Consider the following 72,089-nt stretch of genomic DNA (forward strand, 5'->3'; position numbering starts at 1 on the left):
GTCTTTTCCACATCTTCACTCCTCATTCGGATTTGATGGTAGCCTGATCTTAAGTCAATTTTTGAGAAGTATACAACACCATGTAACTCATCAATGAGTTCATCTATGCGTGGTATGGGATACCTATTTTTTATGGTCTTCTTGTTTAGAGCCCTGTAGTCTATACACATTCTCATTGTACCATCCTTTTTCTTGACAAGTACCATAGATGATGCAAATGGACTAGAGCTAGGCCTTATGAATCCCATGTCCAAGAGTTCTTTAATAGTTTTTTCAATTTCTTCCTTATAACCTCTTGGATGGTGGTATGGGGTTGTTATAACTGGTTTGGCACCCTGTTCTAACTCTATAACATGCTCAAAACCTCTATCTGGTGGTAATCCTGGAGGCAAATCATTGAAAACTATACTATGCTTATCAAGAATATTTTGAATTTCAAAATGGAAATTACCTTGATTCTTTGGAGAGCTTGTTGGTTGGATTATGACTCCTGCTGCCCATGTTACTTGTCCTCTTCGAAAAGTCCTCTCCATCCTCTTTGCAGAGACCGCCTTAGGTGCTCCATTTGATAACCCTCTCAATATGAGTTCTTTCCCATTGGAATGAAATTTAAACTCCATAGTTTGATGGTTCATGTAATAGCCTCCGATAGAGTGCAACCATTGAACACCCAATACAAGATCTATCTCCCCAATACCAACCACATAGAAGTCATCACATAACTCATAATCTCCTAAGGTCATCTTGAGTTGTTTCATCACCCGTGTGCAAGGCATAGTGAATCCATCAGCTACAGTAACATTGAATCCCTCAAAATCTTCTGCTTTAAGCCCTCTTTTCATGACAAATCCCTCATCAATAAAATTGTGAGTTGCCCCACTATCAAGAAGAATGGTCAACTTTTTCCCTGCTAGTACCCCTCGAATTTGGAAGGGATGGTATCTTGGGACTCCTGATAATGCTGCTAAAGTGCCATCCTTGCTAATTTCTTTTACTTTCTCTTCTTCTACCTCCTCCTTAGTATCATAAAATTCCTCATGCTAACCTGAATCATATTCTAAAGCAACTTCAATATAGTGCACTTGACCTTTCCCCAAACATCTGTGTCCTGGAACCCATGGTTCTCTACAAGTAAAACAAAGCTTTTTCCTTCGTAATTCACTCCTAGTCTCTTCATCTACCTTCTTTTTTGCCACATTTGTCACATCTTTTGGTGGTAGTGTTGGGAAAGTCTTTTTTTGAAAATTTCCCTTATGTTGCCAAAGATTTGGGGGTTTTTGATTAGTGATTGATTTCATAGGCACGCAAGTTTCAAGTTGCAAGCTTCTTTTGATAGCTTCCTGTAAGGTTGAGGGTGAGAAAGCCTTAACCAAACCCTTAACAGAATCTTCTAAACCATCAAGAAAAAGATAAACGATCCTCTTTTCACTCATATCAGGTACCATAACAACCACTTTTTGAAATTCTTCTATATACTCATTAACTGATTTGGTTTGCTTCAACTTTTACAATTCTTTAAAGTACTCTTCATCATCCTTGAGGTCAAATCTATCTATCACTCTTTGATTGAAATCTTCAAATGTAGTTACTTGATCATGACCTTGAGTAGTCATTCCATGATACCACCAATCATAGGCTGCATCTTCCAAGTGTAGACTTACAAATTGAATAGCATCACTCTCTTTCATGGGGTTAAGTGTGAAGAAAGTTTGTAATTTTTGTAGCCATGCTCTAGCTGAAATTTTATTTGTTCCATCAAAAGTAGGTGCTGTAAACTTGCTTATTTTATTTTTGATCTCTCTTCCACTTGTGTCATGCTCCCTCCTGTTCTCTTTCTTGGGCATCAAAGTGTTCATTATATCCACATATCCTCTAAAAAGAACTGAACTATGAAAATCATCATCTAAGCCATTATAAGTAGCTCTTAATGTAATCAAGTTACCTGTAACCTCTTCCACTGGATTAATGGTTGGATTTGGTACTGGTGGCTCATCTGTAGGCAAGAAAATAGTTTTGGTTGATTTAGATGGTGTGGATCTCCCATTTCTTGGCTCCTCTGAAGTGCTCCCTTTCTCATTAATAGATGCAACTCCTTGTAATTTTTCTGTCAATATTCGCAAAGCCTCTCTAGTTTTTGCCAAACCATCCATTGTTTGCTTCTGAGTATTTTAGATGTCTTGGAAGAATTTCTTTGCCATCTCATCTGGATCAGCCATACTTTTTTCTTCCTTGGATTTTGTACTTTTGCTTTCAATTGGGGGTTTGATTAAAATTTCTTTATTCTTTTCTCGCTGCAAATATCTTTTTTCTCTTTCTCTTTTATTTGTTCCATCAAAAGTAGGTGCTGTAAACTTGCTTATTTTATTTTTGATCTCTCTTCCACTTGTGTCATGCTCCCTCCTGTTCTCTTTCTTGGGCATCAAAGTGTTCATTATATCCACATATTCTCTAAAAAGAACTGAACTATGAAAATCATCATCTAAGCCATTATAAGTAGCTCTTAATGTAATCAAGTTACCTGTAACCTCTTCCACTGGATTAATGGTTGGATTTGGTACTGGTGGCTCATCTGCAGGCAAGAAAATAGTTTTGGTTGATTTAGATGGTGTGGATCTCCCATTTCTTGGCTCCTCTGAAGTGCTCCCTTTCTCATTAATAGATGCAACTCCTTGTAATTTTTTTGTCAATATTCGCAAAGCCTCTCTAGTTCTGCCAAACCATCCACTGTTTGCTTCTGAGTATTTTAGATGTCTTGGAAGAATTTCTTTGCCATCTCATCTGGATCAGCCATACTTTTTTCTTCCTTGGATTTTGTACTTTTTCTTTCAACTGGGGGTTTGATTAAAATTTCTTTATTCTTTTCTCGCTGCAAATATCTTTTTTCTCTTTCACTTAGTTGCATGCGATCATAAATTTTGACATGCAACTAATTAGAAGCAAGATGCAACCATAAAATATGACATGCAAGGTCTGGGTAGTTGTCAAAATTGACATGCAAGATCTGGGTAGTTATTAAAACTGACATGCAACTTCTACAAACCCTCAAGCTGGCAAGATCATGGCTCTGATACCACTAAAATGTCCCTTTACTAATTTTACATGGTATTTCCAGCCTCAAATCATATATTTAAAATCAAACAACCAATATTACAAAGATCTGCCAATTTCCCAATAAAACCCAAATCGGGTATGTCCAAATTAGTGCCAAAAAACTTCACAACTTCACAAATTACTAATAAATCTGAGAATGGACATTTTTACAGAAATTTCAGCAGCATAACAGCCTACAAAATGAAATTTCCAGATTTGTATAGCCTTTACACAACAGCTCACAAATGTAGGACAAAACTATGCTCAATCAGGCTCCCGAAATTAACACACAATGCCCGGAAACACCACAAAAACACTCATAAACTATCTCAGAAGTTTAATCACGACCCAATACATATATTCAGCTCTATTTTAACATCTTAAAGTCTGAAATACAATAGCAACCCAAACTGATATGAAACACTCAACTGAAAACACCAAACTCAAACCAAAAACAACCCCGAAAACCCACAAATCGGCACTATTCAGCACAAAGGCAAACTCTGTATGAGCATGCACATGGAATGGCTTTAAACTTCTGTCCTTAGCCTTCCTAGAAACCTGCAAACTCCCGTTCTTGGGTCTCCTTCTCCACAGGTTTGGCAGCCTCTGAAGAACAACAAGAAAATTAGCAAAAATCAAGTTCTGGAATGAGCCCAAAATGCTTCCAAACCCCTTTAAAAGAGGGCATAACCCTAACTCACATCCAAGAGGGGTTAATAAAATATAATTTAATAATAATTTTTATTTATTAGTCCATTGGTTTCCAAAGATTAGCCCCTTTTTCCGAAACTTCACCTTTTTGGAGCCTGCCTGCCTTAGCAAAGTTTTTTTTTTTTTAATTATTTGAATAGGGGACATGACAATGTAGTTGCTAGGAATGTGGGGGCACATCTTGTGCTAGTTTATAAAAGGAAACATTTAGAGAGCCCTCCCTCAAAGCAAATAGCTAAGAGGCAAAAGTTAGAAGAAGGATTTTCATCAAAGATGGAAGAGTACTCTCCCTCCCAAACCCCCATTCATTTTGATAATGAATATTCCTTGAGGGATAAATTGAAATAGATAGGAGGTCAAGATGAAGTTTTAATAACAACATCAGAAATAGAGGAGGGAATGCCTGAAGAACCCCCAATGTCACTCTTATCCCTCACTCTTGAGGATTTCAAAGAAAAAGAGATGGACCCTATTGTAGAGCAGGCTACTAGGAAATTTTTTGACTAATGATAATTTTGTGAAATCTAAGGCTTTTATTCAATTCTTATGGAGATACAATATATCTAATTTTGAGGTGAAGTGCAAAAAAGTAAAGGTAGAGAAACCTTACAAATAGGACTTTGAAATTGAAGAGGAAATAGAAGCTAAATTAATGTAGAACCCTAGTCAAATTACCCTTGAGGGGGGAAGAAAATTATTAAAGGATTTAGGTGTCTTTATTTTCCCAGAATGGGATATTACTAATGCAATGGTTTTTGATGTTATTATGAAAGAAAAAGAGACTATGGTTTTTGATGGTCAAGAAATCCCACAAAGGGGTAAAATACAGTAATGATCATAAGGCTTTAGTAATATGGTGTATTTAGAAGAAACATAAATCTAGACTCTAGGAAGCTAGATGCAGAACACACATGAAGCATATTAGTCTATAGAGTGGAAGATGTGTTAGGATAAAACCACAGATAGAAATAAAAAACTACATGCAAATATAACCAACAATAGAAAAATAATAGATCACACAAAAATGAACACAAGGCACCAAGATTTAACGTGGTTCACCCAATCCCTAGGCTACATCCACCAAACAACAAGTATGATCTTATTACAATCTAGTAATTACAACCTGATTACAATTTGTAATCCCTTATAGCTCAATATCGCTGCAAGAAGCAATTTTGCATCACACTATATTACAATCCCTAACCCTAAGCCCTTTTATACAAATATTAAACCGCTTTAGGGTTATAACATGTTGGCCATAAATTAACCATAACTTTAGTGGCGAATCTACAAATGGAAAATCTACGAATAGTACCCAAAATTTTTTTTTGAGGCGATGCCCCGAACCCCACTAATTATGAAGTATGTACAGTACTTTACTGATCAGTCACCATAATCTAACAAGATGTAGAAAACGAGAATGTTTCCCACATAAATAAAGAGGTAGTTGACTATGGTGTGGAAGTGGATGTGAAAGATAAAAATAAGTTTCTAGAGCTAAATTCTAAATTTGGATAAGTATTAGAGGCTTATGGTGAAAGAGAAAGGAAAATTTATGAAATGGAGCAAGTCATTGTTGAAAAGAGATTTTTTGATGTGTGGAATTTATCATGAAACAATCACTATTTTGTCAATGATGTCAAACCTACTACTTGCTCATATGACAATTGCTTTTTGGTCTGAATGCTATTATTTGTTTGATTGATGAAGAGGATTTGAAAAGGTTGAGTTATTTGATGTACAAAAGGAGCACTAAGACTAAGTAAAACATGAATGATGTGATGTATTGTTTATCTACTTAAGGCTGGAATTGACAGATATACTAGCTAAGTCTAGAAGAAATAGGAAAACAAAATGTGTCTGCTAAGCTTGACTGAGTGATCAGTTGGAGCTGAGCAATGTTAGTTCAAGCCAAGAAGAAAATTAAAAAAAATAGTATGTGCCAAGTAAAGTTTAGTGGATGTCAAGTATCCTAGTGTGTGCCGAGAATTAGAAGCAAGTTATTGCCAAGTGATAGAAATAAGAGTTTTTATCAAAGATTCACTAAACTTGAGCTGAAAATGTTGATTTCTTGAATTAAATGAAGTGTGCAGAAGTAAGCTTGATGAGCAGGAGGCACAAAATTCAAGAAAAACCATTTTGACGTGAATTCAAAGAGGAGTGTAGAAGAATTTTCTAGAGGAAATAAAATCAAAAGAGGTAGGATTCGATGAATCTAACCTAAACCTAAGATGGATGATCATGGTTAAGTGATGAAAGATTTGAATTATCTTTATAAGGGGATAAAAGGCTAGAAGCAACTATTTTCATGTATGAGAACCTAAGGCATACAAGAAGTCTAAGGTGTTGCTTCAAATGGTGGCTAAATAGAAGAGTTTGCAATTGGCATACTAAGAAATAAGGCTTAAGAGGATGTATTCTTGAAGTATGAACAAGCTATCAGAGATGAAGAGTATGAATGCCAAGAAAAATGGAGGAATGGACCAGAGATCTATAATATGCATGTGAGTTGTGATTTATTATCAGATCAAGTCCTAATGTTACTTTCTTACCATTGTGTTAGTCTAGATAAATCCTTTGGATTAAGGTTGACCGAACAGTCATTTGTAAATCCTTTAACCAGGTGACATTCTAATGGAATGTTCTAAAGTCCTCTAACAAGGCTCACTCCTAATAAGGTAATTGAAATCCTTTAACCAAGTCACATTTAATAGTGTGTATTGTAGCCTTTAATAGGGTTGGCCTTTCATAGGGCATCACTTCATAAGAGTGAGAATTAGTACCATATTACTAGTGGTTTTTCCCAAAATGGGTTTACACATAAAATCCTTGTGTCAAAATGTGTGAATGATTTTGTGGTCGTTAATGTTTACATTTATGTAAAGTTGTTCTGACCTAGGATAGTGACCTACTAAGTTATGGAATAATTGAATGCATGCATGATACATGATATGGATATATGGATACAAATTTTTTAAGTGCTAAAAAGTTTTATTTGGACATTTAGACCTTGGGTAATTGATTCATCCCCCCTCTTAGTTATTCTAAAGTATTCTAACATTTGGTATCAGAGCATTTGGTATCAGAGCATTGATTCTTGTGAGAAAAAAATTTGAAGGTGCTAAAAGCTATAAGATCAAGATGTCCAAAAGAGAGGTACCCAAGCTTAACAAGGAAAAAAATTCTTGCATGAATTTTTTTGATGAAGCTACATCTAGGAGGACTTGGAGACTATGCAAAATCTACCATTAGCACTAAGCATGTTGACCCTACTAGAGGCCCTACAACTGATGATATAAAAAAGAAGAAAGAACACAATTAGGTAATGTTGGAGACTGCATCTACCCTAAGCTACTTAGAGTTTGATGACATCAAAGGATGTGATTTTGTTAAGAAGATGTGGGATCCTATAGAAAAGATCTATGGAGGAGATAAGAATGTGCTAAGAGCCAAATCTCAAAGTCTTAGAGGTAATTTTAATATAAGAAGGTGAGAATATAGTTTAGTTTTATGCTAGAGTAAAATAAGTTGTTAATGCTATTAGAGCAACTAGTATTATTGAAGATGAGACTGTTGTTGAAAATAGATTGATACAAGTACAATAAATATGTTTCAATCATTATTTTCTCACTGATGTCAAACCTTTTTTTTTTTAAGACAACTGCTTATATGATTTAGGTATCATCACTTGTTTGATTGATGAAGAGGATTTGATCAAAAAAATGTAACAAAAGCACCTAGAGGAAAGGTTGAGTTATGGTATACACAAGAGTACAAGAATCAACTAAGACAATGATATCACAGTGCATTGATAATCTACTTAAGGTTGGAAAGGCTGGCTACACTAAGAAAGTTTAGAAGAACAAGTTAAATAAAGTTTGTCTACAAAGCTTGACCATGTGGATAGTAGGTGCCGAGAAAAGTTAGTGCAAACCAAGCAAAAAATCAGTTGGAGCTGAGTAAAAGTTCATTTTAGTACAAGCCAAGAAAAATAGTGGATGCCAAGTAAAGTTTAGTTGATTCTAAGCACCAGTAAACTTTAGTTTGTGCCGAGTGATTTTTTAGTGGATGTTGAGAAATGCAGTATGTACCGAGCATTAGGAGTAGGTCAATGTTGAGTGCCAACATTATTAGAAAGATTGTGAATTTTATGGATCTAAGTTGACAATTTTGTTTTCTTAGATTATGTCAACTAGGTGGAAGATAAGATTGATGAGCTGGTGCCACAAAATTCATGGTAAACTATTTTGAGGAAAAATCAAAGAAGATTGAAGGAGAAGTTCCTAGAAGTGATATGGAATTAGGGGTAGACTCATTGCATCCTACCTAATGTATCCTAACCCTAAATTGGAAAATGGAGAATGAATGACAAAAGATCTTAATTTCCTATTTATAGGGATGGCTAGTAAGAAGAAAGGGTTGTCATGTGTGAGAAACTAAGGGAGACAAGAAGTCAAGGGACATTGCTTCATGAAATGACCTAAGTAAAGAGTCTACATTGGCATGTTAAGTAAGAAGGCTTAAGGATGTGAATGCTTGAAGGGTGAACAAGCTATTAGAATTGAAATGTGTGAAAGCCAAGTAGAATGGAGGACTAAAATAGAGATCTATAATATGCAAATAGAGTTGTAAGTTGTTATCGGATCAAGCCTTACTATTGCTCTCTTATAATTGTATCAGTCTAGGGTAAATCCTTTGGATTAAATTTGACCTAACAATCATTTGTAAAATCCTTTAACTGGGTGACATTCCAAGTGAATGGTCTAAAGTCCTCTAACAAGGTTCACTCCTAATAGAGTGATTGAAATCCTTTAACAGGGACACATTTAACAGTGTATATTGTAACCTTTAACAGGGTTGGCCTTTCACAAGGCATCACTTTAGAAGACTGAAAAATAATAGCATGCTACTGATGGTTTTTCCCAAATTGAATTTTCATGTAAATCATTGTGTCAAATGTGTTGCTGAATTTGTTATGTTTCATGTTTATATTTCTGCAAATTGATTTGATAGTAACCTAAAAGTTTTAAGTGATTGCATAATCTTATGGATGCATGCATAATGATAAATTTTTTATGGGTTCACTAAGCTGTGAAAAGTTTTATTTATACATTTGGATCTTGGATAGCTTATTCAACCCCTCTCAATTATTCTAAATAATTCCAAAAATTGGTATCAAAGCCATCTGTTTAAGAGGACTAGTTTGAAGGTACTAGAAGCATAAAGATCAAAATGTCAAAAAGAGAAGTACCCAAGCTTAATAGAGACAACTTTCCTGCATGGAAAAGTTTGATGAGGCTACACCTTGGAGGATTTGGAGATCATGCAAAATCCACCATCACTACTAAGCATGTTGATCTTGCTAGAGCCCTAAGCATTGAGGATATGAAAAGAAGAAAGAACACAACCAAGCAATGTTGGAGATTGCCTCTAACCTAAGTAATGTTGAATTTGATGATATCAAAAGTATTGAAAGTGCAAAGAAATTGTGGGATGCCTTAAACACTATCTATGGAGGAGAAACTAATGTTCTAAGAGCCAAAGTTGAAAGTCTTAGAGGTAAGTTTGATGATATGAGAATGCAAGAAGGTGAAAATATTGCTCAATATTGCTCAAGGATAAAAGATGTTGTTAATGCAATAAGAGGAGCTAATGGTAAAATAGATGATGATACTATATTAAACAAATTTTTAAGAATACTACTGCCTATATATGCTATTAGAGTTTTTGCAATACAAGAACTGAGATATATCCCAAGGAATAATCTATCTCTTGAAGGTCTAGCAGGTAGGCTCACTAATTTTGAGCTATCTAACTTTGATAATTACAAACTTGAGAATATGTAATTTTCTTTCAAAGCTAAGCTATCATTGAAGGAACTTAATAAGAAGAAGAAGAAGAAGAAGAAGATAAAATATGTGGCTAGTGATAGTGATATAGAGGAGGAGGATGTAGATCAACTTGAAACACTAGTAGCAAGAAGATTCCATAGAGGTAAAGGCAAGTTCAAAGGTAAATTACCTATCATTTATTTCAATTGCAATGAGGTTGGTTATATTGCTGCTAGATGTCCAAAGAAGAAGAACTACAGAGGTGGTGATAAGTACAAAAGTAGAAGAGATGAAGATAAGAAGGATTACAAAAACAAAGGCAAGAAGTCTTGATACATTGCTGAAGAGGAAACAAGAGATGAATCTAATGAACATGATGATGAAGTGGTGTATGTTGCAATGAAGGATGAATCTGATGAAGATTATTCAACTGTACTTGTGACTTCTATGAACAAAAATGACAGGTGGATCATTGATAGTGGGTGTTCACATCACATGACTAGAGATAAAAGTAAGTTCATTACCTTGAATTGCTATGATGGAAATAGTGTAAGATTTCGTAATGATGCACCATGCCTTATAAAAGGAAAATGTTCTATCAAACTCGTAGATAAGATTTTATGTGACAATGCATACTATGTTGAAGGACTTAACTATAATCTGTTGTGTGTGTCACAATTGAATAATTTAGGATGTAAGGTTGAGTTTGAAAACAAGAATGCTAAAATATATGACACTAACGGAAAAATGATTGGAAAGGGTGATTAGACTAGGAATAATCTATTGTAACTTGACATAAATGATGCTACTTGTCTTGTTGTAAAATTTGATGATGTGTGGCTATGGCACAAAAGGTTATGTCACATTAATTTTGATAACTTGGTTAGTATTAGTAACATGAGAAAAGTTATAGGTTTTCCTAAGTTGAAGAAGCCTAATAATATAATGTGTAAACAATGTTAGTTAGGAAAAATGACAAAGTCAAATTTTAAGAGAAAAACTCATACCTCTAAAGAAATACTAGATATTGTTCATATTGAGTTGTGTGGACCAATTAAAGTGCAAAGCTACAAAGGAGATAAGTACATTATGTTTTTTTTTGATGATTATTCTAGAATGATGATAGTTATGTTTTTGAAACAGAAATTTGATGCTTTCCAAATGTTTAAGTGATACTTAGAAAGATTTGAGAAGGAAATAGTAAAATTTTAAAATGTTTGAGATCTGATAGAGGAGGAGAATTTACATCAAATGAGTTTGAGATGTTCTGTAATGATAGAGGTATCAAAAGACATACATTTGATCCTAGAACCCCTCCACAAAATAGAATTGCTGAAAGGAGGAACAGGTTTGTAATGGACTATGCTAGGAAGATCATGATGGAGGAAAATGTTGCTTTGAAATATTGGAGAGAAGCTATAAGTACAACTATCTATACCTTGAACCATGCACAAGTAAAAAAAGCTACTCATTCAACACCTTTTGAACTATGGTATGGATACTTACCCAATGTAAAATATTTTAAGGTATTTGGAAGTAAATGTTATATTCTTAAAGACTTCAAGAATGATAAACTAGATACAAAAAGTGAAGAAGGTATATTCCTAGGCTATTCTACAAGAAGTAAAGCTTACAAGTGTTTAAATACTAACACTAACAAAGTTGTGAAAAGTGAAAATGTAAACTTTGATGAATATATAGAAGTATGTGAGGCTGAACCTATGAAAGAACTTGAAGAATACAAATTGTTTGTATACTTTTATGAAGGTCTGCATGCTGAAGAAATTGTTGCATACCAACAACACATTTCAATGACTACCAAGACACATAGTATGAATGTCGAGTTGCATTTAAGAACCGAGCCACATTTAGATGCCAAGTTACAAAATTAAGTTGTGGTACATTTTAATTTTGAGACTAGTGTACATGAGAGAGATGCTAAGCTACCTAATAGAGATGTACATAGTGACTTTGAAGTTGAAAGATCAAATGAAGAAACTAAAGTTGAACCAAGATTGTCTTAATATGTCAAGAGACATTGTATTGCTATACAAATGATTGGAGATAAAGATGCTAGACCAATAACAAAAAAAAATAAAGAAAAGATGCATGTTTTTTGAGCATGAAAGAACCTAAAACAGTGAAAGATGCCTTAGAAGATGTGGACTAGAGTAAAGCCATGGATGAAGAGATTGAACAAATTGAGAAAAATAAAACATGGACTCTAGTTCCTAGACCAAAAGACAAAAATGTGATTAGCACCAAGTGGGTATTAAAAAACAAGCTAGATGAGGATGGTAAAGTCACAAGGAACAAGGCAAGATTAGTCTGCAAAGGTTATGCACAAGAAGAAGGAAATGACTATGGAGAAACTTGTGCTCTTATTACTAGATTGGAAGGAGTAAGAACTTTGGTTGCTTATTTTGCATACAAAGGTTCCAAAGTTTATGAAATGGATGTTAAATTTGCAGTTTTGAATGGAATATTAGAGGAAGAAGTTTACATAGAGAAGCCAGAAGGATTTTTTGATGTCAACAATAGGAATATGCTATGTAGATTACACAAAGCTCTATATAGTTTGAAACAAGTACCAAGGGCATGGTATGAGAGACTTGATAAGTATCTTGTGAAGATTGGATTTGAAAGGACCGATGATAACAACAATCTGTACGTGAGGATAGAGAAAGGCAAAGGTATTTTGTTATCTGAATTTTTTTTTTATGATATCATATTTGAAGGTCAAAATTCTTTATGTAAGGCTTTTGCAAATGAAATGAAGCAAGAATTTGAAATGTCTATCTTTGAGGAGATCAAATTCTTTGTGAGTTTGCAAGTATATTAGATGAAATATGGTATATAAATCACTCCGTCAAAGTATGTCAAGGAGATACTGAAAACTTTTGGATTGGAGTATTCTAAACCAATAAGTATACCTATGGTGATAGGACTAAAATTGTCAAAAAATGATGATTTAGCTGAGGTGAATAAAAAATTGTATAGGTCTATGATTTGTAAATTACAATATATAGTATACAATAGACCTGACATTGCATTATCTATAGGGATAGTTGCAAGATTCTCTACTAATTCTAGGAAGAATCATTCGATGGCTATAAAGAGAATAATGTGATATCTAAAAGGAACAAGAGAATATGGTCTATACTATAAGAAAAATGAAAAATTTGAATTATGAGCCTATACTTATGTTGATTGGGCTAGAAATATTGATGACAGAAAGAGCACCAATGGAGGAGAATTTTTCTTAGATAAGAGACTGGTCACATGGACCAGCAAGAAACAAAACTACACTTCACAATCTACTGCTGAAGCTGAATATGTTGTGCTACTATAAATTGTATAAACATTGTATGGTTCAAATAGCTACTCAAAGGCATGAAGGTAGAGATCACAGAACCAATAATACTTTATTGTGACAATACAAGTGCTATAAAAATATCAAAGAATCTTGTGATGCACATAAAGACTAAGCAAATTGCAATCAAATATCATTACTTGAGAGAATTAGTTCAAGACAAAGAGGTGAAGATGGAATACGTTAACACATAAGAACAAATTGTCGATATCTTCACAAAAGCTCTACCTAAGGATGCTCATGAGTATCTGAGAAGTAAATTAGGGGTGATACCTCTATCAAAGGCTATCTAAGTAACAAAAGGAGTTCCCTACATCAAACAAGCTAACTGTCATATGTCACAAATTGATGTAGAGCATCTTACTTTAGGAGCTACCTAAAGTAATCAAAAAATTGAAATTGTAAATCAGTCATAAGACAGATGACGTAGAAGAACCTAAAGAAATTCATATCGACATATTACGATGACAAGTCTTTGGCATTTTTGTCAAGGTAGGAGATAGTTACTAAGCAAGGGAAATACAAGAAAGAAGGAGATAGTTACCAATCAAGAGAATTACAAGAAATCAAAGATTGGACAAAGAGGGAGAAATCCTAACACATAGTATGAGGGAGAAATGCTGACAAAAAGAAAGTCTATCTACTAATAACATCTACCTAGTAAGAGGGAGATAATGTAGAGAGAGATATAAGAAGTAATTTAGTCATAAGGATGAAACAATATAGTTTTGTAACCTATTGAGAAGACAAAAGTTGTTGATAGAGGGAGAGATTTCAATAAAAGGAATTATTTTCTTTTTGGTATTTTATTAGTCTTATTGTTTTAACCTAGTAAGTTTGGTTGATTAGCTTGGTTTTCCATCAATGCCAAAGAGTGAGATTGTTGAAAATAGATTGATACAAGTATGATAAATGTGTTTCAATCATTATTTTCTCATTGATTCCAAACCTACTTTTTTTTGGTAAGACAACTACTTATATGATTTAAGTACTATCACTTGTTTGATTGATGAAGAAGATTTGATCAAAAGGATGTAACAAAATCACCTAGAGGAAAGGTTGAGTTATGGTATACAAAGGAGTATAAGGATCAGCTAAGAAATTGATATCATAGTTCATTGATAATCTACTTAAGGTTGCAAAGGCTGGCTATACTAAGCAAGTTCAAAAGAACAAGTTAAACAAAGTTTGTCTACAAACCTTAACCAAGTGGATAGTATGTGTTGAGAAAAGTTAGTGCAAGCTAAGCATAAAATTAGTTAGAGCCAAGTGAAATTTCATTTTAGTGTAAGCTGAGAAAAATAGTGGATGCCAAGTAAAGTTAAGATGATGCCGAGAACCAGTAAACTTTAGTTTTTGTCGAGTCATTTAGTGGATGCTGAGCAATGTAGTATGTGCTAAACATAGAAAAAAGTTAATGTTGAGTGTCAAAATTATTAGAAAGATGATGAATTTGATAGGTTTGAGCTGACAAGTTTGTTTTCTTGGATTATGTGAACCAGGTGGAAGATAAGATTGATGACCTGGTGGCACAAAATTCATGGTAAACCATTTTGAGGTGAAATCAAAGAGGATTGAAGGAGAAGTTTTTAAAAGTGATATGGAATTAGGGGTAGATTCATTGCATCTTACCTAAACTATCCTAACCCTAAATTGGATGATGGAGAATGAATGGTAAAAGATCTTAATTTCCTATTTATAGGGATGGCTATTTAGAAGCAAGGGTTGTCATGTGCAAGAACCTAAGGGAGACATGGAGTGAAGGGAAATTTCTTCATCAAGTGGCCTAAAATAAGAGCCTACATTGGCATGTTAAGAAAGAATGCTTAAGGATATGAATGCCTGAAGGGTGAACAAGCTATTAGAATTGAAATGTGTGAAAGCCAAGTGGAATGGAGGACTGAAACAAAGATTTGTAATCTACAAATGGAGTTGTAAGTTGTTATAAGATGAAGCCTTACTATTACTCTCTAATAATTGTATCAGTCTAGGGTAAATCCTTTGGATTAAGGTCGACCTAACAATCATTTGTAAAATCTTTTAACTGGGTGATATTCCAAGTGAATAGTCTAAACTCCTCTAACAAGGCTTACTCCTAACAAGGTGATTGAAATCCTTTAATGGGGTCACATTTAAAATGTGCATTGTAACCTTTAATAGGGTTGGCCTTTCACAGGGCATCATTTTAGAAGAGTGAAAAAGAGTAGCATGTTACTGGTGGTTTTTTCTCAAATTGGGTTTCTACATAAATCATTGTGTCAAGTGTGTTTCTGAATATGTAATGTTTCATGTTTACATTTTTGCAAATTGATTTGACAGTAACCTAAAATTTTTAAGTGATTGCATAATCTTATGTATGCATGCATAATGATAAATGTTTTATGGGTTCACTAAGCTATGAAAAGTTTTATTTATACATCTAGACCTTGGATAACTAATTCACCCCCCAACCCCCTCGCCTAGTTATTCTAAAGAATTCCAACAATTGTGCTCAACAAAGTATTGAGAACAATGCTGCCTATCTATGCTATTAGAGTCTCTGCTATACAAGAACTAAGATGTACACTTGGTAATGATGTAACCCTTGAAGGACTGATGGGTAGTCTCACTACCTTTTAACTCTCTAGTTTTGATAATATCAAAATGGAAAATGTTGAATCTTCCTTCAAAGCTATATTGTCATTGAAAGAGCCTAAAGAAAAGAAAAAGAAAAAATTCAAACATGTTTCTAGTGATAGTGATATATATGAAGATGGTGTAGAAGAGCTTGAAGCATTGTTGGCTAGGAGATTTCATAGAGGCAAAGGGAAATATAAAGGTAAGTTACCTATCATATGTTTCAATTCTAATGTGGTTGGTCATATTGTTGCAAGGTTTCCTGAGAAAAACAATAAAAGTGGAGACAAATTCAGAGGTAAAAGAGATGACAACAATAAAGATTATAAAAATAAAGGAAAGAAAGCTTGTTGCATTGTTGAAGAGGAATCAAATGAAGGATCTAATGACCATGATGGTGAAGTTGTCTATGTTGCAATGAAGAATGATTCTAATGAAGATGAGGCAACTATATTGGTGTCTTATGTGAACAAGAGCAACAAATGGATCATTGATAGTGGTTTCTCTAATCACATGACTGGAGAGAAAAGTAAGTTCAATTCTCTTGTGTATTATGATGGAAATAATGTAAGATTTGGAGATGATGCCCCATGACTGATCAATAAAATTGATGGATAAGATCATATGTGACAAAGCTTACTATGTAGAAGGACTTAACTATAATCTGTTAAGTGTGTCACAATCAAATAGTGCTAGATGTAAGGTTATATTTGGAAATAGAAAGGAAAAGATTTATGATGCTAATGAATAACTAATTGGAAATAGTGATCAAATTAGAGGTAATCTATTTTATTTTTATATGAATGATGCTACTTGTCTTGTTGTACAATTTGATGATGTGTGGCTATGGCACAAAAGACCATGTCCTGTAAATTTTGATAATTTGGTCAATATCAATAAGATGAAGAGAGTCTAGAGGTTTTTCAAAAATTAAGAAACTAGATAATGTAATTTATAAACAATGTTAGTTAGGAAAAATGGAAAAATCATGTTTTAAAAGTAAGACACCCTCCTATAAAGAAATTCTAGAATTAGTTCATACTGATTTATGTAGAACAATTAATGTGCAAAGCTACAAAGGTGACAAGTACATTATCCTATTTGTTGATGATTATTCTAGGATGATGATAGTTATGTTTTTGAAACGAAAATATGATGCTTTTCAAATGTTTAAGTGGTATCTAGCAAGAGTTAAAAAGGAAACTAACAAGAGATTGAAATGTCTGAGATCTAACAGAGGTGGAGAACTTACATCAAATGAGTCTGAAATATTCTATAATGATAGGTGAATCAAGAGACAAACTTCTGCACCTAGAACCCTCCACAAAATGGGATTTCTAAAAGGAGGGACAAATTTGTAATGGATTGTGATAGAACATTGTTGATAGAGAAGAATGTTACTTTGAAATATTGGAGAGAAGTTATTAGCACACTGTCTATACCTTGAACCAAGTACAAGTCAAAAAAAGGTACAAATTTCACACCTTTTGAACTATGATATGGATACTCACCCAATGTAAAATATTTTAAGGTATTTGGATGCAAGTGTTATATTCTTAAGGACAAAAGGTATGGAAAATTTGATGCTAAAAGTGAATAAGTTATGTTCTTAGGCTATTCCATAAGAAGTAAAGCTTATAAGTGTTTAAATACTAACACTAACAAAGTTGTGGAAAGTGAAAATGTAAAGTTTGAGGAATATATAGAGGTAAATGAAGTTGAACCTAAGAAGGAACTTGAAGACTACAAAATTTTTGTGTACTTCTATGAAGACATTAGGATGATGAAGCCATGAACAAAGCGATAAATCAACAAAAAAAGTACTAGTGACTACCTAGTCACATACAATGAATGTTTAGTTGCATTCAAGAACCAATTTGCACTTAGGAGCTCAGTTGCAATCAAAGGTTGAGGTATATTCTAATACTGGGATTAGTGTACATGAAAGGAATGCCAAGTTACTTGATAAAGAAGTGCATAATGATTTTGAAGTTGACAGATCCATTGTAGAAAGTAGAGTAGAACCAATATTGTCAAAGTATGTTAGAAGACATCAACTTGCTAAAAAAATTATTGGAGACAAAGAAGCTAGACTAATGACAAGGAACAAGTTGAGAAGTGATACATATTTTTTAAGCATGTATGAGCCTAAGTTAGTAAAGGATGCACTAGAGAATGATGACTAGAGTAAAGCCATGAAAGAAGAGATTGAACAAATAGAGAAAGAAAAAACTTGGCCACTTGTACTCAGACTAGAGAACAAGAATGTGATTAGAACCAAGTGTATTTATAGAAACAAACTAGATGAGAATGGGGAAGTCACAAGGAATAAGAAAAGATTAGTTTGCAAGGGATATGCTCAAGAAGAAGAAATTGGCTATGGAGAAACATTCTCCTCTATTGCAAGATTGGAAGGAGTAAGCATTCTTCTTGCTTACTCTGCATACAAAGGTTTCAAAGTATATCAAATAGATGTGAAGTGAACATTTCTAAATGGTATACATTGAATAGCCAGAAGGATTTATTGATCCAAACAACAATAACATGGTATGTATATTACAAAAAGCTTTATATTGTTTGAAGCAAGCTCCAAGAGTATGGTATTAGAGGCTTCAAAACTATCTTGTGAAGATTGGTTTTGAAAAAAATGATGAAAACAACAATATGTACTTGAATATAGAAGGAGGTAAAGTTATTTTACCACCTAAAATTTTTGTTGATGATATCATATTTGGAGGGCAAAATGCATTGTGTAAGACACTTGCCAATGAGATGCTAAAAGAATTGGAGATTTCTATGTTTGGAGAGATTAAATTCTTTGTTAGTTTGAAATTATATCAAATGAAGTATGGTATTTACATCACTCAATCCAAGTATGTGAAAGAAATATTGAAAACTTTTGGTATGGAGGATTCAAAACCTATTAGCACTCCTATGTTTATAGGACATAAAATATCAAAGACTGATGATTCTACTAAAGTAAATCAAACATTGTATAGGTCTATGATTGGTAAATTGCAATATGTAGTTCATAGTAGACCTGACATTGCATTAGCTATTGGGATTGTTACAAGATTTTCTGAAAAACCAAAGGAGAATCATTTGATGAATGCCAAAAGGATAATGTGATATCTTAAAGGGACATAGGACTATGGTCTATACGACAAGAAAAATGACAAGTTTGAATTAAGAGCTTACAAAGATTTTGATTGGGTTGGAAACGTGGATGAAATAAAGAGTACAAGTGGTGGAGTATTTTTCTTAGGAAAAGGATTAGTCTTATGGACTAGTAATAAAAAAAATTGTATATCTCAATCTACTACTAAAGTTGAAGATGTGGCTACAATAGTGAATTGTACAAATGTGGTATGGATCAAAAAATTACTCAAAGGAATGAAGGAGGAAACTACGAAAGCTATGGTAATGTACCATGACAATACAAGTGCTATAAACATATGTAAGAACCCTATGATGCATACAAAGACAAAGCACATTGCAATCAAGTATCATTACTTGAGAGAGCTAGTTCAAGACAAAGAAGTAAGAACGGAATATGTGAATACAAAAGGATAAATAGCTGATATATTCATAAAATATGTACCTAAAGATGCTCATAAGTATCTAAGAGGTAAAATAAGGGTGATACCCCTATCCAAAGCTACTTAAGAAGCAAGAGTAGTACCCTACATCAATTGAGTTGAATGTCATATTTTAAAATTTGATGCAGTGGATCTTACACCAGGAGCTTCCTAAAGTAATCAAGGAGCTAGGACATAAGATTTATAGTCACAAGCAAGGTGATAGAGGGAGAAATTGAATTGATAATATCTACATGAAAAGATGACATGTCTTTGACATTATTTTCAAAGAGGGAGAGATACTATAAGAGAGACAATCAAGGAGATATATTGGAGAGATACCCTAAAGAGGGAGATATACTATGAGGGAGATATGAAAGGAAGTCAGAAAGAGGAAGATATAAGAGAAGCTATGTTGATATAAGTAAGAGGGAGAGATACATTGAAGGAGATTGAAAAAGTTCACATTACCCTACCCAGAGGAAGGTTAGATACTGATAGAGGGAGAGATTTCAATACAAGGTATTAATTTTCTTTTTGGTAATGTTATTGTTATTATTTTTCCATCAATTCCAAAGAGGGAGATTGTTGAAAAGAGATTGTTTGATGTGTGGAATCTATCATGGAACAACCATTATTTTTCAATGATGTCAAACCTGCTACTTGCTGGTAAGACAATTTCTTTTTGGTCTAAATGCTATCATTTGTTTGATCGATGAAGACTATTTGAAAAGATGGGATAACAAGATTACCTAGAGAAAGGTTGAGTTATTTAAGGTATAAAAGGAGCACTAAGACCAAGCAATACATGGATGATATGATGTATTTTTTATCTACGTAAGGTTGGAATTGATGGATACACTAGCTAGTTTAGAAGGAGAAGAAAGACAAAATGTGTCTGCTAAACTTGAGCAAGTGATCAGTCAGAGCCAAGTGATGTTAGTTCAAGCTGAGTAGAAATTAGTTAGTGTTGAGAAAAGTGAAGAAATAATGTATGCTAAGTAAATTTAGTATGTGTTGAGTAAAGTTTAGTGGATGCCAAGTAACCTAGTGTGTACATAGCATCAGAAGAAAGTTATTTCCGAGTGACATAAACAAGAGTTTGATCGAAGATTCACCAAATTTGAGTTGAAGTTAATTTCTTGAATTATGTGAAGCATGTGAAAGATAAGCTTGATGATTTGAAGGCACAAAATTCAAGATAAAGCATTTTGAGGAAAATTCAAAGAGGATTGTAGAAGAATTTTCTTGAGGGAATAAAATTAAAAAAGGGAGGATTCGATGAATCTAACCTAACCCTAAGATGGATGATTGTGGTTAAATAGAAAAAGACCTAAATTCTCTTTAGAAGGGGATACAACCCCAGAACCAATAGTTATCATGTGCAAGAACCTAAGGAACACAAGAAGTCTAAGGTGTTGCTTCATATGGTGGCTAAATAGAAGAGTCTACAACTAGCATATTGAGCAAGAAGGCTTAAGAGGATGAACTCTTGAAGGGTGAACAAGATGTCAGAGATGAAGAGTATGAATGCCAAGCATAATGGAGAACTAAACTAGTGCTAAGCAAAGTGAAGAAATAATGTATGCTAAGTAAATTTAGTATGTGTCGAGTAAAGTTTAGTGGATGCTAAGTAACCTAGTGTGTACCAAGCATCAAAAGAAAGTTATTTCCAAGTGACATCAACAAGATTTTAATCAAAGATTCATTAGATCTGAGTTGACAAAGTTAATTTCTTGAATTATGTGAAGCATGTGAAAGATAAGCTTGATGAGTTGGAGGCACAGAATTCAAGATAAACCATTTTGAGGAAAATTCAAAGAGGATTGTAGAAAATTTTTCTAGAGGGAATAAAATCAAAAGAGGGAGGATTTGATGAATCTAACCTAACCCTAAGATGGATGATTGTGGTTGAATAGAAAAAGACCTAAATTCTCTTTAGAAGGGGATACAAGCCTAGAACCAATAGTTGTCATGTGCAAGAACCTAAGGAACATAAGAAGTCTAAGGTGTTGCTTCATATGGTGGCTAAATAGAAGAGTCTGCAACTAGCATATTGAGCAAGAAGGCTTAAAAGGATGAACTCTTGAAGGGTGAACAAGTTGTCAGAGATGAAGAGTATGAATGCCAAGCATAATGGAGGACTAAACTAGAGATCTATAATCTACAAGTGAGTTGTGATTTATTATTAGATGAAGTCCTACTGTTACTTTCTTACCATTGTATTAGTCTAGATAAATCCTTTGGATTAAAGTGACCTAATAGCCATTTGTAAATCCTTTAACTAGGTGACATTCTAATGGAATGTTCTAAAGTCCTCTAACAAGGCTCACTCCTAATAGGGTGATCAAAATTCTTTAATCAAGTCACATTTAATAGTGTGTATTGTAACCTTTAATAGGGTTGGCCTTTCATAGGGCATCACTTCATAAGAGTGAGAATTAGTAGCATGTTACTAGTGGTTTTTTCCAAATTGGGTTTCCACGCAAAATTCTTGTGTCAAAATGTGTGAATAATTTTGTGGTGTTTCATGTTTACATTTGTGCAAAGTTATTTTGACCTAGGAAAATGACCTACTAAGTTATGGAATTATTGACTTCATGCATGATACATGATAAGGATATATGGATATGAATTTGTTAAGTGCTGAAAAGTTTTATTTGGACATTTAGAACTTAGAGAATTGATTCACCCCCAACACCCCCCCCACTCAGTCATTCTAAAGTATTCCAATAGTCATTTCAAAATTGCAGAAGCAACAAGGAAAGAGAGAAGTGGGGGAGAAATCTAGCCAGCATATGATTGCAACTTCTCCTGCTCCACCTCCTCCCATTGGGCCAATAATTGAAATCCCCAATACACCACAACATCAAGAATTCTATACTGTAGATGAGACGACTGAAGAAAAGGCCATACTCAGAGAAACATAGGTAGAGGTGCAAATTCAATATGAAGATAGGGTTAGAGACATAATTTTTTTTCTAATAGACATAATAAACTAGCCTCTATTCTATTTAAAGATGTCAAGGTTAGTAGACATTTTTAAGGGATTAGAAAATAATGATGTTACCTTTAGAGAAATTTTGAATAAGTGGATCAGTAGGGAAGATAATATCACTACTTTATGTTTTACTATCATTGACAAAATTGATGATCAAATTGAGAAAACATATGATCAAGTAAGTGACCTACTTGATTTAGATTTAAAAAGAAATATTTTACAAAAAAAGTTGAGAACATGTTTCTCAAGTATCTCATTAGGAATTTTTATCTTTTCTATCATGTGGTAAAAGGCCTTGGCATTATCAAAGATAAGAAGGAATGAGGAAATGAATTGAAAGAAATAATGAGTATCATGATGAATAATGTTGTTAATAAGGAAAATTATATCAAGTTTGCAAGAAATGTTGAGGAAATGGTTAATGTCCATTTTTAAAAAAATTCTTTCCAATATTATTTTGAAGAAATTAAGAAATTAGGAAAATATATTTTAAAGAGTGAATAGGAAATCCTCAATTTCAATTGGCCAGATGATATTATTTTCAGTAAGTGGATGGCAAAATATTCTTCAGCTTCAAAACTCTTATAATTGGCATTTAAGGATAAATTGATGAATAAATCTACTATTATTGAGGAGAGAGAAATGTCTAACAAGTCCGTTTAAGTAACTATAGAAGATCTAGATGAGAAGAGTCCAAAACTAACACAAGAAGAGGTGGTTGAGAAAAAGGAAAGCTAGTTACCTACTGTAGACACTACATAATCAAATCTAAGTAGAGTAGAAGAAGAGAAGATGGCCCCACAAATTGAAGAAGAGAAAAAATATGAAAACTAATCATCAGATGTTGTGGAGGAATAAAAAAATAGACAAAATAGAATAGATGCGACCATGAAGTAGTTAAAAGAAACTACTTTGTTATCAAGCAAAAATGCCATGAATGTTTTAAATTTTCTCATGTAGTGAAGAAAAAATGACATTTTTGTCTTTTTTGTGTAATCTTTTGTTTTTATTGAAGGGTAGATGTCATTTTCCCTCTAGGACTGAAGCTTGTTGCAACTCATGCTATATAAATGAGTTCCCAAGGCTAGAGGAAGGGTCTGAGAATTCTAGTTTGAACAAAGTTTTGTTCAATCTTTGAGTCGGTCTAGGTATACTGTATAAAGTTTTCCCAAAAGATAGAATGAAGAAATTTAATAGTTTCTAGTCTAATTGAGTTTTTCTTCTAATAGGAATTGGCATTTAATTGTATAGGTTTCAAAGAAATTAATACAAAATGTAGAAAGTTGGCTTTTCATTCTAGATCTTGTCTCTTCTTTTGTTTCCTTTTTATTCTTTGAGATTTAATAAGAAAATTTCATTAAATTTTAGTTGTAATTCATTATGAATTATATTTCAATTTACTTTTGCTAATAATCTAACAGGTTATGTAAATTCTTAATGTAAATTGGAAGAATTCTATGGTTTTCATTGAAGATTTTGATAAGAACGAGATCTGGATAGTCCGCCAATATAAATGAGAGGGGCAGGGGTGTTGAATCAATTATCCAACTAATATCACAATTATCAACCTTATTAAACTTTAACCATATGAGCAATATAATCAGAAACCACAACACAAAAATGATATACAATAACACTAAATATGTTAACTAGGGAAATTCTTGATAAAAGGGAAGACATCGGTGGGGATGGTACCCACAAGATGATGTACTAATATAAATATTCGTTGTTAGAGCATGGACTCTGTTAAGAGTCGATGAATACATTCAGTACATATGAATCCATGTTAGGAGATTCCAATCCTATTAGGAGTTGTGCCAACCCTATTAGGAGTTGTGGAAGATGGCTAGACCCACTGTCCAAACAACTTCAAGGGAAAGACCAGTGAACCCACTATCTAAATGATCTATGTATTATTCCTTGTAGAATAATAGAAATGAAATGTACTTCCTTCCTCTTCTTATATCATATCAATTGGACCTCTACTCCTTCTAATCTTGTAACCATATCACAAATCTCACATCCAATAATCCCTTGGATTACTTACACACATTTACCAAACATTATTTTTCTTTTAGTAGTTCCACTTCAATGGATACTTTAAAAAAAAGGAAAACATCTTTCCTTTATACCATATCTTAAAAATAATTCCTTGAGTTGGCCTTGAGGCTCTCCCTATTATTTATAATAAGATGATTAATTAATTACAATTATAATAGCACTGTTGACTTATACTCTATACAAAACTTTACACATGTGATACTAGGGCTTGCTAACTTGCTGATGTTAGCAACTAACTACCCTCTATCACTTCCTGACTGCACATATTCTCATTACGTCCTAGATGTAAGGTAGTGAACAAGCATCATTAACTTCTTCCCCAATACTTTGTCTTTGAACTTCTCTCTATAAATAAGGTACAACTTTTATACATCTTTGACTTAGAATTTGTGCACTTGATCATGTCATTAGGACATAATACTAAACATGTCCATAACTGCGCATCACCAAAAAATCAAAACATTTTTTGTATGACTAAGATCTTTGTTTGATACTTAGCCAGTCTTTACAGAAACCATACTATGTTGACATCAATGACAAACACAGTCATGAATGCAACATATCAATGCTCTCCAATGCTTAGGATACTCCCTCAAAGTAGTATCATCAACATTCATGCTAAAAATGGCCCCCTTTGGAATTGATGGCAACATAGATAAAAAACCATCTATGTTTGAAGAATACCAAAATAATGTTTTGCTACTACTATTGACCAACATCATTTATCCACATGCTAAAATGAAATTATCATCACAATAGGTGCATATGTATCACTTCTTCTTCTTTTGGATTGACAACAATTGTTCACTTCACACTAAACAATTCACAATATAATAGGCATGTATTCCTTCTTCCTTGCATGAATCTTCCTAAATCTTTCTAAAGAGACATCTCTCACCATTCATTCTTAGGAGATGTTTTTCATGCATACTCTCTCTCCCTCATTGACATCAATGTCAAAAGCCTCAATATTACAACATGCCAATTGTTAAATACTAATTGCTACCATGCTACTCCAAATCTTCAACCAACTCATAGTGTCCAAAGACATTGTTTAGGTCCAATTACCAAGAGTCCTCAATGAATCAACTTATCATAGATACTCCACCATATGAGAAGCATAAAAAATCAGTCTAGTCTAATAATAGTTCTCTATACCACTAGATTGATGCACTTACTACATCATCTACTCAGAATTAGGCATGCGCATAACCCCAAGCATACCTCTCAAGTACTTGAATGTATCTTTAGGAAAATGCTTCATAAAGATATCTACAATCTGATCTTTACTACTCACATACTCTAATTTGATCTCCTTTTCTATTGCCTTAATAGATATATGCTTAGTCTTAGAATGAAATACATGATTCTTAGACATACTGTACTTGTGTTATCATAGTAAATGATTATAGGTTCTTCAAAATTAATTCTAATATCCTTCAACATTTGCTTCATCCACATAACTTAATTACTTTTATTTTTTGTCGAAACATTCTCTACCTTATTTGTACTCTATGAAATACAATCTTACTTCTTGCTTTACCAAGAAAACAATCTTCCTCCAAGAAGGAATTATCCACCACTGGTGCTCTTTTTGTCATCCATACTGCCTACCCAATTTGCATCAATATATGCACCAAGAATGAAATTGCACAATCTATCATATCAAATTCCATCATTAGATGTTCTTTTCAAACATTTGAATATTCTCTTTATTGCTACAAAGTGATACTCCTTAGGATCAGCTTGAAATCTAGCTACAATCCCAACTTCATTCGCTATATATGGTCTAGTGTGAGTAAGATATTGCAAATGTCCAATCATGGATTTGTACTTCTTTTGATCTACTACAAGTGTCTCATCTTTAGTGAATAACTTGTGACTAGTTATCATAAGTGTACCAATAGGTTTACAACTTTTCAATCCAAACCTTTTCAACAAATCATTTAGGTACTTAGCTTGTGAAATAAAAATACCATCATTATTCTGTACAATCTACAATCCTAGGAAAATTTTCATTTCTCCTATCATGCTCATTTCAAACTCATTCTTCATTTCTTTAGCAAACTTATCACTTGCTTCATCATTACCTCCAAATATGATGTCATCAACAAATATTACTATTATCAAGAAACCATTTTCAATTTCTTTCAAATACAAGTTACTATCTGTCGTACCTTTAGTAAATCCAAGCTTTGACAAATAATTGTTCAACCTTGGATACTAGGTTCTAGGTACTTGCTTCAGACCATATAAAGATTTCTTTAGTCTACATACCATGTATTTGTCTTTTGATAAAGGAAAACCTCCAAGTTGCTTAATATATACCTCTTCTTCAAGTTCTCCATTTAGGAAGGTTGATTTAACATCCATCTGATAAACCTTGAACTTTTTCTTTTTCATAAGCCAAGAACATCCTTACTACTTCCATTCTAGCTATAGGTTCATATGTTTCCTCATAGTCTATGCCTTCTTGTTGTGAATATCCCTTGCATACAAGTCTAGCCTTATTCCTCACAACTTTGCCTTGCTCATTCATCTTGTTTCTGAAAAGCCATTTGGTTCCTATCACCTTCTTGTCTTTTGGTCTGTAAACTAACTCCTATGTATCATTTTTCATAATCTAATATAATTCTTCCTTCATTTCTTGAATCTAATGATCATCTTTACATGCTTCATCTATGCTCTTAGGTTCAACCCTAGATATCAAACATATATCCTCATTTACTCTATTTCTTGTCATCACACCTTTATCTTTTCTTCCAATTATTTTCTCAAGAGGGTGATTCTTTGTTAGATTCCTATTAGGGGTAGGAATTGAGATGTCAACTCCTATCTTATCTCTAGGTTCAGATCTCTTCTCTCCTCTTTTCTCAATAGTTACAACATCATTCTACAAATTATTGTTAGTTTCAAAGAAAAGATCTACATTTTGTCTAACAATTCTAGAATTATCTTCTTCTTCATCTAAATCATAATCTACCATCTTTTCCTTAGTTCTAAACTTTTCATCAATCCTCTATTTGTACATTCAACTACTCTCTTACCTCTATAGTTAAAACATCTCTATGCCTTGCTTTTTAATGAATAGCCAAGAAACATACCTTTATCACTTCTTGGATCAAACCTACCAATGTCATCATCTCTCTTAATGTAACATTTTCTCCCAAATATTTTGAAATACTTAACTAATGGTGAATGACCAAACCATAGTTCATAAGGTGTTACCTTTTCTAACCTATACTCTATTTAGATTGTATACTATTGTATTGACTGCTTCTCTCCAAGATGTCTTAGAGACATTATTCTCAAACAACATCACTCTTACTATCTCTGCTATTGACTTATGACTTATTTCTTCTTTCAAAAATCCCATTCTACTTAGGTGTTCTAGGTGAGGATAGCTACCTTTTGATTCCATTCTCTTCACAAAATATGTTAAACTCTCTAGAGGTGAACTCTCCTCCTCTATCTGATCTCAAACACTTTATCTTAACACCATATTTATTGTCAAATCTATTCTTAAATATCTTAAACTTCTCAAAAGCTTCAGATTTCTCTTTAAGAAATGCTACCCACATCATTCTACTAAAATCATCAATGAAAATCATAAACTACCTTTTACCATAGAATCCTCTTGTTCTTGATGGACCACTCATATCAGTGTGAACAATCTCCAAATTCTCTATACTAGTGAACTTCTTGCTAGGAAATAATACTTTCTTCTATTTAGCTAGAATACATTCTTTACAAACAACATTAGTAGGCTTTGTGATCTTAGGCAAGTCTCTAACTGGAAATGTGTTACTAACCTTCACTATATTACCAAAGTTTATGTGACAGAATCTTCTATGCCATAACCAATTGTTGTCCACTTTGGCTACCAAACATGTCATTTCAGTAGAATTCAATTAAAATACATTACCTCTAGATCTTGTGCCTATTCCAATTAGCTTACCATCTCTATCTTTGATAATGCAGGTCTTCTCAGTGAATTGCAAATGATAATGCTTGTATACCAATTGTCATAGTTGACCCCATCAAATCTAGGTCTACCCTTTCTAAAAAGATTCCCCACATATCTCCCAAAGTTGTTAAGCTTATCCTTCAAGGATCTGAAGCTTTGATACCAATTGTTAGAATATAGTCCACCAATATAACTAGGGGGGGTTGAATTAGTTATCCAACTAATATCACAATTATCAAACTTATTAAACTTTAATCATATGAGTAATATAATCAAAAACTACAACAAGATACTCATATACAATAACACTAGATATGTTAACTAGGGAAACCATTGATAAGAGGGAAAACCTTCGTGGGGATGGTACCCACAAGATGATATACTAATATAAATATTCTTTGTTAGAGAATTAACTTTGTTAGGAGTCTATGAATACATTTAGTACATAAGAGTCTTTCTTAGGAGACTTTGAATCCCTGGTAGGAGATTCTAACCATGTTAGGAGTTTTGGAAGATAGCTAAAACCACTACCCAAATAACTTCAAGGGAAAGACTAATGAACCCACAATCCAAATGATCTCTATATTATTCCTTGTAGAGTAATAGAAATGAAATGTACTTCTTTCCTCTTCTTCTATCCTCTCAACTAGATCTTTGGTCCTTTTGATCTTGTAACTAGATCACAAATCTCACATCCAATAATCCCTTGGATTTCTTACACACATTTTACAAAGCACTCTTTTCCTTTTTGCACTTTATACTTCAATGGATACTTTACAAATAAGGAAAAAATCTTTCCTTTATAGTATATCTTCAAAATAATTCCTTGTGTCAGCCTTGAGGCTCTCCCAATTAATTATAATAAGATAATTAATTAATTACAATTACAATAGCACTATTAGCCCATAATCTATACAAAACTTTATATGTGTGATAGTAGGGCTTGCACACTTGCTAACATCACCAATAGACTATCCTCTGTTACTACCTGACTGCACATCTTCTCATTGCATCTCAGATGTAAGATAGAAAACAAACATCATGAACTGCTTTCCAAATACTCTTTCTTTCAACTACTCTCTATAAATTAGGTACATTTTTTTAATGTTTTTGAATTATGCTCTGTGTACTTGACCATATCATCAGAAAATAATACTGAACATATCCATAATTGTGCATCACTAGAAAATCAAAACATTGTCCATATGACTAAGATCTTTGTCTACTACTCAACTAGTCTTTATAGAAACCATACTATGTTGACATCAATGCTCTGCAATGCCTAGGATACTCCCCCAAAATAGTATCATCAACATTCATGCTAACATATTGATGTTCCTCTCACAAAGTGTAAAGATAGATCTAGAGGTAGGTGTCAAATTCTTGTGAGTTAATCACCCAATAGATAAGGTGTTGGTCATTCATTAAAGTTGATTTGGTTTGGAAAACCTATATGCTATAACTCTTATAAATCAATCATTTTATTATTCTATTATTAAAGGTTTAAAAAATGTGATTTTGAACTTGATTCATGGAATTTAGGGTTTGGTAAAATAGCCATTTATCACCTCCCTTAAAGTCCTAGAATTAGAAGAATTAAGGCTAAATCATTTGTTATTTTGGAATTCATAGTAAGATTTGAAAATTGGATAGAGAAGACGAATTCCTAGGTGCATTCACTTGAATTTTTTAGAGTTAAAAGTGAAGAAGACATCATAGAGTCTTGTTAGTTGGTCCTCTTATTGTGTGCCTCAAAATTTCCATTATGGTTTCTAGCTAACTCCTTGGTTTTATAATCATTTAAGAGGTTGTTAAAATTCTATCAAATTAAGAGCCAACACAACTTTTCATCAACTCTTAGGGAGAACTGGTATGCTTCTTCAATATTGTTTATTTAGACTAGACTCAATTCCTCTTGAATGCTTGACCTCAATCCATTAAGATAATGAGAAAATTTCTCATTGTCAACTTTTGCATGGCCTATTTTTGTGAGAACTTGGTAGAACTCTTTGGTGCACTCTTGAACAGATCTTCCTGCTTGCTTTAACTCCTACATTTTCTTTAATAGATCAAGATCATAATCCACAAGAATGAATTATCAGTTTATTTTTACTATTATCTAGTCCCATCTTATGATTTGTTCCTTTATTCTCCTATTTCACTCCAATTAATTCTCCTACTTCCAGATCCTTGGATGACCCTTCATTTTGCTTCTTACAAATTTGACCCTATATGGATCTTCAATATCTTCATACTCAAAGTTTTCCTCTAATTCATTGATCTAATCAATAAATTCCTCTAGGTTAAGATTTCCCAAAAATGTGGGAACAGCAAGCTTAGGTCTTTTCCCAATCTTGGAAATGGCCCGAAAGAGCCTCTATTCTATTGGGTTCAAAACTGCTTATTCTTCAATATCTACTTCTTCTTCTTCATCCTCACTTTCATCTTTTCCAATGAGATTTATCTGTCTACACATTTGTTCCTCCAATGCTTGCATCTATCTATAGAGGGATCTAAAACCCTTAGGTATAACACATATGACCCTTCCAACATACTCTCCTGATGGAGTCATTTTCTCTCTTCAACTGAAACCCTATTGCAACCTACATCACAATCATTAATCTATCCATATCCTCAACCCAAACCATAGTCCTAGTGCAAACTACCTTCCAACCAGCAATCTATTTACACACTCAAGAACTCCTACTCTAATACCACTTGATGAAGGATGCTCCCCTTAATACTACATCAAACAATAGAAACAAGGATCAACACAAATTGAGAGAACAAAATATGAGCTTCTTATTATCACCACAAATGCAAAATTATAGGACTATAATATGCAAACCCACATGGGTGCCTTCCTTACAACATTTTCCAAGATAGAGGTATGACTATCACCCAAAACTTCCCTAGAAAACCTACTGGCCTTCCTTATATAGGCACTTTTAACTGCCAGAGAAGGTTCCAGACACTAAGGCCTAACTATTGAGGCCAATCAACATCATATTTTATCATTTCATTACATTTTATTACATAAGATTGACTCGAGACAATTTTCAAATTATATTTTTGGATGGGGCCATTTCTAGAGACCATAACTAGCAAACCGTTGACCCAATGGGCTATTATAACCCCATTTTGGAATCCTTGATAGGGATCTATATCTACTTTTTGTGCAAGCATCCATTGGCCAAGGTTTCACCTTGTTTCAGAGCCATTTTAGGCCTTCATTGCTGGACCTAAAGTTTGTATTGCCAAAATTCATACAACAAATCTACAATAATTGTACAATACATATGATATGACAATAAAACACATTTGGCAAGATGATATGTCAAACATGAACCTCCACATATGAGATTAGAATAATCTAAGTACATTATACCAACTTATTAAAATTATAAAGTTCCCACAAATAAAAACATTGTACAAGAATAAACCTTTAAAAAAAAATTCAAAATCTAGAAATAGAAATATTTCTAGGTGATGTAAGATTTCCCTTACACCCATGATGCTCATGTAAGATTTCTATTTGTCCATCAACTTATGGATGATGGATGAATTGAACTTCAAATCTATCTTGGATTTCTTCCATTATGTATGCCAGAATTAGTAAAAAAACTTGGCATATTGATCAAAAACTGTACTCTTTGGCTAACCATATAGTCTCACCACTTCTCTAGGAAACAACTCCACCACATGAACAATATCACTTGTTTTCTTGCAAGGAATGAAATGTGACATTTTTTGAAACTCTGTCAACCACTACAAATATCAAATCATGCCCTTGTTGTATCATTGGTAAATAAAGATCATGCTAACATCTTCCCATCACTTCTTAGGTATAGGTAATGGCTAATATAAGACTATATTTTAGTACACTTTTTTCACAATTTGACATACTCTACAACATTACACAAACTTCTTCATATCTTGCTATGACTATGGAAAATAATAATTCTTAGCAATCAATGCAATAGTCTTATCTCTCCCAAAGTGTCCAACCAATCCTCCTCTATGCTTCTCCTTGATGAGATTATCTCTCATGGAACTTTTAGGAATGCACAACTAACTTTCCTTGAACAATATACCATCTTGTATTATCAAACCCAACCACTTTGTCCTATTAAGTGTAATAGGTTCTATACAAACTTTCCAAGCCTCACCAAAATCAAGATCCTCTAGATAAAAATTCTTGAGTCCCTTGATCCCAACCACCTCATTCTACATTTTTGTCAGGAAAACTTGTTACATACTAAGAGAATCTGTAACTCTATTAGACTTCCTGCTCCTATGTTTCAAAACAAATGTATAACTCTACAAAAAATCAACCCATTTCAAATGCATTTGATTCAATTTTCCTTGGCTATTTAAATATTGCAAATCTTGATGATCAATACATAAAAAAAAAACTCCTTAGGAAGAAGATAGTATCTCCACATCTTTAATGCCTGAAATATAACATAAAATTCTTGATCATAAATATAACACTTTATTTTGGTGTTATTCATTTTCTAACTGAAATAAGCAACAAATCTACATTCTTGGCTTAAAACAACTCATCTTGCAGTACCAATAGCATCACAGTCTACTTCAAACTCCTTATTAAAATCTAGAAGTGCTAAAATAGGTTGCTCTATGACTTTCTATTTCAACATATTAAAAATCTTGCTCTATGACTTTCTATTTCAATTAAATTATTTCCCAGCTCCTCTAATTGTTTAAATAAAAGGTCCACAAGTATTGCTAAAACGTCTGATAAACTTTCTATAAAAAGTATCCAAACCATGAAAAGATATTATCTCTATTGCATTCCTTGGATTAGGCCATTCAAGGGTAGCCTTCAGTTTCTTAGGGTCCATTTTTAGACCTTCTGCTAATATTATAAATCCCAAGTACACCAACTCCTTCTTCACATTTAAACTACACTTCAAATTTATCAAAAAAATTTCCTCCCTCTACTTATCAAACACCTTAGGAATGTGCATCAAATTCTCCTCTAATGTCTTACTAAAGATCAAAATATCATCTATGAAAATAATAACAAACTTTCCTAGAAACTCCTTCAGTACCTCATTCATGAGCCTCATGAAAGTACTCAGTGCATTAGTTAGCCTAAAAGGCATGACTAACCACTCCTATAGTCCTTCCCTTGTCTTGAAAACAATCTTTCACACATCTCCTTCTCTGATGCTAATATGATGGTACCCACTCTTCAGATCTATCTTTGTAAAATACACAACTCCACTCAAACAATCTATAATATCATCCATCTACTAAAATGGAAATCTATACTTAATTGTGATCTTGTTGATAGCTTGAGAATTTGTACACATTCTCCATTCTCCATTCTCCCTTCTTTTTTAAGTGCCAATTTTACTAGTATAATGCATGGACTTAGACTCTCTCGAATAAACCCTTTCTGTAATAACTCATGAACTTGTCTAACCAACTCTTCACTTTTTGTTGGTATCATTCTATCTACTTCCTTATTTGGAAACTTGGCTCCTCAAACTAAATCCATTTGGTGACTGATTTTCCTCATTGAGGGAAATCCTTAAGGTACATTATCTAACACAATATCTAGAAACTCTTCCAAAAAATCTATAACTTTAGAAAGTACCTCCTCTACTTCTTCTTTACCATCTTTTGGGATTACAAAAAACACATATGCATAGACCTCATACCCATGAGAAAATACTTTCAAACAACAAAACATATTCTAGAAACACTACATACCTTTTCTTCTTTCTCCTTTAATGGCTTTAGCTTATGTTCCACTCCATCCTTTGTTAGAGTGTAGGTATTTTTATGTCTATCATGTACAACATGCCTACCAAATTTCCATGACCTACCCAACAACATATGATGTATATCCATAGGTATGATATCCTCAAGTACCTCATCTTGGTAGCTTCTAGTCTTGAACTTCACTAGGCCATGCTCATTGACCATGACCTTGAGGTCATCATGCACATATGCAATATGATATGGATGTAGGTGTTTTTGCCTCTTGAGATTTAGCTTCATGACTATCTTTTCTAACACTAGATTATCATTACTTCTACTTTTAGTGATCACATCAAAATAGTTATCTTCACATTTGCACCTTGTGCAAAACAAACTTCTCATTTGATCAAGTTCATTCTCACCACTAAATAAGATGCTTCTATTAACTAGGACTTCTCCTCTTTTAATATCTTCATAATCTGATGATTTGATAGCTTCATCAATATGTGCTACTCTAGCCTAGCCTTTAGTTCTTCTATTAGTCATTTGTTGGCTCTAGGAACAATGAAATGCTCTATGCCCTTCTTCTCCATAATGAAATTTTTTTCCATGGAAGCCTTCTCTTCCACATGCTTTCTCTCTTCCTCTTCCTCTTCCTCTCTAATCTATATTATTGTGATCATGGAAATGATTGGAACTATTTTCCCTCTGGTTTTGACTTCTACTAGTGGCCTCATCATTGCTATTTTGATCATCATATTTGCCTCTATAATAACTCTACCATATCTTCCACTGTGACCTCTTCCACTATTTTTTTATTATCAAACTTCTTGTTCAACTTTTCCTCAACTCTTAGGGTGAACTAGTATGCCTCTTCAATACTATTCATTTGGACTAGACTCAATTCCTCTTAAATACTTGGCCTCAACTCATTATGATAACATGCAACTTTCTCGTTGTCATCTTCTATATGACCTATTCTGATGAGAACTTGGTAGAACTCTTCAATGTACTCTTGAATAGATCTTCCTGCTTGCTTCAACCCTTGCATATTATTTAATAGATCAAGATCACAATACATAGGAATGAATTGTTGCTTCAATTTAGCTATCATCTAGTCCTATCTTGTGATATTGTCCTTTCCTCTCCAATTTTGCTCCAATTAAATCTCCTACCACTAGATCTTTGCATGACCCTTCAGTTTGGCCTTTGAAAAATTTGACCCTATGTAGATCTTTAGTATGTTCATACTCAATGTATTCCTCCAATTCATTGATTCAATAAATTAATTCCTTCAGGTTAAGATCCTCAAAAGTGTGGGAACATCAAAGTTAGGTCTTTTCCAAATCTTGGAATTGGTCCTAAAGAGCCTCTTTTCTTCTAGGTTCAAAACTAGCTACTCTTCAACATTTTCTTCTTTTTCATCCTCACTTTCATCTCTTATGACAATATTTATCCCATAGTGCATTTGTTCTTCTAATGCTTGTATTTGTCTTTGGAGGGCTCTAAAACCCTCATGCATAACACTTATGACTCTTTCACCATGCTTTCTTTGTGGAGCCATTTTCACACTTCTACTGAAACCTTAGTGTAAATTTCCCCACAATTGGTGATTTATCCACATGCTCAACCCAAACTATAGTCCTAGTGTAAACAACTTCCCAATTGATGATCTATTTACCCAATCATGAACTCCTTCTCTAATACCACTTCATCAAGGGTGTTGCCCTTAATACAATAAAAAATAATAGAAATAGAGAGCAACACAAATTAAGAGAACAAAATATGGGATTCTTATTATCCTAACAAATTGATAATCACAGAATTACAATATACAAACCCACATGGGCACCTTCCTTGCAACAATCTACAAGATAAAGCTATGACTATCACCTAGAACTACCCTAGACAACCTATGATCCTTCCTTATATTGGCACTTTTAAAGACCTGAGAAGGTTTTAGACACTAAGCCATAACCCTTGAGGCTAACTAACCTCATATTATATCATTTTATTACACTTTATTATATAAGATCAACTCAAGACAAATTACAAATTATATTTTCAGATAGGCCCACTTCTAGAGACCATAATTAGTGCATCATTGACCTAATGGGCTATTATAACCCCATTTTGGAATTCTCAGCTAGCAATCTACAATGTTTATTAGTTAGGGTTTTGCCTCATTTTGGAGCCATTTAGGCCTTCATCAATGGAACTAAATTTTGGATAGCCAAAATTCATACTGAAAATATGCAATAACTACACCAATACATATAATATAACACTAAAAGTCAGCTGACAGGCTAATATGTCAAAGATCAACCTCCACATATGCAATTAGAATAATATGGACACATAATACCAACTTACTAAAATTAGAAAGCTCCCACAAATAGAAACTTTGTACAGGAATAACTCTTTAAAAAAAATACTAGAATTAGGAAAATGGAAATAAAAGTATTTTTGGGTGATGCAAGATTGCCCTTACACTTAGGATGCTCCTATATTAAACACCTGAGGTAATTTGAGAAGTGACCTTGTGACATCTCAAGTAGTCAGGAGGAAAACCAAGATAGTTAACCTATTGGCTCTTCGATTAACAACTTTTGAATAACCCAATGATAGGAACAAATACATCTAGGGGCAACCAATTCCCATGTTCAACATACCTATTTAGACATTGAGGTCAACTATAAGGCTATACTCCTTCTTCTTTAGGCTTTGCAAGACCTAGACAGGTGAACCTTAGATTCATTCATATAGTACCAGTTGCCAAAACACATATCTAAATCTGGATAAAGAATACCCCAATTCTTCTATTTCTTATGCAAACATCATAGACATGAAATAGCTAATAACATGACCTATGAACTTCAAAATCTAGGTGAGGGAAAATCCTTTCAACTCTTCAACATAAAAGGGAAAAGATAGTGATTAATATATTGATTTCAGCATAACCAAGCCATGAGAGACAAAACATATAGATCCTATAGCTGATTAGTGCCTTATCTATTGGGCCATTCCACAAATCACAAACATATATCCATGGATATCCATGATATGTCTCATATATCAAGACTTTATATCTATCCATTCATCTTGTGAATCAAATATCTACATCAAGATTGAATCTCATACTCAAACTATTCCTTCATGAAATCTGTAATCACATTATGGTAAATCAAGCATTTACATGACTCTTTGAATCATAAGAAAAATATACCAAAACATACAACCTAAAATATATTGCAATTTGATTTTTTCTCTTTGTTCACAAACCACATGAGATTACAAACAACATAAACACGAGACAAGAATTAGACTAAAGATAAACTCATTGCTACATTTTATTGATTTCCTTGAAAAAAATACATGAGGATGTGTGAAAATAACTAATAAAATAACTGAATGTATTAGAACTATCTCTAAAATTCCATCACTATTGTTTACACAAGAGAGAAATGTTGGGCATAAGTGGTAGGATCATAGCTAGAGATCTGCTCAATAGTATGGAAAATGACCAACCATCAACAACCATAGACAAAGAGAAGAGAAGAGACTAAATAAAATGGAAGAAATCCTAGATCTGCTATGATGCTTTCATTTGTCCACTTGAAGAACTTCCACTTGTTGATGTAAAACTTCTCTCTACTCTCTTCCTTGAACTAAAAATAAGATCCCATCATTCTTTTTGAAAAGTTCTTGAAACTGCCCAAATGATGGAAACATAACCAACTAGAAAAGATGTTGAATCTGATGCTAAAAACATGAGTCAAAACATTCTCCAAATGTATGCAACATTAAAATAACACCTCTAGGAATATTTCCCCCCAAATATGGAGCCAAAAAACTTCTTGTTTGCTTTCCAACTGAAATTGATGCTCCATCATGAAAAATGCCTATTCTACTAGGAATGCCCCTATTTTCACAAATCCACTTATAACTTTTACCACTTATGACCTACTCATATTTTGACTAGAGATTCAAAAAATTCATCTTTTCCCCTTTCTAAAGCTATATTACACATGATATTTCAGAAAAATATGAGGCCTCTAGCATGCATTTGAAAAATCTGGCCCTTGGCCATGATCATAACATTTAAATGTTGAAATATTTAACCTTTGATGAAGTCTAAACTTTGCATTGTATCTCAAATTTATTTTAAATCTTTTAAATCTTAGAATGCATGCTCAATTTGAAGATATTTCACATTTTTTAATTTCAAATTCTCATTTTACCTTCAACTCCTTCTTAATCAAACCTTTAGTTGACCATCCAATGAGCGCCACGTGTTATAGCCTAATTTCCCAAATATGTTACTTCATCACTTTGTCACTAGCTCCTCACCACATGCCATCATTTTTCATCCTCAGGGCCTCAAACTACCATTTCCAAATAACTACTATGATCACTTGATAACCATCTTATTAACCATGGATTGACCTCACATAACTCCACAACTCTTTTCTCTAATTGTGCATTGACCGAGTGAAGTTGCAATTTAACCTTTTCGCACTATCGTCATGGTTATCATTGACTATACTTTAACTATGGAAAGGTCTCAATGCAGTTAACCTTACTATTTCATGTGCTCACCATTGTTAGGCCTAACCACACTCTACAGTTGTGAACTAGCAAAATCTAGGCCTACCTCAATTTCCATGCCATATGACATGTGCTCATTGGTCCTCCTATCTTCCTTTTCACTACTGACATAACCATCTATCATTCGCATGTTGTATCAAATTTTTTCTTTTTTGTCACTACCACCTATCCATTCACATCCCATGCGAGCTTGTGGCTGCCTTTAAAAGGCTCGTGTCTTTTCAGACACTAAGCTATAGTGTATTGGGATATAAAAATAGCCAAATTTCTTTTGCATAATGAATGTGGGATTAATCATTCCACTATTTTACTTTGAATCCAACACAACCTTCATAATGCTGATTCAATACTTGATATAATCATAGTCTCCCTCAAGCACCTTTCATCTTTATCTTCATAGAAATAGAGATGGCACTATCGCTCATCACTATACAAAAAGTTTTCTTCCACAACCTCTAAAAAGAACCATTGCTTTAGGGTATAGAGATCATAGGATCTTGCCTTCTTTGTAAATTTGTCTTTATCGCAATAAAAAAACATTGCTTCCTTCGATCACTAAACTCCTTATCATTATTGCAATAGTGGTCCAACATCTCCATAACCCTTCATCACCAAAACCTATAGTTATGTAAGATTTCTCATTGCCATTTGTTGTAACAAAATGTCATTTCTCTAATCTCTAATGATTCATTTTGCTATAACATACAACAAAAACTTCATAGTTGGCTTCCTTTACAAATTGTCATAACTATGATGGACAACCTCATCGGCCATTACCACAACCAAATCCATGACTTCCCAATTATCGATGATTGTCATAAGTTAAGGCAATATAGCTTCCTTTATCGCTCATCACAATATTGATAATGAGCCTTCTTCACATAATGATTAACATAATTGCTATATGCTATAATGATGTCATACCTAACTTCAAGTTTAACTTACTAAATTCACTATAGGATACCCTAATATTTGATGTCTCATCACTATAGCTATAGTGATATGTGAAAAAATCATATATATCATGAAATTTCTAGAGAATCAATTATTAGGCTCATGGATAGGGATCGCCATGTGATGAGTAAGTCCTAGATGTGTATTTTGATACATGTGCCCTTGATGTATATGGTAAGTCATGACTTCCACATGGAAAGAACTAATAAGATTAATTGTAATCAAAGAAATATTAAGTGGAAAATATTTGCAAAATATTGAGTTCCACCATGATGCATGCGTATGCAAAATACAAAGTGTTAGAAACATAAAAGACTTCGTAGGCCTCAAAATGATAGTCAAGTACACATGCACAAAAAGCTCTTGTAGGGGCTAAATTTAACTCAAAATCTAGAATGGTACTAAAAAATCAAGGCATCAATTTTGAGTCCTATCACAACCTCTACCCATGCTAGCCATCATGAATCCTATACTGACTTCCCTTTCCATTTGACCAAATACTCTTCATATGTTTAGTTGGCTCCTGATTTAACAATGTTTTCAACTACTAGGTAGCCAAGACAATATTGCATCTAAGGGCAATTGTCTCCTATGATGGACATAATTTGTCAAGAACCTAGGCCAACAATAAGGCTGAACTCCTTCTTTTAATTCAAGCTCTACAAAACCTAGGTGAGTAGAGCTTTAGATTCATTCCAATGGTACTATTTCAAAGCATACATTTGAATCTATACAAAGAAGATTAAACCCTTATTTCTCCTATACTTATGCAATAACAAAGGTATGCAATAGCAAGTTACAAAACCTATGAATCCACAAGCTGAGTGAGGGTATCCCTTTAGCTCCTAAATAGAAAGGAAAAAATGGATGATTGATATTTTATTTTGAATTGATCTTGTAGCTGATAAGTGCCCTATCCATTGGGTATTCCTCAAATTACAACATACATCATGCATTTGTGATTTATCTTCTCACTTTGTGAATTAGACATCTATGCTTAAATGAATCTCATACTCTTAATATCCTTCTCATGAAACCTACAACCCTATAAGGATAAGTTTGAATTTATTTGATTCCTTGAATTGATAGCAAAACCTATCAAGACATACAATGCTAAGAAGTTGCAATTGGATTTAAGATATTTACTCATAAACCACAAAACTTTGTAGACAATAGAGATAGGAGACAATAATCAAAATGAAACTAAAATACTTTGCTTCTCTTTATTCATTTCCTTGAAACAAATACATTAAAGATGTACAAAAATAACTCATGGAACTATTAGAAATGTAAAGGAGCAACTAAGAGGGGAGGGGTGAATCAATTACCACAAAAAAAAATCCAAGTCCCTTAAGATGTCAATATAATATAAAACCAAAACTCTACCAAAATTGAATATACTATTGTAACTCAGTTAGCACGTGATCACTCGATTAACATAGTATAGCTTAGTTTACACTTAGAATTACTATTACTTGGTAAACACATAGTTAATACTAAAAATGCATATCTTAAGATATTAAATGTGATTATCTTAATTAACTTAGTTTCATAAACATAAATCAAATAACATGAACACATGAGACACCAAGATTTAACATGGAAACCCAATTTGGGAAAACCACAAATTACAACTACTTATTATTTTTCACTCTTCTGAAGTGAGCCTTGTTAGGAGCCAACCCTATTAAAAGTTATACAAAACACTATTAGGTGTGACCCTGTTAAAGGATTTAGTTCACCTTGTTAGGAGTGGCCTTGTTAGAGGTCTTTAGACACTTCAAATAGAAATGCCACCTTGTTAGAGGATTTAGCAAATAGCTATTAAGCTAACTCTTTTAGGAGATTTGATTCACTACTACAATTATTAGAGAGTAGCAATGACTTGATCTGATTGCTGATGCAACTAACTTTACTGATTGTAGATCTCCATTCTAGCTTGATTGCTTGATCCTTCTTGATTAAAATATTCTTTGCAACTAGGTTAATTTGGTTACTCTTTCCTCTTGCATATATCCTTATAATTTTCTTCCTTACTTCATCTTCTTTTATTCCACACCTGCATACTTTCAATCCTCAACTTGACCTTATACTTATATAAATTACATTATCAAGTTAGCTTGAATACACTTATAATTAATCAATAATCAATCCTCCAGTTGGCTAAAACTAAAAAATAAATCCACCAGACTCAATATGCTGTTACAAAAAACCCTTCATTAGCCAACCCAACTCAGTCAATAGTAACTTAGAAAAAACTTTCGTTTGGTAACCAAGTGAGCTCTGTTAACACTGGTTCCATGCCATCTTTTCTTTGGTAATCGAGTGAGCTTAGTTAATTCTAGTTCCATTCCAACTTTTCTTTGGTAACTAAGTGAGCTCAATTAACACTAGATTTTCTTGTTGGATACAATTGTTAATTGTGTATTGTCTTTGATGTTACACAAATGTCATATCAGTCATCAGACAGAGTCTACCGAGCTCAGACAGTTAGCAAAGCATTTTATAGTGACTACCGAGAATTCTTGAACATTACAAAGAAAAGTTAGCTTTTACTGAGCTCACTCAGTAAGCAAAGGAAAATTATCTTTTATCGAGCTCACTCGGTAAGCGAAGGAAAGTTAGCTTTTATTGAGCTCACTCGATAAGCAAAGGAAAGTTAGCTTTTACTGAGCTCACTCCATAAGCAAAGGAAAGTTAGCTTTTATCGAGCTCACTCGGTAAGTGAAGAAAAATTAGCTTTCACCGAGCTCACTCGGTAAGCTAAAGAAAGGTCAGTAATCACCGAGTTAACTCGGTCTTCGAAGGAAATTGTAAAGTTTGCAGTGTTTACCGAGCTTCACTTGGCTAACACTAGGGAAACCATTTTGGAGTAGTGATCACTGAGCTGGGTCAGGTAGCGAAGGATTTTATTAAGAATTAAGTTTAACTGTTTTATGCAGCCGACTGATTTTATGTTTTTCAGTTGTTGTAACTTGTAATTGAGTCGACTTGACAAACTATAAGGTATATATGAAAGGTCAAGTTGTGAATTCAAAGTGTAAGTGTATGGATGCATAAAAGAGTGTGAATGAATAAATAAGCAAATGTTGAGGAAGGATTAGATATCCCTATGAAGCTGCAAAGTTGTATTTGATCAATGAGGATCCAGTAAAGTAGAATAGACATATGTATTCAACAAAGATAAGTTGCATATATTTCAGATCACTTCATTGTTTCTTTCTAATCATTGTAATGGTGATTCAAAATCTCTTAATGGAGTTGGTTTCACAGCCATTTTGTAAATCCTCTAATAAGGTGATAGTTTAGTTGAATTGTTTTAAAGACCTCTAACAAGGCCACTTCTAACAAGGTGATCAAATCCTTTAACAAGGTCACACCTAACAGTGTGTTTTGTAACCTTTAACAGGGTTGGCTCCTAACAGGGCTCACTTCAGAAGAGTGAAAATTGCTAACTAGTTACTTGGTGGTTTTTCCCAAATTGGGTTTCCACGTTAAATCTGGTGTCTCTTCTATTCATGATTATTCCTTTATGCATGCATGTTAATCACCTTAAATGCTTAATAAGTTAACATAATATCTATCAAGTTTCAGCATTTTTTTGTATGGTTACCAAGTGCCTACTGCAATTTTGTTTTAAGACATCTAAGGATCTGTAGAAATAATTTTGTGGTAACTGATTCACCCCTCCCCTCTTAGTTACTCCATCTCTATTTTCAACATTTATTTGATGCCTAAGTGAGCTTGTTAGATACTAACTCTAAACTTGGTTATTACTAGATGCTCGACATACACTAAAAACTATCTTTAACACTTAGTATACATAGGAAACTATCTTAACACCTAAGTGAGCTTAGCAAACATTGACTTGCTTGGTAAGGCTTGACATTTTGTGTAACATCAAACACTACATACAATTGAAATTATTTTCAACAATCTCCCTCTTTGGCATTGATGGAAACACAAAATGTCATAGTACAACAAAATTTTAGAGAAAAATAAAAGGATAATATCCTTAGTTTTATTCGGATTCTCATCAATGAGAACTCTCTCTATTAGTGTGAACTTCCTTTGACATCAATCTATCCCTTTGGAATGATTCTATGATTTCTCTAACTATAGTTTCCTTCTTGACAACAAACTCTCCTTTACTCTCTAACTGAATTGACAATAAACTCTTTATATTCTCTCAAAAAATGATATTTTATTGCAATGTGTTTTTTCTTGGTATGCATCATTGGATTCTTGGAAATGTAAATTGCACTGGTGTTATCATAGAAAACAACTACTGGATCCTTGAATTCTTCCTTTATATCGGTTGACAGTTGTTTGAACTAAACAATGTTGGAATAATTGACTACTACTACAACATATTTTGCTTTTGTAGTAGATAGAGAGATGCAATTTTTCTTCTTGCTTGTCCAAGATAGTAGTCTCTTTCCAAGAAAGAATTCTTCACCACTAGTGCTCTTCTTATGATAAACACTCCGTACCCAATCACAAATAGTGAAGGCTTTCATTTCAAAGTTGCCTACTTTCTTATACCACAAACCATAATCTTCAATACCTTTTAGATACCTCATGATTCTTTTTATTACCATCATATGATTTTATTTTGGATTAGCAAAACATCTTGCCACCATACCAACTGCTAGTGCAATATGAAGTCGTGTATGCACAACATACTAAAGTTTTCCAATCATTGATCTATCTCTTTGGAATCATCATTTTTGGAAAGCTTATGTCTAGTAGACATAGGTGTTCCAATTGGTCTAGAATCGTCCATTCCAAATTTTTTCAATATCTCATTGATGTACTTTGATTGAGTAATGTAGATGTCATCCTTCTTCTATTGAATGTACAGGCCAACAAAGAATTTGATCCCTCCAAACAATATTTCAAATTCTCTACTCATTTCTTTAGAAAAAATTTTCCACAATTCATCATGTCTAGTGAATAGTATATCATATACAAAAATTCCTACCAACAATGTCTTCTTTACTAGTCCTTACTTGATTTATAGGTTGCTATTGTCATTTGTTCTTTGAAAAACCATTTTTACTAAATAACTATGTGATTTTTCTTATTAGGCTTTGGGGGCTTGTTTGAGACCATACAAATATTTGTGTAATCTAGAAACCATATCCCTTTTTATAGAATCTATGAAGCCTTCAATTTTCTCAATGTAGACTTCTTCTTCTAGGATTCAATTTAAGAAAACTAATTTTACATCCATTTGATATACTTTGAATCCTTTATGTGCAGCATAACCAAGTAGTATTATAACACCTTCTAGTCTAGTAACAACAAAAAATGTTTCTCCATAGTCAATACCTTCTTCTTGAGCATAACCTTTGCATAGTAGCCTTGCCTTGTTCCTTGATACTTCTCCAATTTCTTTCAACTTATTTATGAATACCCTTTTTGTGCCAATTAAATTTTTGTCCTTGGGTCTAGGAACAAGAGTCCAAATATTTTTCCTTTCAATTTGGTCAATCTCTTCATTCATAGCCTCAATCCAACTTTCATGATCTAATGCATCTTTAATAGTTCTCAGTTCAAATTTAGTAAGAAAACATGTACCTTTCAATTTTTTCCTTGTCATTGTGCCTTTTGACTAATCTCCAATGATCTACTTGGGTGCATGATGCCTTCTGACATATCTAGCAAGTATAGGTTCCTTATTTTTGAGTTGACTCAGTTCACCATTCCCAAAATAATCTTTTGAATCATGCTTGGGTCCCACTATCTATGACTTGGTTCCTTTAACTATAATTCAGTTTCCACTCACTAAAAATCATATCCTTCTAACAGAGACATGATTCCTTTTGACTATGACTTGGGTTGCATTGGTCGCAAATCAAGTTGAACAAGAGATTTTGGGGACTTAGGTGGTGAAGACTGTTGATTTCCAAATACATTAGCTTAAACTTTAGATAAAGTATCAGGTTCATTGTAAACAAACTTTCTATAATTTCAAGTTCTTTGCTACTATGTTCTTTACTCTTTTCTGTAGACTCATCAATTTTTATATGTACACTTTCTATAACCTTGTGAGTAGTAAGATCTAGACATTTATATGCTTTTTTTTTTGTTGGAGTATCCTAGGAATATGCTTTCATCACTTTTCACATCAAATTTTCCTTTCCTTGTCTCTTTTAAGATATAATATTTTCTTCCAAATACTTTAAGTAAAAGACATTAGGTTTATAGCCATAGCATAATTTATAAGGAGTTTGACTTAAATATTTCTTCAACTAAAATCAATTCAAGATATGAACTATTGCGTTGATTACTTCCTTCCAGTATTTGATTGCAACATTTTTCTCTATCATCAGTTTCCTTGTACAATCCATACTGGATCTATTTCTTCTCTCTACTATGCCATTTTACTGAGGTGTACTATGTGTAGATACTTGTCTTTTGATTTCTCTTTCATTTTAGAATTCGTCGAATTCATTTGAGATGAATTCTCCTCCTTTGTCTAATCTTAGACATTTTAGTTTCTTTCCTATTTCTTTCTCCACTCTAGCTAGATACCAGTTGATTTTTGAAATGCTTCATATTTATCCTTCGAGTACATGACTATCATCATCCTAGAATAATCATCAAAAAATAAAATGAAGTACTTATATCCATAGTAGCTTTCTATACAAATAGGTCCGCAAAGGTTTATATGAACCAGCTCCAAAACTTCTTTGGAATGATAATTCTTTCTTTTAAAGCTTGTCTTTCCCATCTTCCCAATTTGACAATTTTTGAACATGCACATGTCAAGATTCTTCATGCTTGGATGCCTCTCATTGTTTTGTTCTTTCTTATGTTGATTAGGTTATCAAAATTCACATGACACAATCTTTTATGCCATAACCAACTTTCCTCTACTTGACCTAGGAAACATGAACTTTCAGTTAGATCTAGATAGAATAGATTAACTTTTGTTTGATTGCTAGTCCCAACTAGATTTCCTTTTCCTTCCAACAGCTTGGCCTTTTCATTCATGAATTCTACCTTGAATCCAATGTTGTTCAAATGTGCCACACTAAGCAGATTGTATTTTAGTCCTCCAACCCAGTAAGCATTATCATGTTTGAGTTTATTGGTAAATGAAATGAAGCCTTTTCCTTTTACATAATAGGGTTCATCATTGCCAAATTTGAAACCCCCACCATCATAGTGTACCAAGTGTTCAAATTTTTATTTATCACATTCATTTAGTGGGAACAACCACTATCTATGAAATATGTGTCATTTTTTCTAATATTAGAAATGAGGTTCATCTTATCATTTTCATTATCTGATTCATCTTTGATAGCAATGTAAACCATTTCATCTTCATCACTACTATCAGAATCCTTAGCCATGTAACAATATTTCTTATCTTCATCCTTATTATCTTTGTATCTCTTGAAATCCTTCTTGCCTTTGTACTTTCTATACTTATTTTCTTCTTTACCTTCTTTGTTTGGACACCTTGCAACAATGTGACCAACTTCTTTACAAGAAAAATAGATTAGAGGTATTTACCTTTGTACTTTCCTTTTCCTTTAGGGAATCTTCTTGCAAGTAGGGTTTCAATGGTTTCAAGATCATCATCAAAATCTTCTACATCATCATTGTTGGACTATTTTCCTTTAGATTTTCCACCTTTCTTTTTGAGTGATATCTTAGCTTGAAATGCAAATTCAATTTTACTAGAGTTAGGAACAAAGTTATCAAAGTTGTCTAACTCAAAGGCTATCAACCTTCCCACTAGTGCATCCAAAGTTACATCATGTTTGGGATCACATAGCATTTCTTGAATTGCTAAACTCTAATTGCATAAACATGAAGAAGAGTTATGAGTACCTTGCTGACCACTATCACATCATCTATTGGCCCTCCTGAGGCTCTGATTACACTCACACTTGCTTTGATTCTTTCACTATATTGTGCATTGTTTTCATCTTCTCTCATATTCATTTGAACAAATTGACTTCTGAGATTTTTTGCCTTAGCTCTCTCACATTTTCATCTCCTCCATAGATATCTTTCAGCTTCATCCACATCTCACAAGCAATAGGAAAATATTTGACTTCATCAAATTCAACATAGTTGAGAGTATAGGTAATGTTAATCATCATTATGTTATGATTCCTCATTTCTGTAATTTGTTCCATAGTCAAAGTTCTAGTAGGTGCCACATATTTTTTATTTAGGTACTTTAGGCCTAAGTCTTGAATGGTCACCAACTATAGCTTCATGAGTTCCTACCATGCTTGGAAGTTACTTCTGTTCAACTTAGGAATTTCCCTTCTATAAGACATCTTGATCTTTAGCTTAGGTCCTTGAAACCTTATCTACAAGCACCAAACACCCTGATACTAATTGTTGGAAATGTAAAGGAGTAATTGATAAGGGATGGGTGAATCAGTTACCACAAAAAAAAATCCAAGTCCCTTAAGATGTCTAAAATATAATTTACCAAAACTCTGCTAAAATTAAATATACTACTATAACTCAGTTAGCACATGATCACTTAGTTAACATAATATAGCTCAGTTTACATTAAGAATTGTTGTTACTTGGTAAACACTTAGGTAATACTGAAAATTCCAATCTTAAGATATTAAATTTGATTGTCTTAATTAATTTAGTTAAATAAACATAAAGAAAATAACATGAACATGTGAGACACCAAGATTTAACATGGAAAACCAATTTGGGGAAACTAACAATTGCAACTAGTTACTTTTTTTCACTCTTTTGGAGTGAGCCTTGTTAGGAGCCAACCTTTTTAAAAGTTATACAACACACAGTTAGGTGTGACTCTTTTAAAGGATTTAATTCACCCTATTAGGAGTTGCCTTGTTAAAGGTCTTTAGGCACTTCAGATAGAAATGCCATCTTGTTAGAGGATTTGGAAAATAGTTATTAAGCTAACTCTATTAGGAGATTTAATTCACTACTACAATTATTAGAGAGTAAAAATGACTTGACCTGATTGTTGATACAACTAACTTTGTTGACTTTAGATCTTTGTTTAGGCTTGGTTTTTTTATCCTCCTTGATTAGAATGTTCTTTGCAATTTAGTTAACTTAGATGCTCTGTCCTCTTGTAAATATCCTTCTAATTTGCTTCCTTAATTCATCTTCTTCTTATTCCACACTTTACATACTTTCAATCCTCAAGTCAAACTTACACTTATATGAATTACCTTTTCAAGTTAGCTTGAATATACTTATAATCAATCCTCGAGTCAAATAGAACTAATAAATAAATCCACCAAACTCAATATGTTGTCATAGAAAAATCCTTCATTAGCCTACCCAACTTGGTTAACACTAACTTAGAAAAAATTCCTTTGCTAACTAAGTGAGCTCTATTAACACTAGTTCCATGCCATCTTTTCTTTGGTAACAAGTGAGCTCAGTTAACACTGGTTCCATGCCATATTTTCTTTGGTAAATGAGTGAGCTCGACTAACATTGGATTTCCTTCAATTCTTGAGTGAGCTTAATAGATACTAACTTTAAACTTGTTTATTACTAGAATGCTCAACATACACTACATATTGTATTCAACACTCAACATACACAAGAAACTATCTTCAACGCTTGAGAGAGCTTGACAAACATTGAATTTCTAAGTAAGGCTTTTCATTTTGTGTAACATCAAAGAAAAAATATAATTGAACAATTTTTTTGAATAGAAATAACTAATAGATAAAAAATTTCACTAAAATTTTATTGTTGTTGTTCATAGAAGAGAGAAATGATAAAAGAATGGTGGAAACCTAGTCGAGAACTTTCTCAAAGCTTTGGGAGCCCTCTTTGTACAATGAAAGAAGAAAGAAAGATATAGATAAGGAAGGAATCTTGGATCTAATCTGGAATTGATACTTTCCCACTTGATTCTCCCTCCAATATTGTTGCAAAACCTCTCTCTTCTCTCTAGAATTGAAAATTGGATTAAATCCATCATACTTCCCAACAATCTCTGAAAATATCTCCAATAATTATGAGAAAAGCCCCTTTCTAATAAAATATGAGATTTGATGTCAAAATTTTCCAAAACCTCTACCAAAATTATTAGGAGAAAAAACAATATTAGTGCTAAGATCCTCTTCAAATTTGCTGCATATCGATTTTACCATTTTGCCAAAAATTGATTTTGAACTACACATACTAGAATACAGTTACATAAGAAGAACCTTTAAAAAAAAACCAGTATAATTTTCACCAATTAACACCAATGTAAAAACTAATGGAAAATCTAGAAATAGATTTCGAGAGCTTTCTATTGATATATAATAAGCCTATACTTGCTTAAGAAAAATGCCCAAAAAATGCCCAAGGCAACCATTTGAAAACTAGGTTCAAAAAGTAGTTCAAGACCCATTTAATTTTCCAAATATTTATCTTATGCTAAAGTTAAAGCTTTATTATATATCCCTTTTCAATTTAAATGAAATATACGTGCAGATTGAGGAAAAAGATTAAAATTTTGAATTTTGGAAATCTTTATTTCCCCCCTTTTTGAATCTAGGTCAAACTTGGGTTGACCTACCTTGACACATGTCATTCTCTGATTCACTAAACTCTACATAGTCATCCATCTTTTCATCACAACTTCCATCTAGGCACCACTTGATTCACTTCCCAAATGCCACACCTAATCAATCCTTCTGCCATGTAGTGGCCTCTGATTGGGTCACCATGTTGATATGGTTAACTCAAGTGCATCTTCCCAACTTGACTATGTGACAGTCATTGATTGGTACCATGTGGCACAATCTGGTGTGTTTGCTCTGTGATCTACCTCCTTAGTGCCCTTGCCATGTGGTGACCTATCTCAATGTCGCTATTCCAATCAACATCTTACCACATGATCATGACATAGCGACATCACAACACATGGCACCCTTGATCCACCTCAGCACCTCAATTTCTATGCCATGTTAGTAGTGCCACCTCATTTCTCTTGTCACATGGTAGCCTATCACTATGTCACTATGCTAGTCATCATGTTGCCACATTATCATGACATAGAGATGACTCACCATGTGTTAAGTCTGCCTAGTCAACCTCCTAGAGGTCCATGCCACTTGTCAAGTTCTGATTCACTCACCTTGGGTCTAGGTGTCAGTGTCTCATTGGTTGCTTGGGTCTATGTCATCTTCTCATTTTTTTGGTCTTGTCTAAATTATACTTTGGTCAATGATCTAATTTGGTGAGGCTCACACACAAGCCTTTATCTTGTCCATAGGCACATGCTTTTGGACACTTGGTGTCTAATCATTAACATATAAAAATAATAGGGAGTTCCATCTCTCCCTCAACATGGGATTATTGATTTTCAATTATTCTTTTAAAAAAAATCTATTATTTCACCCCCCAACAATGTCTTCTGATAATGTACACATCTCCAATGTGGTGTTTCCATCTCTATTTAAAAATTTAGTTCAGATCATATACTTTGGCCATGATTATTAAATATAGCACATAACATTGCTTCTTTGTTTCCATTCTCCATGAATGATTGATTATGATGTATTTATTGTTAGAAAGGCTAGAGTTTTCATTGCACCAAAAGATTGACCTATTAATGTTTGATACAACCAATAGTTTTATAGAACCAAAAAAGGTCATTAAGCCATTTTGTGAATCCTATGAGGGATGCTAGCCCACTACCAACAATTCCCCTCCCAAGATCACTTGACCTAGCTTACAGGATTTCAACTGGAGACCAAGCTCTTATACCAATTGTTAGAATGGCTAGAGTTTCTATTGAGCCAAAAGATTGACCTATTAATGCCTGATACAACCAATAGTCTTATAGAGCCATAGGAGGTGGTTAAACCAACTCATGAATCCTAAGAGGGATGTTGAATCACTACCAACATTTATATCATAGTTTTCAAGATGATGTGACTTATGCAAGATGTGGAGAGAGCTATCCCTAATTTTTTGGTGTTGAAACATATAGATAGCCCCTTTGCTAAAACTGAAGTCCCCTTAGATTCTACTATTTTCCTATGCTTCCTCATGGGCAATTAATTCCTTTTTGCTTGGATGTGGATTTGGCAAAAACTAAATGCTTTTAACTCCATGAGAAATATAGCATTAGCTCTGCTAAATGGCTGAAAGCAAAATTCTTCACATAATTGATTCCTTAGGCAAGACAAATGATCTCCTTCATAAGACTCACCCACATAAAAAATCTATGTGTTCACCTTTTTAGTCAGGAACAATTGCTTTTACTTTTAAAATTTGAGGAAGATCACACAAGGATAGTTAAAATAACCTCATTTGCTCGATAAAATTGATGCATCAGACTTATGATGTAGTGATGGTGCCTTTCACATGTAGATTCAAACTATAATTATGTGTCTTGCCACTCTAGTATTGTCTCTAATCAACAAATCAATGCTAGGATTTCACATCAAACCACTCTAAATTGCATCTTCCACTCCAATGTTGTTGATAATATCCCCTTCATTCCTTAACACAATCTCCACTACTTTGTAGGCCTCCACAAACTTTGTGCATAGTTTGGTGAGAAGATGCACACTTCTGATGGACATCAATACTTGACCGCAATTTTTTTAAAAACAAGCATCACCCTTTCCAAAGTATCAAGTTTCAAAAACTAGATGGGCATAAAGGAAATTTGGGCAAGGTCACCTCAAGATTCATAATTAATGATAGGTAAATAGATCCATTTATCCATTGTGATAGAGAATAGATTGGGTTTTGAATTCAAAAAGGATGTCCTTGAATTTTTTAAAATGACCATGATTTGGTGAAGTAAAACATCTTCTAGATTCTATTATAACCATTTGGAAATAAAACATTGATGTATTAACTCATAAGAAATTCCTCAGATAATAATTTCAACTCACTATGCTTGTACATTATTTGGATAGACCAAGAAAATTCTTCCTTTCATAGACCACCCTTCATCATCCAAAAATAAGGTCCTTACAAGAAAATATTTCCCTCTATCTTTGGAAATTTCAAATGGTCCACTTGGGTATGTGGATTTCCAAGTCAAAATAGGGGTTGAAATCCTTTTAAAACACTTATGACTTTGGAAGCCACCTTTCTCATAAGAAAATTTTAGGGAACAATTCAAGAAATGTAATACTCACTACTCCCTTGCTATATTCAATTTCGCTCTATATTGTTCACTGTGTTTAACTTTTCACCTCACACTAGGCTCTCATGTGCCATTTTGGATTGTAAATGGCCTTTTTCAGATTACTTGTTCTGATGATGAGTCTTGCAAAGTAGAATACTCTTGCATTCAATGAAGAAAATGGACCCACATAATGCACTTCAAAACAATGGATTGACTCATCACATGAATAATGAATTCTCATGCTTTTGCATGAAATTTGGCATCTACTCCAAAAATGGATGTTCCTCTATTTGGTATCAACATATAACAAAATGAGGCAATTTATGATCGTGGGTCACATGTCTAGTGTTCTTTTAGATTTGTAATTCATTTTTTGACCTATAAGACCTTATACTCACAAAAGAGCCTTTCCTTGAAAGTGAACCATTTATTTTTACATTATAGAAAGTCTTAAATAAATGGATTCTTTGATTATGTTGATATCATGGATACCATCTTCTAGAAAATTGCATCTTTTATTACTCATTGTTTGCAATGAAACTTTAATTGATTAAGTTGGGTCAAATGGTGGCATGGCTTAAAAAAAATCAAACTTAAAAAAGTGAACCCTTAGTAATGCTCTGATCAACCTTTTCTTCACTAATTGTATTTAATTTGATCCCTGGTTCATCATTTAAAACTCATTTTCACCCTTTTGAAAACTATGATTTTATGTTAGTAAACCTCTAAAGTTGGCTTTAAAAATTGACTAAAACACCTGACATATCCTTAGCTCTTGGCATACTTTCTCTCTTGTTAACACTCTTTCAATCTAAAAAATCTATCTTCATGATGATTGCTTAGTCAAAAGTTATTAACTATCAAAATTGTACTTTTCAAACTACTTGCAATCAAACATGTCAAAAACAATAAATTGCATTGGGATTTGGCTTTGAAAATAGGTCATATGATGGGTTGGAAACTTGAAGACTAGGGAAATGGTTTACTATCACATGGAGAGTATAAGTCTCCGATTTGGGCTCATGAAGAATATCTGGGAAAATTTGGCACGTGTTCAAAGTTGGGTACTTTGATTTGCATAACTAATACACTAGTAGGATAACATTTTTTGCAAATGGAATGGACCTAGGAAAGTGTGCAAATAGATTCATCAAGACTTGAAAATTGACACACATGAAGTATGTTTAGTCTCGAGCACAATGGTACAATCCATTTGGTTTCATCTATCGTGGATCTAAAGTTATAACATCCCGAATAGGGCTATTGATCAATCTGTACTTTTAGATACCAACAAAACTTTAGAAATTACATGTGGAATCATGTTTGAAAACTAGCCAAATGGATTCTTCATAAGATTAAATCTAAAAATTAATATTTCTCTGACCCCTAGAATGCAATGGAATAAGAATTGTTTCATTTCATTCAACTAGGTCAAATTTATAAATGGTCAAATAGGGCTTCCCACAATTCTAAACAATATGCATCAACATGACAACATCAAGCAAGAAACTTTGAGGGATTCAAAACTTGGTCAAAACATATCAAAATTAATCTAAATACTAAACACTCCCAAAGTCATGAGTCATGAAACTTAATTGGGTGCAAGATATTCAATTGCAAACTAGGCTTCATGTCATTGTTTGACATAGGCAAGAATGCAAATTTGTGTAATGCTAAAAAAGAAGCTTCACAGGATGAATCAAAATGGAAACTTATCATCATAGGACACATGCATATACTAAATAAAAAGTGTTAAAAATATGAAATGTTTCACAGTCCTCAAAATTAAGCCCGAGTACATATGCATGAAAAGTGCTTATAGGGGCTTAATTTGATTTGGTTTTTAGAATGGTACTCAAAGTTAATGCTTCAATTTTGAGTCCCAGCATGTTCTATTTCTTGTGCTTCTTCCCCCACAACTATCCAATATCTTTTCAATCTCTCATGTAGTTGAACTAGATGCTAGAATACTCCACTAAGCTTCTGCAACTCCATCTCCATCACCTCCCTCATAATATTTTGTCAAATTTGAAATGTTAAACACTGGTGAAATATTGAGTTCAAAAGAAAACTCTACTTCATAAGAATTTCCAGAATCATGTTTTTTTCATTATCTTACAAGGTCCTAACTACTTCATTTTAAGCTTATTGAACCATGACTTCATCACCAAACTGAAATTCCTTATACCTCCTTTTCATATCTTCCTTAGCCTTATACTATGTATTCATCTTTGCAATGTGCTTCCTCATCTCCTCATGGATGTTCTTCAAATGTTCAACAAAATCTTGTACTTCAACACTACTTATTTCCCCTTTATCCAATTGCCTCTATTCAAAAGAGTGTCTGGGACTACTCCCATATACAACCCAAAATTGTTATTTACTAGTACTCTTGTTGACAGAGATATTGTATGTAAATTTTTCCTATGGTAAAATTAGATCCCAACCTTTTGGGTTATCTGTAACCAAGCATGTCAACAAATTCCCCAAACTCTGGTTTAAAACTTCTATTTATCTATTAGTCTATGGATGATGGGATGAACTGAACTTCTAATCTATCTTCAATTTCTTCCATAATGTATGCCAAAAATACCCAACAAACATGGTATCCTGATTAGAAGCTATACTCTTTGGTAGACCATGTAGTCTCACCACTTCTCTAAAAAATAACTCTTCCACATGAACAAAATCACTTGTCTTCTTGTAGGGAATGAAATGTGTTATTTTTGAAAATTTGTCAATCACTACAAATATCAAAACATGCCCTCGCTATATCCTTGGTAAATGAAGAACAAAATCCATGCTAACATCTTCCCATTGCTTCTTAGATGCAGGTAATGGTTGATATAACCCTATATTTTGCTTCACTACTTTCACCATTAGACATAGCCTTTAACACTACACAAAATTCTTCACATCTTGCTATAATTACAAGCAATAATAATTCTCATCAACTAAAAAAATGCTCTTATATCTACCAAAGTGTCCAACCACTCCTCCACTATGCTTGTCCTTGACAAGATTCTCTCTCATGGAACTTGTGGGAATGTACAGCTGAGTTCCCTTGAAAAACATATAATTTTGGATTATGAAATCCAATCACTTTTTCCTATAAAGTGTAACAAGTTTTGTACAAGCTTTCCAAGTGTTACCAAAGTTAGGATCCTCTAGATATAAATTCTTGAGTTACTTGAACCTAACTACCTCAATTTGCATTTCTGTCAAAACAACTTGTCTTCTATTAAGAGCATTTGTAACTCTATTAGACTTCCCATTTCTATTTTTCAAAGAAAATATATAACTCTTCAAAAACTCAATTCATTTCAAGTGCCATTGGTTCAATTTTTCTTGACTATTTAAATATTACAAGGCTTGATGACTAGTATACAAAACAAAATCCATAGGAAGAAGATAATCTCCCCACTTCTTCAATGCCTGAATTATAGCATAAAATTATTTTTCATAAACATAATAATTTATTTTGGCATAATTTAGTTTCTCATTGAAATAAGAAACAAGTCTACCTTCTCGGCTTAAAACAACTCATATTGTAGTACCACTAGCATCACAATCTAGTTGAAAAACCTTATTAAAAGCTAGAAGTGCTAAAATAGGCTTCTCTATAACTTTGTATTTTAACAAATTAAAACTCTTATATACCCCTTCAATCCACTTAAATTCTTTCCTATCTCCTCTCATTGTTCTAGTCAAAGGTTGACAAATACTACTAAAACCTTTGATAAAGTTTTTGTAAAAACTAGCCAGTCTATGAAATTTTCTTGATTTTGTTGTACTCCTTGGAATAGTCCATTCAAGGAGAACCTTTACTTTCTTAATGTCCATTTTCAGTCCTTCTTCTGATACCACAAATCCTAAGTACACCTATGTGCTAAAATATTGACACACTTCTACGAGTCATTATATCCAAGATTTCTCAAGAATGAGGTCTTGAATGGTGGCTCATAGATCTCTATTCATGGAGTGCAAGGGTTTGTAATGGAAGCCCTTAGTTTGACCTAGTTTGTGCCCATGCAAGTAAACCATAAAATAAGAGATTCAAACATCAAAATAGAGTGTTAATCTCCATGATCAACAAATATGCATTCAAATAAAGATGCAAGATAATCTAAATGATAATAATGTAAAGCAATGTAAGAAACTAAATAATAATGCAAGATTAATCTAAGAAAGAAAATATGGATATAAGATAATATGAAAATGCAAGGATGGATCATGGTGATGGAAGCCATGGATGCATTAGAGAAGAAGACAAGAAGATAGAAATTCTCCATAAAAATCTTTAATGCTCAAACTCCTTCTCAAAAAGCTACTCTCCAAACTTGCAATATAACAATATCATAATTGTGGATGTCAAAAATGAGGAGAGGGCTCTCCCTTATAAAGAAGAATGGATGATTAAGATTAAGAGGCAATAAGCTTTAATCAAGGGTGAAGAAATAATGATCCATGTGAGACAAAATTCCACTAATGAGAAAAGAGGAGGAAAATTAAATGGCATCCTACTTAGAAATATGTGCATTTAAGTGTAGAGGAAAAAAGAATTTATTTAATTTTTACTTATTTAGTTTCCTTTTTCAAGTGGGATTTTATTTAATTAAAAGGAATCAAGTTCTTTTAATTAAATAGGAAATATTTCATTAAAGTAAAAGAGAGGTTTTTCTCTTAATTAATTAAATGTGGATTAATTATTTAATTAAAAGAGAGGTCTTCTCTTAATTAAATAAGACTTGAGATAAAATGATCAAACCTTAGCAAATGTTGAAATAATTGAATTAATTACAATTTGATCAAAGAAATTGATTTGAATTGATTTAATAAAATATTGCAACCCATTAATTCAAAAAATTTGATAAATTGAATAATGGGGGCCCATAATCTAGGTGACCATTTTAGGGTGCATACATTTGCCCCTCTTTGACTAATGTGTGATCAATTTGGGAACACATGTAGTCAAAGAAAGAAATTGAAGTGTGAGATCAATTTGGGATCAAAAAACAACCCAAATGTGTGGTCGATTCAGGAACACATCAGGACAAGAATACAAATAAATTTTGACTTTAAAAATTATAGGATAAAATTGATAAAATTGAATCAAGGATTAAGGTTTATAAGTACTACCGCCTCGTGATCGTAATTGAAATAGAGGAGAAACAACAAATTGATAAATTTGATCAAATTGAACTAAAGATAAGGTTCTTGGTGTAAGATGAAAGATATAAGAATCACATAACCAAGATAGTGGTGAATTAGAAGAAAAGAAGTGGGGTGAAAGCGAATGGAAGGCATCAATTTTGAAGATATGAAAAGAAAAAGTAAGAAGAAAAGAAAATTTTCCATAATACATAGAATGCCCCAAAGTCAATCAATTGTTTAAGATAGAAATTTTGATTGAGATTACAAAAGAAGATAAGGAAATGACAATCAAAACATAACCATAGTTGACTAAAAGTTCACAAGAAAGATGAAGGAAAAACCCTCTCAAAATCATAATGCAACCTGAAAATGAAAACTAATATGAAGTCTAATAATGCAAGCTACATGAAAATGCAAAGGTGTACTTGCAATAGAGCAACTGTAACATAGGATTTTGTGTTTATCATTCATTAGAGAATGTAAAAGAACTTAATTTCATCATTGGGCCATTATTAATAGACATCAAAAAATCACACAATCATCACTAGTCACAAGTGCAACTATGAAGATACGAATGTGATTTATATCAGATTAGAATGTGGAAAGATTCTAACATAAGCATCAAAGACATAAAGGTCAAGATGACTTCAATGTTAGCTAACACAATTTAATGTAGAAAAACCATGCTTGTATCAAAGCATAGATGCTAGGATGATCATAAGAATGGTTGTGCAAAAGTAATCAAGGATGATGCCTCAAATATCCTAAGAGTGTTTCAAGGGGACAACAAGAGACACTCTAGAGTTTCAAGACCATAGCCACAAGTAGAAAATAAATAAAAACATGCCCCATGCCTTAAGCCCTCTAGCTATACATCCTATGAGACTTATCAGACAAGGACACTCAACAAAAATCAATAATAGTCAGCATATAAAGAAAAGATCATGGTGTAGGTCAAGCATTAAGTGTTTGTGTTTAAAAATTTGAGTGTATTAACTAATATTGAGTTCCAGGGATAAAGATCAAATTCTTGCAAGTAGGTAATATCACATGACAAAACTGAGTAAGGCCATACCAATAAGTGTTGAAAAACACTCAATATCAGGGGTTGTATTGAAAAGTACAGTTGGGGTGGTGTTGAAAATAACCATTGTGAGGTGTCCTAAAGACTAACACATACAAGATACAAAAGCTGACATAGATATGCCCCCTAGAGAAAGAAAAAGACCAATTCCAAACCAAGGAAATAAGGACAAGGGATGATCGAGAAAGGCTAAGTGTCAAAGACACATGATAAGAAATAGGGGTGTAAAGGCCTCAAGTAGTGCCTATTTTCAGGTTTTCACCACTTGGATTTTACTGTAATTTTTTTTTTTTAATATATTTTTTTGGAGATGCATCAAAGTGCTTATTACTGAGATGATCATTTTTTTATGACATTTTCCAATTTTTAGAATTTTGAAAGTATATCATTTTTTGGATTTTTGAAATATTTCATTTTTTTGTATTTTTGAAATATATCATTTTTTTGTATATTTTAGGATCAATAAATATGTTAAAAGATGCCCCCAGATAGAATGGGCATTATGCATAGAACTTCTTTAGGTGCAAGACACTGATAGGATCAGGGAGTTGCTCTCCTTCTACTGTAGATAGTAAATAGACACCAGACCCAAAAGTTGTTGTACTAATGTAAGGTCCAAGCCAATTAGGTTCAAATTTACCCTTTTGATCTCTATTCTGTTGATTCTTAGGATTGTCACATAGGACAAGATCTCCCACCTAGAATTCTCTAGGGTAGACCTTTTTGTTGAATGCTTTTGACATGCACTTTTGATAAACCCTCATATGGTCAAATGATGCTTGGCATTTCTCATTTAGAAGTTTTAACTCTTGAAGTCTCATGGCATAGTAGTCTTCATCTATAACTAGACCTTTGATGGAAACTCTAAGTGAAGGAATCTCAACCTCTAACGGTAACACTACTTCAACACCATTGTCAGGGCAAAAGGAGTAGCTCTAGTAGGAGTACAAATACTCATTCTATGGGCCAAGCTAGATTTATCTATAAATTCCAATCTCTATCATTTTTATGAACTGTTCTATGTAAGATTTTGAGAATGGTTTTATTTAATGCTTATGCTTGACCATTTCCTTGCGGGAAGTAAATAGAGGACCAATGTTGTTTTACCTTGAACTTCTTATAGAGTTGTTTAAGGTCCTTATTTTTAAACTAGCCTCTATTGTTAGTGATAATCTTAGAAGGAACTTCAGAGCTATAGATAATATGATTCAGAATAAATAGAGAAACTATCTTGCCTAAGGCAACAGAAAGTGGGACAAGTTCTACCCATTTATTGAAGTAATCAGTAGAAGTGATAATAAACTTGTGTCCACATGATGAGTTGGGATGAATCTGCCCAACAAGATTAAAGGCCCAATGCTAAAATGACCAACGAGAGATATAAGGAATGAGTTCCCTACTCAAAGCATGTATCAGGTTACCATGTTTTTGACACTTTTCACATGACTTTGCAAAAGATACTACATCAATTTGCATTGTGGGCCAATAGTACCGTACCCCTAGAAACCTTTGAGCCATGGAAGACCATTAGAATGTCCCCCATAGATGTCCTCATGTATGTCAACTAATGCTTGATCAGATTCTTCCTTTTCTAAGCATTTAAGAAGTGTTCCATCTAGACCCCTCCTATACAAATCACCAAAGATAAGGGAATGGCAAGAGGCATTTTGAATAAGGTTTCTACATTTAGATCAGTTAAAGGTTTCAAGTATAATGCCATTATGAAGATATGAATAAATGCCACCACAACGGGATGACTCACGACCAACAAGGGTACAAATAGCATGACTTTATTGGGAATCATAGATAGGGTGATGTATGTCTTCCACCAAATTCAAATTCTGATTCATGTTTCTCTTATTGAAGAAGTGAAGCAAATGTAGCCATAGCATCAGCTACTTTTTTTCCTACTCAAGGGATTTGGTCAAATGAGACAAATGTGAAGTAGCATCTTAAGGAATCAACCATTTTCTTGTAAGGTAACATTTCTCATTTTTTGTTAAATAATCATCATTGAATTGGTTTATTATCATCTATGAATCCCATAGATGTATAACTTTATAATTCTCAATTTTATAGCCATCTTAAGTCCATTTGTTAAAGCTTCATACTCAACAATGTTATTTGTACATGGAAATAATAACTTGTAAGATTTAGGAATCATGTACCCATGAGGAGAAACAAACAACACACCAACTCTGGAACCATTTTGCATAAAGGATCCATCAAAGAACATCTTCTATGTTCTTTTAGTCATATACATGAGGTGCTCATCTAAGAAATCAACTTGAATAGGTGTATCATCTTGTAGTGGGAAATCAGCTAATTGATCTACTATGGATTTCCCTTTGATTTCTTTATGCTCAACATACTCTATGTTGAACACATGAAGGATCATCATACATTTAGCAAGTCTACCCATGAGGGTAGCCTTACCCAGTAAATACTTGAGTGGACCATTTTTTTCTATGATGTGTATAGTGTGCACAAGCATATAATGGTGCAACTTTTGGGAAGAAAGAAAAACTTCAAGGAAAGCTTTCTCAATACTGGTGTAAATAACCTCATATGAAACAAGAGTATTACTAATGTGGTATATTGCTCTTTCTTTCCCATGTTCATCCAGTTGAGCTAATAATTCCCCCAAGGAAGACTTCATCACTAAAATGTATAGAATAAGTTGTTTCCCTGGGATTGGAGACATTAAAATAGGAGGATTTTCCAAGTATTTCTTGATTTGATCTATGCTCTTTTGACACTCTTCATTCCATACACATTTGACTCCTTTATGTAAGTTCTTGTTGAAAGGTTGAGCTCTATTTCCCAACTATGAAATAAACCTCCTTATAGATTGAAGATGCCCTTGAAGACTTCTCATTTGACTAATGTTTTTAGGAGGTGGCATATCCATAATTGGTTAAACTATTTTAGGGTCTAACTCTATTCCTTTTGTTTTTTATTAAGTAAAATAGATTTTACAGGGATCCTGAAACCCAAAAGTTTTTGCATAATATCTGAAATAGAAATAATAAGTAAAGTCTAGCTACTATGCATCTACTTATAAAAAGCCAAAACCAAAAGACAAGCCTGTGGCTAGGAAACAAAAGCCAGTAACCCTAGATAAGTACAAAACAAAAAATGAAAACTGAAACTATTAGTTCTCCCTATCTAGAACTTGCAGAGTCTTTGCAGCTTCATTGGCCCTCCGGTTGTCCATGCCCACTTTGTCCTAGTTCTAATCATCAGCCACTCCCCTGGTCTCTTTCATTTCTCCCTCAGCTTGCCCAAAGTCCATACTAGCCTTATCTTCTTTTTCCCTACTAAATCTAGCATTCTTCAGTGATTCAACCAGACTATTGATATTCTCATTCAGGGTGTTCAAAGTTGCAATCACCTGATTAGCTAGGTTCTTATTAGAAATCTCCATCCTTTGAACTCTTTTTTGAACCTTTAATATTTGATCTTCTTGATCAGCATGGTATCCCTGGCCACTTTTCTCATATGGCCATTATTTTGGCTCCTTTTTCTCCTTGAGCTCTTCTATCTCATGAAACAACCACTTGATAGAGAAAAAGTTATCTATCATGCTATTCTTAGTGTTATTGAGAAAATTGAGCCCATATTCTCTCGCATTATTAGAAATTGCAACCAGAGTTGAGTCAATAAGTTCATTGAAATGGATTTTTCCATCTTTATCCTCCATCACTTGGGGGTTCATTGTCTCCCTGACAATCCCCATTGTCATTATTTTAGTGTTGAAATTTCTCCATGATGTTCTCCTACCTTTCAAAACCATCTCCCCACTATCTTCCACTAGAATTTTTATCTTCCCCTGTGGCAAAGAAATAGAAGGGACATTGCCCGAAGTCTCAGGAGTCTAGTCTTTTGTTTCTTCCAGTAGCAAAGCCTCCTTGGCCTTCCTTTTCTTGGGGTTCCCCAGCATAAATTTCATTGTCTCCCCCCTTCATCTCTTCCTCTAACTCTATTTCCTCTTCTTCAATGTTATGCTCCTCCTCCTTCTATTCCTCAAACTTGGGGGGATTGGGGGTTAAGCCACGAGGGCTCTTTCTGCTAGGAACAATGTTAGCTAAGGGAGAAATTTTCTCCCCTTGCTTTGACTTCTTTTCTTTAGAGGGGGTATTATCCTCATCTTCTAAATTTATTATTTGAACTTCCTTAGAATCTAAGCTCTTATTTTCCTCTAAAAATATCCCAAGTTTAATCAAGCGGTTTGCCCCTAGTCTAAAGGAGCAAACCCTCATGAAGGGCTAGGTTTGCAGTAAGTTTCTTTTTAAAACCCTCAATGCCCTTTCTCATTGAAGTGAAAAGATAAAAAGGAAAGGAAACCTCTATTCCTTTTGTTAAAATAATGAATCCTAGTAATTTTCTAGAGGTGACTCAAAATGCACACTTTTTAAGGATTTAACCTTAGTTGAAATTGTTCCATGCAAACTAGAATGACTTCTAAATCATCTAATTGTGTATCTTTTTTCTTAGACTTAGCCAATGTGTTATCCACATAATCTTCCATGTTTTTATGCATCATATCATAAAAAATAGTTTCCACAGCTCATTGATAGGTGGCTCCTACATGTTTTAATCTAAAAGGCATAACATTCCAACAATAGGTACCCCATGCACAAGTGAATGTAGTCTTTTCTTGATCTTCAGGAGCTATCTTAATCTGATTATATCTGGAAAAACCATCCATTAAGGAATAAATCTCATAACCCACAGTCATATCCACTATCATGTCTATATTAGGAAGTGGAAAATCATCCTTTGGGCATGCTCTATTAACATCTCTAAAATTTGTGCAAACTCAGATAGTTTTTTCATGTTTTGAATCTAGTACAATGTTTGATATCCATTCAACACAATCAATAGCTCTTATAAATTTTCCACCAAGGATTTTCTCTAATTCTACCTTGACTAGGAGAGCTATGTGAGGATGTATCTTTCTCAATTACTACTTAAATAGTTTAACATCTAGCGCTATGGATAAGTGATGCATAATAAGATTAGTGTCCAACCCTAGCATATCTCAATGAGTCCATACAAAATTGATCTTCTTTTCTTATAAGAACTTAGTGTAGGCTTCTTTCTCTTGTGATGACAAAGATTGAGCCAAATGTATCATTTGTGGAGCTTCATCCATACCCAAATTGACTGCTTGTGTTGGTTCAATAAACACTGAAGATCTATCTTGAAAATTACTGGGGAGATGATCAAGTACCTCATCCTTAGATTCCTCAGGGAGGTTTTCACCCTTAGATATGTCCTTTCTTTTTACTTTTTTCAATTTTGACATTGCCACATAGTGGTTTTTTCCATAAAAACTCCTATTCTTTTTATTTTATTTTATTTTTACTTTGTGTCTAAGGTACTTGATGTCTAGCTCCATCATGTTGGTAGCTAGTCCACTAGTGGAAGACACAATGGGTTCAATGGCATTTAAATAGCAGGCTATCTCATAATCATTTTGAAACATTAAATGCTCGGGTTTGTGATTATGTTGGGACCAATCAATCAAATTAGGATGAACATGGGGTAAATCAATGACTGGTTCAAGGTTATGAATATGTATGATATCTCTGGTGACTCAAGAGTCAGAGTCTATCAAGTAATTTCCTAAACTACCCAAATCGGGATTCATCCTAACAAGTGAAGAATCATCTACTAAGGTAACATGTGAGTTCAAATTATCTAATCCTACATATGAATTGTAGACTAACTCGAGTTGAGAACTATATGTATGAACAACATAAATATCCATATCAACTATAGAAGGCTCTAAGAGGGACTCCCATTCATACTCATTGGAATCTATTTCTAAATCTCAACTACGATGCTTACACCATGAAGGCTTGGGATGCCTCAATATAGAAGCCTCAATATCATCAAGGGTCACATTCTCTTGTTCTAAATTTGCAATTATCTCATTAGGTACCAGACTATTTGAATCTCCCCAAAGGAGATTAGTAGAAGGGATCCAATCTTCACACATATCTTGCTCATTTTCCAAATTAGGTATGTACTCTTGTTCTTCTTCACTATCCAACTTATCAAGGATAGGACCAATATTGTTATTATGATTTGCATGTCCTAGGCCAACCAAATTCTTAGAATTGCATCTAAAAAGACCATGATCAAGGGGTTCAACTCTAGCATCCAATCTATTACTAAGAGGGCCATGTCCAGGATAGTCCATGTTCTTGACAAAAGTATACCCTCTTCCATAAGATTTAGGAGAGGGAGTGAAGTTCTCATTGTGCATATATTTCTCTTTTTTCTAAAATCCAATCTCTAACAACCACATATTCTTTCTCATCTTGAATAGGCACTAATGACTATACAAATGTGTCAAATACTGTCACGGCTGAAGATGAAGGTTTCATCTCTTGTAAAGGTTTAACATAAGACCTAGGTGAAACTGATAATGTTGCAAGGGAGTTGAGTTGATATCCCCTCATGACAAGGTCTATGGATTTGAACTTGTCTTTACATTCAACTAAAGTTACATCAAAACCATATGTTTCTCTATTGAGGGGAAAATGAGTACTTATTGAAATAGAGTTAATAAACAAAGTATTATCCCCAAGTATACAAATCTATGTTCTGTTGTAAGGGAACTTAACACACTAATGATATGTAGATGCTGCTGCTTGCATATGATGAATCCATGGTCTACCAAGTAAAATATTGTACACAAGGGGTCCAACATCAGCTATTTGGAATAAAATATTTTTTTCAACAGAACCAATCCTAATGAGAAGGATAGGCAACCCCTTTGAACTTCTCTCTACCTCATCATAGGCTTTTATAGTAATATATCTTCTGGTATCAATAACTTTTTTAGAATAACCAAATGTCTTTAAAAGACTCAAAGAAAAAATATTAAGCCCAAGACCTCCATATATCAACATGTACTTAACATGGGTTCTATGGATCATGACCTCGATATGAAGGGAAAGATTGTGTGGATGGATCAAAGATTTATCATCTTCCTCTAGAAAGGAAAGTTAATGAGGGCTAGCAATATGATTAACCATGTTCTAGAATTGATCAACATCTAAATTGTTGGGGACATTCACTATGCACAAAGCATCCTCAAGGACTTGTTTGTGTCTTAGAGACAACTCTAAAAGCTCCAAGATCAAAATTTGAGCAAGGGTTCTTTGGAATTGATCAAAAAGATTATAATTCAACCTAGGATTAACCACTAGTTTTGAAGGAACATACTTGGATTGCACTTGTTTTGGCTTACTTGGTTGGCTTGAATGAGGTACTTTGATAATAAGGGGACCTTGACTTTGTGTAACAACATTGAGACTTTGGGAAGACACTTTCTTAGGTTTACTTGACTAGTTTGAATTGGGTCCTCTAATGACAAGGGGACCTTGAGACGACTATCTAGAGTGAGCACCCCTTAGCACCAAAATAGGTTTTTCACCAAGGATAGGAGAGCTCAAATTTAAATTATAACCACTAGGATCTTTATCTTCCATCATGTTGACACTTTCTTCTACAACCTCAAGCATATTGACAACATTTTTTGCATTTGTATAAGTGTAATTAATAACAACCTTGCCATTCCTAGGTTGGGAAGCTTCACCTTTCTCATATTTGGGCAAAGGATTTTTGAATGTTGTGTGATAAATAAATTGGTATTTAATCCATCTATTTCAAGTTTTCCATTCTCAGTAAGATCTTGAACAATATGCTTAAATCTCCCATAGTTTTCAATATCATGGCCAATGCCATTGTGAAGTTTTTAATAGGCTTTCTCATCCCACTGCCATAGCTTAACTTTAGGTATGAAAAAATTTGTGGCATCATATAGGTGCACAAGATTACAAGCAAGGAGCTTCATGAATATCTCTTCATGTGACTCACCCAATTGTGTACAGTTATGTTTCTCTCCTTTAGGCCTTTCTTGATATCTTGGCTTGTTACTTTGTTGATTGGCACTACCCAAATGGAGAACAACTTGGTCTTTAGGCTTAGAGGAATCCACAACTCCATCATTAACCACTTGTTTGTTCTTATTCAAATATGCATTTTTTCCTTTATCCTTGTTATTGTTGTTGTTATTCTGGCCATCGTTGTTGTTGTTTCCATTTTTTTCAAAGCACCTTTCTCTCTCAAAACATCCTCAATTCTAAATACGGCTTCAATGATGGTATCAAAGGACTCAGAAACCATCTTCTTAACTTTGTACTTCAAGGAACCATGTTACTAATGAGGATTTCAATATTTTCTTTCTCAAGAATAGTCCTATAATAGTGAAAGCACTCACATCTCCATCTTTTCAAGAAAATAACAAAGGATTCTCCTTAATTTTACTTTGTGTAACATAAGTCCAATAGTGAGACAGATTGTGAAAGATTGTATGTAAAGTGTTGAACAAATCTATAAATTGACTTTGGGAACATCTTAATAGGAGGAGTTGTATTGGTAAACCATTCCATTGCTTGACCCTTAAGACTCCTTCGAAATAATCTCATAAGGTATGAGTCCTCATGATGAAACTCAAAACTCATAGTATAGAATTGACACACATGATCATTTTGATCCCCATCTCCATCACATTTTTCATATAAGGGGATCTCAATTTTTCTTGGAAAATCTTTCATGTCAACACTCTTATCAAAAGGATGAGGACAAACTAAATCAAGGGAAAAAGAACTCTTGGGTGCCGATATTTTCTTCAGTTGTTTCTTCAATATGTCAATTTTTTCTTTCATAAAGGGGTCATGCTTTTGGATCTTTTTGTCTACATCAAAGTTGTAAGGGACCTTAGCACCCTTGTTCATTAAATGCTAAAAGCATGCATCTCTGTTTTGTTCCATATATGCTTCCATATGTTGCTGAAAATGTGGGTCTTGTTGCATAGACATGAAATCATAGGAATTGTAGTCAATGTTTGAGCTACCACCTCCATATTGTGAACCATAATGAGCATGTTGTGAAGGTTGTCTTGAAACTCTAGGAGGTGGTTATCTCCTATGTCTCTCCTTCCTCTAGGACTAGGAGATGGTGAAGGTGTTCTCCAATGTTTTTCATTTCGTGGAGTCTCGAGAGGAATGAGTGGAGGAGAGCTATTTCCACCACCAATGTGCACATTGTTGAATTTATTTCCAAGTTGGGAAGCCATGAGAAAGTCTTGTGCTTCTTGATAAGCTTTCCTTTCTATATCAATCATAACTTGCCTTTCTTTCTCTAGGCATCTAAATTGTTCTTCCTTCTTAGCATGTTCCTCTAGAAGGGCTTTTCTCTCATGCTCAAATACTTAGAGTCTATCACTTGCATAACCTAAAGGTGTCATGAGTTGTGTACATAGTCTTGACTGTCTAAACTTGTTACTAGTAAATGTTGCATTCACACAAGCGCTACAAGGATCACTAATTTGATCATCATATTGGGATTTCTCTTCTTGATAGGTATAATGCTTACCTTTCTCAGTCCTTTGGTGTGTGTCCAAATATCTATCCTCAGAATGGGGTGAGGTTGGTCTATTTTCATGAGCAGGACCACCACTCAAAAGGTCAACATAGAATTCGCCACTTTGATTTTTCTTTTATGGAGCCATTGTAAAGTTCATATCCATATCTGAGTGAGGTGATGCTAAGGGTGTACTCAACTCAATAAGGTCACTACTCGGGTCAAACAAAGCTTTTGGAATATTCTCAGGTGATTGAACAAACATAGGTTATTTTCCCTTATGTCTTTGATGAGTTTAAACTAAAGGTAATTGTTTAAAGATGACTTGAAGTGAATTTCCTTGATCTACTTGATATCTTGTTGTAATTGGCATGAAAGAAAAGGTACTAATTGATAGGATAACCCTAAGAAATGTTGGTAGTAAACTAGGATAGTAAAAGCACTCACTTGTCCAAAAGAGATGTGATAAGATAGAATTTTTCAATAGGCACAAACCAACACTATCATAGAAGTGCACAAAACTTTGGGTGAATACCCTAGCACATATGGACCAGGACGATGATTTACCCAAATTATAAATAATTAAAATTGATTTTTTATGAAAATGGATAGACAAGAGATTACTAAGACTCTCCAAGCATAATGTCAAAGAATCCAAAGGTATATCTTTGGTCTCTAACTCACCGAATCCAAATAAGGTCACTTGTGAAATCAAAGATCACTAATACAAGGGGTCAAAGAAAAATAACCCAAGGTACAAATAAATTTCTAACAATGGGGTATATAGCTAATCTTAACTAGATGAACCTAGGAAAGCTGAAAATAATAGGATATCAAAGAAGTTTGATCATTAAATCTTGACTCAGGAACTCATATTTTATTTGTTTTAAATATCCAACTAGGTGTGATGAATTTTGAATCATGAACTAGGCACACAAGATAACAATCATAAATTTCAAGAAAAAATTTGCAAACAATGAGCAAGGGACAAAGCAACCTTGTACATGAACAAGCATAGTGTCATAGTATTAGTCTAATCCCTAGAACCATCACTGTGTATGTTCTCAAAATGTATTTCAATCATGCACATAGTCCTAAAAAAGAAAATTTGGTAGCACTATGGTTCTTAGTAATGTTCAACTCTAAAGCTTTTGCAATCTAGAGTGGGAAAAATCCAATCCCAGCGTACTAGCATTTTGACATATTCTAAGAATTTAATCAATTAGAGATACTGAGGAGATCCAAAAATCCAACAAAAGACTACACCCATGAGGATTTCCCCCACAAGGATATTTATGTAGCAGTTGCTACTACCATGTCAAAAATGGCTATTATTGCTAGAAATTTTGCCCATCTGGTTGACCCAATAAAGGGAATGTCCACTATGGTTAACCCTCTCTAATCAAGGAAGACTCACAAAGTTGTACCACATAGGGACTTGGTTTGGATTCAAGGGTTCCAAGTTTTTGATGTACCCAAAAGGGAACAAAGCATACTCCTCTAGCATCTTCACCTTACCCAAACATAGCAAACATGATTCTTTGACATGCTAATTCAAAATCATCTCACCAAAATTTTGAAAAAGCCAATAATAAGCACCATCAACCTCAAAAGAGAAAAGTATGAATGGATGTTGAGAATAAACCCAAATGAAATAGTGAGATGATAACAAATATCCTTCCCTACCTACAAGGGGATCTATCGTCGAGAAGAGCTTTGCATGTAACAAAAAAAAATGAAGCATATTCCCTCAAGAACTCCACAAATAGTGTTCATAGGGTCTAATTACTATGTGAAACACATATGCATGAAAGTAATTCTAGATCCAATTTTAGAGCACCAAATGAAGTGTGAATCTATGAAAGTATGTAAAAGTACTCAAGCCAAACACATAAGAGGGTTCATTTCATTTCCAAATCCAAATGTTATAGAGATCCAACAAAATACCTATTAATCCTTGCAACACTTCTTTTCTCTATTGTACCTTTCATTTACACTTGAATTCTTGCTCGCAATAAACAAAGCAACAATCAAAACAAGCAAACACAAGATATGCAATATATATCCAACTTATGAAAATCTAGGGTTAGATTTAAAAATATGTTTTTTAAGAGTGATAATAACCAAAAAATAATTCAAATGAAATCTCACACCATGGATTGATCCATGTGAAAATTAAATGCAAGCTATTCATTAAATGAGCTTTTTTTAATATTGATTTTTGACCTAGTCAACAACATTTGACCTATATGATATGAATTTAGATCCAAAACCCTAAATATAGGAAAGAGACCCCTATTAAAAATTAGAGTGCTTTTCAAGTATGTTAGAATTTTGAAAAGATCTTTTTATTTGTGCCCTAGGGAGCCATTTTTTCAAAATAGACCTTTTTTGCAAATCAAATTATTGAGCCTTAATATGATCTCTAAAATCAAAACACAAAGAACCAACCCTATTTAGAATATAGAGCCCTTTCCAAAAATATAGAATCATCTTTAAAAAATTCTAATTTGTGCCCTAAAATTATTTTTCATGAAAAATAAAGAAAAAATTATTAAAAAAATAGAAAATACATCAAAAAAGTCTAAAAAATTCACAAAAGCTTCTCTAATATGTCAACAACCTAAAAAAAAATTCAAACCAAAACACTAAGTTGTTTTGGAGATATGATCTTGAATATCTAGGGTTTTTTTGTCTCCAAACAAATCTACATAAGGGGGTTAGCTCCAAAAATATCTAAGACTAGCAAGTAAAGGTGGGTTGCCCCATGATGGGTGCCAAAGAATGTGTGCTAAAATGTTGACACATTTTCATGACTCATTATATCCAAGATTTCTCAAGAATTAGGTCTCGAATGATGGGTCATAGCTCTTTATCCATCGAGTGCAAGGGTTTGTAATGTAGGCCCTCAATTTGACCTAGATTGTGCCCATGCAAGTACACCATAAAATGAGATATTCAAATATCAAAATAAAGAGTGCCGGTCTCCATGATCAGCAAATATTCATGCAAATAAAGATGTAAGCTAATCTAAATGATAATAATGTAAAGCAATGTAAGAAAGGAAATAACAATGCAAGATTAATCTATGAAATTAAATATGGATCTAAGCTAATATAAAAATGCAAGGATGGATCATGATTATGGAAGCCATGGATGCATGAGAGATAAAGACAAGAAGATAGAAGTTCTCCACAAAAAGCTTTAATGCTCAAACTCCTTCTCCAAAAATCACTCTCTAGACTTGCAGCATAACAATAGCATAATCGTGAATGTCAAAAATGAGGAGATGTCTCTCCCTTATAAAGAACAATGAACAATAAAGATTAAGAGGTAATAAGATTTAATCAAAGGGTGGAGAAAGAATGATCCGTGTGAGACAAAATTCCACCAATGAGAAAAGAGGAGAAAAATTAAATGGAATCCCACTTAGAAATATGTGCATTTAAGTGTAGATGAAAAAAGAATTTATTTTATTTCCTTTTTCAAGTGAGATTTTATTTATTTAAAAGGGATCAAGTTCTTTTAATTAAATAAGAAATATTTAATTAAATTAAAAGAGGGGTTTTTCTCTTAATTAATTAAATGTGGATTAATTATTTAATTAAAAGAGAGGTTTTCTTTTAATTAAATAAGACTTAGGATAAAATGATCAAACCTTAGGAAATCTTGAAATAATTGAATTAATTATAATTTGATCAAAGAAATTAATTTGAATTGACTTAATAAAATATTGCAAACCATTGATTCAAGAAATT

The sequence above is a fragment of the Cupressus sempervirens genome, chromosome 9 (genome assembly GCF_028749045.1).
Source record: "Cupressus sempervirens isolate cs-2001-9-10 chromosome 9, ASM2874904v1, whole genome shotgun sequence".
Classification (NCBI taxonomy): Eukaryota; Viridiplantae; Streptophyta; class Pinopsida; order Cupressales; family Cupressaceae; genus Cupressus; species Cupressus sempervirens.